We start from the raw sequence: 63,593 nt of genomic DNA on the forward strand, positions 1-63,593 counted from the left end.
AGAGAGCCCAATGCGGGGCTCGATCCCAGGACCCCCGGGATCATGACCTGAGCCGTAAGCAGAGGCTTTAACCCACTGAGCCACCCAGGCGCCCCCAGTAATGTTCTTTATAGCATGTTTTTGCCCCCAGATAGGATCCGGCCTAGAACCCGATGTTGCATTCAGTTGTCTCGTCTCGTTAGCCTCCTTCGGTCTGGAACACTGAGATCCGTTTTCTTTTCAAGGTGATTCATTAGCTGGTTTTGCCCCATTTTAAAAATGACAAAGAAGGGAAGAGGGATGAAGAGACTTGGAACCAGTTAACTCTGAATGCAAATCCCGGTGACACCATTATTGCTCTTTTTGCTTGTTGTTATTACTCTGTGATTTTTCTGGCAAAGCTGCAGTTACATATTAGCTACATACATGTAGCTGGAACCAGGGGCTTGTCCTGGAGATAAGAAATAAAAGATGGGGGGGCGCCTGGGTGGCTCAGTGGGTTAAAGCCTCTGCCTTCGGCTCGGGTCATGATCTAAGGGTCCTGGGATCAAGTCCCACATCAGGCTCTCTGCTCAGCAGGGAGCCTGCTTCCCTTCCTCTCCCTCTGTCTGTCTCTCTGCCTGCTTGTGATCTCTGTCTTTCAAATAAATAAAAAAATCTTTAAAAAAAAAAAGAAAGAAAGAAAGAAAAGATGGGGAAGACAGAAAATCAGTTCTTTGAAAAAACCCTGAGAGGCGCTCCTGGCTGGCTTAGTTAAGAGGAAAGTGTGACTCTGGATCTCAGGGTTGGTCCTGAGATTGAGCTCTGTGTTGGGTGTGGAGATTAATTAAAATAAAAACAACAACAACAACAAAGCCCTGTTCAGATAATGTTATCGTTGGTGCTATGGGGAAATTGATAAATATTGTAACTGATGGGAGGGAGGAATCTTGTGGAATGACCTCTCCAAGGAGGTGACATTTGAGCTGGGACTTGCACAATGACAAGGACACAGTCACAGGAAAAACTGGCAGGGGGAGAGTGTTCCAGGCAGAGGAAAACAGCCTGTGCAAAGGCCCTGAGGTGGGAAGGAGTTTGGTGGCTTTGAGAAACAGCAGGGAGGCCAGTGTGCCTGGAGGAGAGTATAGATGAGGACAGAAGGGAGGCAGGAGCCAGAGCACAAAGGGTCTTGGTCAGGGTTTGGACTATTCTCAGCCAGTGTGGCACCTCTCTGAGCCTCAGTGTTCCCCATCTGTAAAATGGGGTTCCTGATAGTACCTGCCTCTTAGGATTCCTGTGAGGCTTAAGGAGAGATTGAAATATGCAGTGGGCTTAGCCCAGGGCTTGGCATGCAGAAAGTTTTTGGTAAATGTGGCTGTTAACTGTGCTGTGAGGTGGGGAGGGAAAAGAGTGGCTCAGATCCTTCCCTGCTGAGCAGGGTCGCAGCACTAGGTGAGGCCTCTGACACTAGCCCCCTCATCCTATCAGGTTACCCCGGTTTCCAGGCCACAACCTATGCCAGCCGGAGTTACACAGGCCTCGCCCCTGGCTACACCTACCAGTTCCCCGGTAAGTCCTGCTTGGTTGTCCCTCTGCTGCCAGCATGTCCCCGGTTCCCCGTGCAGTCTGACTCCTCAGGGCGGTGTCTGGGGGTGCATGGCTGGGGGAGGAGGGGTCTGCCTGCTGGAGGCTTGGAAGGAAGGGCATGTCTGAGGAAGAAGCACCTCTCCCCACCCATCCCCTCCCCCACTCCTCCCCAGAAGGTGGGAACCCCCCACCCGGGGTCCCCCCCCCCACGTGGTCCTGCATGGCACGGTTCTCTCTCAGGCAGATCTTTGCCTGCATCCTGCCTTTTCTCCCCTCTTCAGGCCATTCTGAGTTGCCACTTCCACCAAAGAAAGCATCAGACTTGTGGTGGAAGCCTCCCTGAGGGCCAACGCCAGCTGTGTCTTTTATGGTCACACTTACAATGACCACGTGCTCCGCTGAGCCCTCTAAAGGCTCACAAGACTTTTCACGCTCCCCCCATGCAGAAAAGCAATCCAAAACCTTGATGATCATCACCCTCATTTGTAATTCAAAAGTAAAAATAACACTAGACCTTAGAGTAGGTGGCAGGAAGCCCAACACAGCTCTGAATTTTGCCATGATGGGTCTTCAGTGTTGTTTTCTTTGAAATATCAGACATCAAATTTTTGCATGCTTTTTTTTTCTTTTTCCATTCTGATTTTTTTTTTTTTTTGGTGGGGGGAGCCTTTTTCTTTTTAAGAGGGTCCCTGAGCACTTGCATCCTTTGCCTCTTGGGCTGTCCAGTTTGGCGTCCTTCCTCGACATGATGTTGTCTAATCCTGACAACACTCACGGAGGGACGGACGTCCTCATCTTACAGGTGAGGAAACAGTCCCAAAGAGCAAAGCGACCCATGCTAAGACGACCCATCATCTAGAAGGATGTGGAGCTGGGAACCCAGCCTGAGCCTGACAGGCTCTGGGGTCTCGGTTTTTCATCAGTGCTGCCTCGCCAGCTCCTCCCCACAAACAAACAAACAAACACACAGGAGAAGAGGAGGATTCTGGTTGGCGTTTTGGTGCAATCTTAACATCTTTTAAGAAACACCAGAGCAGTCGCTCTGGCTTTGGCCAGCACCCAGGGTGTAGGTGGCAACTCTGCCTGTTCTTTTTCTCTCTGTCTCTCCTCTGCCTTCTCCACCTTTGCCTGCTGGGCACCGTGCTCTCCCCATCCCAGCTCTGGGGTCCTGTGCATGGCCTCTCCCCCTACCCAGTGTCCCTGTGGGTGCACCCGTCCTCCCTGGGCTGTGCCCCAGGGGCCTCCCCTGGATCTTCCTAAGCTGTTTTACGTTTCATTTTAGAATTCCGTGTAGAGCGGACCCCTCTCCCGAGCGCCCCAGTCCTCCCCGAGCTTACAGGTCAGTCGCTCGGATTTCCTACACCTCATAGGCCACACGGGGAGAAAGAGAAGGACCCAGGGGCCTTCCCTGGGGAAAGCTAGTGGGACCCTTTTCTCCTGTCCAGCAGCGCTCTGGCTGTGGGGACAACAGACTCTGCCCGGGCCCTGGCCAGTCTGTGTAGCTCATGGCCCTGAAGGGTGGGGCATGGGGCCAAGCCCAGCAGATGGAGGAGAAATCACTCATTCATCTATTTGGCAAATATTTATCTAGCGCCTCCCATGTGCCAGGCACCGAGTAGACTAGACTCTGGGATTTAGCAGTGAAGACGCCAGGGCCTCACACTCAGACTAGAGTGGGCCGGGTGGGGTCTTGGACACTCTGGAGTGCGCATGCCTCCACTCTGTGCCAGCCGACCCTTGCCTGGAGGGGATGCCCACCTAGTACTCGGAGATCTCCGTTTCTGAGGGAAGCCAGAAACCCAGCTTTTGCTTCTGAATGGATTTTTCAATAGTTCTCAGATGTTGGCAACGAATTCAAAATTGTTAAACCATTGCAGGCCAAAGGAAACCTTTGTGAGGGCCAAATCCAGCCCTCAGGCTGCCCGTTTGCAGCTTCGGAACAAGCTGCCTGAAGGCGCGCTTGGCCTCCTCCGGAGCCATCTCTCCCCCTGCAGCTTTTGCTTGGGACCCGCAGCCCCTGCTTGGGGGATGGGGGCGTGGCCAAGACCGGGAGGAGGGGTGGGGCATGTGCAGTGAAGGTGGGCTGCAGGGGGTTTCTCTGTTCAACCTGGTTCTCCCCCCACCTCACCCCAGACTCTCCCCCCCAACCTGGCCGTGTGTGGAGGACGTGAGCATGGATGCAGCTTGCGATGACACCTTCCTTCCAAGGGGTGCTCGGAGGGTCCCCCAAAATGGGGAAAGGGGCAGAAAACTAGGGGGTGAGGAAAGGGGAGGGAGTAAAGAGCCCTGTAGGTGCGGGTGGTAGAGGCCTCTCCCTGAACAGAGTTGGGAAACCCGCCATGGGGATGTTGGAAGGAGGCTTCTTTTCTCCTCATTTCAGAACTTTGTGCTGAGGACCTACTACGTGGGTTACTCAGCCAGGCCCCAGGGGCATGGCAGGGACAAGACAGGGCCAGGCCCTGCTCTCACAGGACGTGCAGTCTAGAGAGGAAACCAAATACTTATTATATAAATGAGTAATTCCTTACAGTTGTGATAAGCAGTTACTCAGGTTGGCTGCGCTGACTTTGTGGAAATGTCTAACCAGACCGAGAACCAGGCACCAGACAGAGCCCAGCCCCTGCCCTTAAAAGAACTGAGAGAAGACAGGTCCCCTCAGTGGCTGGGTTGGTGTAGGGGAGGAGGTTTTCCCTGGAGGCCTGGAGTTTGGATGCTTCTCTTGCCTTCAAGGGTTGTGGGTGTTGCCTTCAAGGGTTGTGGGTGTTTCCTTCAGGCATTCAGGAGACATTTACCATGCCAGATGCTCTTCCAGGTGGGGATTCAGCCATGAATGAGACGGACAAGGTCCCTGGCTCCTGGCGCTGATATTTCAGTGGAGAGAGCAGTAAATAAGTAGACAAACAAATGAATGAAGTAATTGCAGAGGGTGAGAAGTTCCACAGGGAAAATAAAACAGGGAGATGCTCTAAGGCCTTAGGGCCAAGGACAGGAGGCTGCCTTAGCGAGGGTGGCCAAGGAAGGGGACGTCAGGGTGAGGAGCCAATTGTATTGGCTCTTAGGCAAGGCTCCTCCACAGTTTAGGAATCATGCTGTCCCCAGACTTTAATCTCCCAGACCCAAGGCTGTTCAGGGGCCATATCCAGAGTCCCTAACCCCAATCCAGTACCAGTTCTGCGTCAAGGTCACCAAAACAGCCCCACGGGGTGCATTTTGGAATGGGAGACTGTATTCCTGAGGGCAAATGCCAACTCAGGACTCTGGGTGGGGTGCGGCCTCAGGGGCTGCAGTGGCAGAGCCAGACGGTAGAGGGCGCTCACCCACTACCGCATCCCCAGGGAGCTCCAGGTTCAAGCCAACCCCTTATTTAAGAAGAAGAGCCTAGGGCGCCTGGGTGGCTCAGTGGGTTAAGCCGCTCCCTTCGTCTCAGGTCATGATCTCAGGGTCCTGGGATCGAGTCCCGCATCGGGCTCTCTGCCCCGCAGGGAGCCTGCTTCCTCCTCTCTCTCTCTTTGCCTGCTTGTGATCTCTCTCTGTCAAATAAATAAAATAAAATCTTTAAAAAAAAAAAAAGAAGAGGAGCCTATCAGGGGTGCCTGGCTGGCTTAGTCCTTAGAGCATGCAACTCTTGACCTCCAGGTTGTGAGTTCAAGCCTCCCATTGGGTGTAGAGATATGTTAGGGGTAAAAAGAAGAGGTTCCTTTTACTCCTTCAGCATTTATTAAACACCTACTGTGTGTAAGACAGGGTGCTGGGCGCCATGGAGGTGGACAGCAAACAAGGATATAGCAGTATCTGTATCTGAAGAAGGGAACCGAGAAAAGGAGCTAGGGGAACTTGGGGGAGATAGTGGTTATTTTCTCGGGAAACGGCGGGGAGCCCTGAGGCGGGGAATTGGGTGCATATAATTTACCGAGGGTGCGGCCTCAGGAGAAGGACAGTGAGTGAAACAGGAGAGGCAGAAGGGCTGAAGCCCAACTGTGGCCTGGACTGGAGTCTGGCTTCCTCCCAATCCCACCGGGAGCTCTGAAACAGGCACTGCATCTCAGTGTTGGCCCCACCTTGAGGCAACAGGCCTGGCTTCTTATACCCCATGTCAGTCAGCCATTGGTTGCAGTCGCCTGGGGTTGGGTTGCTGGCCATCACCTCCTGGGGGCCTCTGGGCTAGGTGGTCCCATCTGGCCAACGGCACTCTCTAGAAAAGGGGACATCGCTCAGAGCAGCTCAGGGTGGGGTGCCCCACTCCCCACCTTGTGTTGTTCAGGTGTGTCACTTGAGTTTGGGGGTGGGAGAAAACTGAGGTTGAGTCCGTTGCTAGGAAGCTGTCCACTCTCCTACCTTTCTCCACCCATTCTGTGGGTCAAGGCACAGCTGGTGCCCTAAGGGAGTGCCTTCTGCCTCGATGCTGCCCAGAGGGGGCCTCCGTTGTCCACTCCAGTCCCCTCACCCAGCACACTGAAGTGCCCATACCTTTCCTTTCAGCCATTCCTCTCACTGCTTACGGACCAATGGCGGCAGCGGCGGCAGCGGCAGCTGTGGTTCGAGGGACAGGTGAGGACTTCTGGGGTTCAGGAAGCGGAGGAGAGGTGTTTGGGGCAGAGAAGTCTAGAGGGGAGAGGAGGTAGCTACTGCCACCCTTTTTCAGAAGGACTTATTTATTTATTCCTTTGCTCCCCAAGTATTAACAGAGCACCTGGCGAGCCAGCCAGGAAGGAGGCTCCTGTCCTCCAGAGCTTACAGGCTGGTGGGGGCATCAGGTGTGACAGAGGCAGGCATTCTGAAGGACAAGCCTGCTCTGCTGGAGGGAGCCTGGTACCAGAGGTGCTCATAGCCGGAGCCTCTCCGGAAGGCTTCCAGGAGGACACACCCCTTAACTTCCAACTTGAAGGCAAAGTCGAAGAAAAGTGTCCCACGCAGAGGCCAGTTAGCCTGGGGGGAGTACAGGAACAGGGCGTGCGGAGGTTGAGCAGGAGGAACCAGGTCCTGGGAGACACAGAACATTGAAGCAGTGGAGCGATGTCAATTCGGGGAAAATGCACTGGGCTGCCAGATAGGGGAGAGTTTTCAGGGGCTCAGGAGGGGAGGCCTGGAGGTCAATGGGGAGGCGACAAAGTGGACAGACGAGCTGGTGGCGGTGGATGGACCTGGGGAGACCTCCAGAGAGTGGACCCACCGTCCCGCTGGGATGTAGGGATAAGGGAGAGGGAAGGCTCAAGGTCATGTTAAGTGGGTGGAATAGGTTTTGTTTGCGGCCGGGGGAGGGGTGTCGTGGGGCAGCAGTGGGCGCCGGGGCTATCACCGTCTTCTTTCTGGGTTGCCAGGCTCTCACCCCTGGACGATGGCTCCCCCTCCAGGTTCAACTCCCAGCCGCACAGGGGGCTTCCTGGGGACCACAAGCCCTGGCCCCATGGCCGAGCTCTATGGGGCAGCCAACCAGGACTCAGGGGTCAGCAGTTACATCAGCGCTGCTAGCCCCGCCCCCAGCACCGGCTTTGGCCACAGTCTTGGGGTGAGTGGCCAGTCCTGGAAGACTCACAAGTTGGAGGAGGCAGAGGTTTTGTCTGTCTGCAGGGGCAGAAGGGGGCTGAGGGAGGATGGATGGAAAGAGACGGTCACCAAGGGGGAACAGTGGGGCTCATCATTCAATCCGTGGGCCAGGCATGAGGCGGGCTCTGGGGATATCACGCAGGCTCACTGTCTCTGGCCACCTGGAGGCTAGATTCTAGCTCAGGGGTGCCCTCATTTTACCAGGGTACTGGTAATACGCAGATCCCAAGCCCCACCCTAGAGCGTCTTCTCCTGCGTCTGCAGTGGGGGCAGTATGGCAGGGCTAGACAAGGGTCTGTGCCTCACCCTCGGTGTTCCTCAGAAGAAAGGAGCCCCTGGGCCTTCTCTGCATCCCTAGGAATTCTAGGATTCAAATTCTTTTCTTCCCAGGGCCCCTTGATTGCCACAGCTTTCACCAATGGGTACCACTGAAGCAGGAAACAGGTGGCAGGAGGTGAGGAGGTGGGCCAGGATCTGGGGTGGGGGTGGCACTGGGGAGGCTGGCACCCGGCAGCGCCGTCTGGCCCGCAGACCTTGTCCCCGCCTTCATGGAGCCCACGGTACAGGGCGGAGACAGTACTTTCATGACCTCAGTGGTCAATGAACCTGAAAAGCTGCTCAGCCTGCTACATAAAAAATGTAAATGAAAACCACTAAGACAGTCCATGCCACCTGTCAAAGATTTTTTTTTAAGATGCCTAATGCCCAACATTGATGAGGGTGTAGGGGAAGCAACAGGTAACTTGTCTCAGGGTTTCCAAAGGGCAGATTGGCACTGTTTATCCAGATGTTAAACATTCATGCCCTTGACCCAACGAGTCCACTTCTAGGCATTTATTTTAAAAACTGCAAAAAATCGGTGTACCTGGCTAGCTCAGTTGGAAGAGGGTGTGATTCTTCACCTCAGGGTCTTGAGTTCAAGCCCTATGTTGGGTGTAGAGATTACTTAAATAAAATTTTTTTAAAAATTTAAGAACTGCAAAACACTGAAATGCCCATCAAAGGGAGAGTGGGTACTAAGTCAGCATATGCATACACCTGCATATTACACAGCCATGAAAATGGGATGCTGTCATCATACATGCATGTCCAGAGAGAGAGAGAGAGCAAGAACTCTGTACACGGTCACAGGGGGATCCTGGGTGAACCTGGGGCATTTTGTTTGTTCCTTCCTGCATTGATTCCAACGACCATTAGTGGAACACTGTTTCAGGAAAGAGGGATGTAGGAGACAGACAAGGCCCCTCTTATGCTACAGACAAAAATCAAGTGGACCAATGATGAACTTCCAAATTCCGTGTGAAGAGGCTGCTTGAGATTAGAAGTTCAGAGAAAGTGCCTCCGAGAAGGCAAGAGGGCGCCACTTGAATAAATCCAGTCATGCAAGAATCTAGGGAAAGGGCATTCCTCACAGGGAATAGAGCCTGAGAAGTGTGTGAACAGAGCTCTGCTAGGAGAGGATGCCTGCGTTCCAGGAGCCCCTAAGAGAGGCGGGGGCGGAGACAGGTAGCCGCCCTGTGTCCCCCTAACCTCCTGCTGTGTTCCAGCGCCCCAGCCTGCAGCTGACTGAGGACCACAGTGAGCCAGCGAGGGGGCGGGGACACCTCAGCCGCAGCCGCCGCCCCCTCCCCCGCAGCGACTCGGACCGCTACTGCCTGCCCCCCACTCCCTGGGCCCGGCCCCTGCCCTGCTGCCCCCGGACAGCGTCTGGCTCCCCTACTAACCTCCCTCTCTTCCGCCCTTGGCTCCCCTCCCCCACCTGCCTCTCCTGCCCGCTTTTATTTATTTTGGATTAGCCGGTTGCCCCCCCACCCCCTTGGTTCTCCCCTCTCAGGTCTGTGCCCCTCCCTTCCTGCCGCGCCCCCATAGGACCCTCCCCCCCCAGAAGGCTTTTGTATTTGTGCATAGCTAGAGTGAGGGCGGAGGGGGTCTGCTATAGGCCGCAAGCCCTATGCTTGTTTTTTATTCTGGTTTCCCCTCCTTTTCTCTTTACTTTTTTTTTTTTTAAAGAAACCGTTTTTTAAACTATTTCTAGGTTTGTGAATGTGAAGCCCCAGGCCGCAGGGGGCAAGGGGCCAGGTGCCCCCCACCAGCTGAGAACAAAATGTCTATGTGGGTGTGGGCCCCTGGCCACCTCCCTCCAGCCCTGGAAAGGAGGACAGGGTTGTGTAGGCCAGGCCAAGCCCCTGGAACCATCCCGTCCTGTATCATATGTAAATACTGTGAGGTGAAGCCCCTACCCCTCTCTTAAGACCCCTTGGGGGTGAGGGCATTGCCTCACCCCACCTGGCAAAGGTCTCCCCCTGTGTTTCTGTCTCCTCCTCAGACACCGTTACTGTAAGCTTGCAGGCCTCAACTGTGGCCAAGGCAAGCCCGCTCACTCAGGCCCTAGGGGTCAAGGCCTTGGGCCTGCTCACCCCAAAAACCCAGCGTCGGGGCAAGGGGTGAGGAAAGAGAAGGGCTCGCCCGGAGCCACTGCTGGAAAGGAATTAACTCTCCAAAGGTCCCCCTCTGCCCCCTACCTAGGTCAGGCCTTCATGGTTTCTGCTCTGAGCCACCCCACCACGAGCGGGCATCAAGGGGGCACTTTGGGAAGGGGTGGAACCCAGGGGATAGCAAAGGGCTTCTCAGGGAACCCCCACATTTTCTCACTGAAGTTTCCCACCAGGATGGTCCCATGGCCAGAGCCCCTTGGCAGCCCGAGCCCCCCCAAGTCCCCTTCAAAGGAAAAAGAGGCTCAGGGTCTGACTCTTCATGAACAGTGAGTGACCTGGCTGGCCCAGTAGGGCTGAGGCCTACCTACCTGTTGTTGTCCCTCTCTCTGTGTCCCTCTCTCCCAGGTCTGAGGCTGGGAACCTAAGTTCTCTTCCCCATCATAGTTCCCATCCCTGAAAACCCCCTTTGGAGAGTTAATTGTCTGTGTGAGGTGCTTAACCTATTAGCCCTGAGAACACAAAGCAATAATCTTTGTTACTGAGATGCGCGGCTGTTTGTGGTTTTGTTTTTGGTTTTTTTTTTTTTTTTAATGTTTCCTAATAAAAGAGAAGCTGCATTTTATTGGTTTTTATTTTTAATTTTCTACACGTTTGAGCTGAGTCATGAGAGACTCAGCTTCCTTCTCTTCCCTTGTGACCCCATCCCACCCCCTCTGGGCCCCCCCATGGGCTCAGGGCCCTGGAATTCCGTTTTCTGATTTGTTTGGGGAATTTTTTAAAAAAGATGTTACACGGTGTTTTGAAGCCAGCAAGTTACCACCCTCCGGTGTCTCTTCTCTCCACATCTGTAACTTCTTTTTCCAGGTTTTATTTTCAGTTTTAAATTCCTAATAAATTATTTGAAAACGGTGCTGGCTTTGTGAATCTCTTCCAACTCTGTGTACGTTCAGGTCCAAGTACCCCGGTGACAGCCTGTTTTCTCCTACCTTCTGTTCTTCCCCTGAAAGTCTACACTTTTCCATTTGACCAGCTTCCATTGACAACTTCTTGAGCAGCCTCAAAGCTTACTGTTGTTGATGACATAGAACTTCATGCCTATTAAGATGGCCATTATTTTTTATTTATTTATTTATTTGACAGAGATCACAAGCAGGCAGAGAGGCAGGCAGAGAGAGAGAGGAGGAAGCAGACTCCCCGGTGAGCAGAGAGCCCGATTGGGGGCTTGATCCCAGGACCCTGAGATCATGACCTGAGCTGAAGGCAGAGGCTTTAACCCACTGAGCCACCCAGGCGCCCCTGGCCATTATTTTTTTAAAAGGGGAGGGGAGGGGATATAAGTGTTGGTGAGGATGTGGAGAAATTGGAAACCCCATGCATTGCTTGTGGAATGGAAAACGGTGCATCTATGCTGAGAAACAGTCTGGTGGTTCCTCAAAAAGCTAAATACTGAATTACCATATGATCCAACAACTCCACTCCTAGGTATATACACCCCAAGGAATTGAAAGCAGGGACTCTCATACTTACACACCAGTGTTCATAACGGCATTACCCACCATGGCCAAAAGGTGGATACCATCCAAGTTTCCAACAACAAATGAATGGGTAGGTAAAAATGTGCTCTGGCCATACAATGGAATATTACTCAGCCAGAAAAAGGAGTGAGGCGCTGGTACATGCAGCAACCCTAATGAGGGCCACCTGGCTGTCTCAGTAGGCAGAGCATGCAACTCTCGGGGTTGTAGGTTCAAGCCCTACATTGGGTGTAGAAATAAAAATATATTTGGGGGCACCTGGGTGGCTCGGCTCAGGTCATGATCCAGGGTTCTGGGATGGAGCCCCGCATGAGGAGGCTCCCTGCTCAGTGGGAAGCCTGCTTCTCCCTCTCCCTCTGCCCCTGCTTGTGTTCCCTCTCTCACTGTCTCTCTGTCAAATAAATAAAATCTTTTTTAAAAAGGGGGGCGTCTGAGTGGCTCAGTAGGTTAATCCTCTGCCTTCAGCTCAGGTCATGATCTCAGGGTCCTGGGATCAAGCCCCGCATCAGGCTCTCTGCTCGGTGGGGAGCCTGCTTCCTCCTCTCTCTCTCTCTGCCTGTCTCTCTGCCTACTTGTGATCTCTCTCTGTCAAATAAATAAATAAAATCTTTAAAAAAAGAAAAAAAGGAGCTTGCAACTCTTAATCTCAGGGTGTAGGTTCAAGCCCCACGTTGGGTGTAAAGATTGTTTAAAAAACAAACAGGGGTGCCTGGGTGGCTCAGTCAGTTAAGCATACTCTTGATTTTGGCTCAGGTCATGATCCCAGAGTCCTGGGATCGAGCCCTACATCGGGCTCTCTGCTTGGCAGGGAGCCTGCTTCCACCCCCACCCCTTCTGCCTACCTCTCTGTCTACTTTGTAATCTCTTGTCTGTCAAATAAATAAATAAAATCTTAAAAAAAAAAGTTCTCTCTCCTGGGGTGCCTGGGTGGCTCAGTTGGTTAAGCCTTGGCCTTTGGCCCAGGTCATGATCCCAGGGTCCTAGAATAGAGTCCCAAATCTGGTTCCTTGCTCAGCGGGAAGCCTGCTTCTCCCTCTCCTTGCTGCTCCCCCCTGCCTGTGCAATCTCTCTCTCTGACAAATAAATAAAATATTTAAAGAAATAAGAAATATGAATAAATGTTAGTTATCTGTTGCTATAGTCCAATATTTAAAACAAACAAAGAAACAAACAAAAACTTAGCATTGGACCCTTTGCTCCTGTCGCCTTTAAGAGAATCTTAAGAGGATAAAGTGGAGGGCACCTGGGTGGCTCAGTGGGTTAAGCCTCACCTTCAGCTCGGGTCGTGGTCTCAGGGTCCTGGACTCAGGGTCCTGGGATCTAGACCCGAATCGGGCTCTCTGCTCGGCGGGGAGCCTGCTTCTCCCTCTCTCTCTGCGTGCCTCTATGCTATGCCTGCTTGTGATCTCTCTCTCTCTGTCAAGTAAATTTTTTAAAAAAAGGAAAAAAAAGAGGGTAAAGTGGAAAAACTGGCTAAAGTCCAAGTATGAGTATAGCTGAATGGTCAGATGTGGGGGTTCCAACACACAGCTCTTCCCCTTCCTAGCTGAAGGACATGGAACGGGATCCCCAACCTCCCTGAGCCTTAATTTTCTCATGTGTCGAAGGAGAAGGATAAAGGCCACATATTGTAAGATTCCATTTATAATCCACAGAGACAGGAAACAGATCGGGGTGGGGGGGGGCATAGAATGGGGAGTAACTGCTTAATGATTAAAGGCTGGCCTCTGGGGCACTGGGGTGGCTCAGTGGGTTAAGCCACTGCCTTCGGCTCAGGTCATGATCTCAGGGTCCTGGGATCAAGTTCCGCATCGGGTTCTCTGCTCGGCAGGGAGCCTGCTTCCCTCTCTCTCTCTGCCTGCCTCTCCATCTACTTGTGATCTCTCTCTGTCAAATAAATAAATAAAATATTAAAAAAAAAATAAAGGCTGGCCTCTGAGGTCATAAACGTGTTTTGGAACTTGAGGCACTGGTGTCACAACATTGGGAATGTACTAAATGCCACTGAATTGTTCACTTTAAAATGTTTAATTTTATGTTACGGGAATTTCACCTCGATAGAAAGAGAGTGCTAGCCGTAGCTTGGGTGATTGAGAATTAAATGGGAGGGCGAACAGGGGATTCAAGACCAGGCAAGGCACAGAGTAAGTGCTTTGGGTGAATAGTAGTTACTGTTAATATCGGGCTGCCCCAGATGCCTGGAAATGTGTGATCAGAGCTCAGTAGCGGCTGCCCCCTCCTGAGTGTGGCCAACAGCTGCCATTCATACCTTCCACTCAACAAATACTCCCTCAGCATCCACTGTGCGCAAGACTATGTGTTAGACACTAATAGGATGACTAAATCATCCTGCTTTGCCAGGGACTTTCCTGGTTTGCAAATAGTAAGTTCCGAGTCCCAAGAACCCTTCATTCCCTGGAAGAACCAGGACAACTGGTCACCTGAAAGCATTGATTTAGTATGGGTGTGGCGGCGGGGCTGTCAAGGTCAACTGAGATCTGAAAGAAAAGTAAGGGGCACCTGGACGGTTCATTTGGTAGAGCATAAATCTCCACCTTGGACTCCTGATCTTGGGGTCATGAATTCAAGCCCCATGTTGGGCATAGAGATTACTGAGAAGAAAAGGGAAGGGGGAAGGGAAAGGGACAGTGGAGGGAAGGGAAGTGAAGGGTGAGGGAAGAATAATTGGGCCGCGCAGTGGGAGGAGCCTACCAGGAATAGAGCCAAGCCGGAGCAAAAGCCTTGAAATGGGGAGAACCATGAAGCCTTTAATCAAGAGCTCAAAGAAGGCCCGTTGGGCCTGGAGTAGAAGGTATCCCATCCCACTCCATGTTGAGAAGTAGGTAGGGACAGATGAGTCTCTTGGTTGGCTTTGCTTCTTTTCTTTTCTTTTTTTTTTTTTTAAGGTTTTATTTATTTATTTGAGAGAGAGAGAGCAAGAGCCGAGGGAAGAGGCAGAGGGAGATGCAGACTCCCTGATGAGCAGGGAGCTCAATGAAAGACTCAATCCCAGGACCCCAGGATCATGATCTGAGCTGAAGGCAGATGCTTAACTGACTGAGCCACTGAGACACCCCTTAAAAATAAAATCTTAAGGGGCACTTGGGTGGCTCAGTTGGTTAGGTGTATGACTCTTGATCTCAGCTTGGGACTTGATCTGGGGGTTGTGAGTCTGAGCCTAGCATGGAGCCCACTTAAAAAAATAAAAATCTTAAAAAATAAAATCTTAAAAAGAGTTCATACTGGAAGCTTTTCCTCTCAAATTAGGAGCAAGGCAAGGATGCCCACTGTGGCTGCTTCTACTCAACATGGTATTAGAAGTCCTAGCCAGAACAATCAGGCAAGAAAAAGAAATAAAAGCCACCCAATTGGAAAGGAAGAAGTAAAATTATCTCTGTTCACAGATGACATGTTCTTATATGTAGAAAACCCTAAAGAGAGGGTCCTGGGTGACTCAGTTGGTTAAACATCTGACTCTTGATTTCAGCTCAGGTTGTGATCTCAGGGTCGTGGGATCGAGCCTTATGTCAGGCTCTGCCCTCAGCAGGGAGTTTGCTTGGGATTCTCTCCCTCTCCCTCTACCCCTCTGCCTGCTCTCTCTCTCTCTCTAAAATAAAATAAATCTTAAAAAAAAAAACAACCCTAAAGAGTCCACAAAAAAACTGTTAGAATTAATAAACAAATTCAGTAAAGTTGCAAACTATAAAATCAACACTTAAAAACCAAGTACGTTTCTACACACTAACAATGAACAATTGGAAAAGGAAATTAAGAAAATATTTCCAATTACATTAGCATCAAAAACAGCAAAACACTGGAGCACCTGGGTGGCTCAATTGGTTAAGCATCTGCCTTTGGCTCAGATCCTGATCCTGGGGTCCCAGGATTGAGCCCGCACTGGGCTCCCTGCTCAACGGGGAGTCTGCTTCTCCCTCTCCCTCTGCCACTCCCCCTGCTTGTGCTCTCTTTCTCTGACAAATAAATAAAATCCTAAAAAAAAAAGAAAGAAAGAAAGAGTTGGAGGATTCATACTTCCTGATTTCAAAACATATTACAAACTAGTAATCAAAACACTGGGGTATGGGCATACGGACTGACATAGACCAGTGGAATAGAATAGAGAAGCCGGAAGTAAACCCTCACTTACATGCGCAAATGATCTCTGACAAGGGGACCAAGGCCATTCAGTGTGGAAAGGACAATGTCTTCAGAAACAGTATTGGAAAAATTAGACTTCCACATGCAAAAGAATGAAGTTGGGCACTTAAGCCATCAACAAAAATGAGCTCAGGGACACTGGACTGGCTCAGTTGACAGAGCAGGTGACTCTTTTTTTTCAAGATTTTATTTATTTATTTGACAGAGAGAGAGCAAGAGAGGGAACACAAGCAGGGGGAGTCGGAGAGGGAAAGGCAGGCTTCTCACTGAGCAGGGAGCCTGATGTGGGGCTCGATTCCGGGATCCTGGGGTCATGACCTGAGCCGAAGGTAGATGCTTAATGACTGAGCCATTTTTTTTTTTAAATTTAAGCCATCTCTACACCCAGCATGGGGCCTGAATCAGGAGGTCCTCCCACCCCACAGAGATCAAGAGTCCCATGCTGTTCTGACTGAGCCACCCACAGGCCCCCTAGAGCACATGACTCTTAATCTTGGGTCATGAGTTCAAGCCCCACACTGGGGTTAGCGTTTACTTAAAAAAAGGGGGGAGGCTCTGGGTGGCTCAGTGGGTTAAGCCTCTGCGTTCAGCTCAGGTCATGATCTCAGGGTCCCTGGGTGGAGCCCCACATTGGGCTCCCTGCTCAGCAGGGAGCCTACTTCCCTCCCCTCTCTCTGCCCACTTGTGATCTCTCTGTCTTGCAACCAAATAAATAAAAAATAATAAGTTCAAAATGGATGAAAAACCTAAATGTGAGAACTAAAACTACAAAACTCCTAGAAGAAAGCATAGAGGAAAAGCTTCATGGCATTGCAGTTGGTAACAATTTCTTACATATAACCCCAAAAGCACAGACAACAAAAGCAAAAATAGACAACTAGGACTATATCAAACTCAAAAATGTTTATGCTTTAAAGGACACAACAGGGGGCTCCTGGGTGGCTCAGTGGATTAAAGCCTCTGCCTTTGGCTAGCGTCATGATCCCAGAGTCCTAGGATCCCAGGGTTCTAGGATCCCAGGGTCCTAGGATGGAGCCCCACATCAGGGCTCTCTGCTCAGCAAGGAGCCTGCTTCTCCCTCTGCCTACTTGTGATCTCTGTCTGAAATATAAATAAATAAAATCTTTTTAAAAATAAATAAATAAAGGATACAATAGGGGCACCTGGGTGGCTCAGTTGGTTAAGCATCTGCGTTCAGCTCAGGTCATGATCCCAGCATCCTGGGATCGAGACCCATGTTGGGCTCCCTACACTCTGGAGGGTCTGCTTCTCCCTCAGCCCCTCCACCCCCAACCACGGCTTGTGCTCTCTCTCTCCCCCTCTCAAATGATGAAATTAAAAATTAAAAAAAAAAAAAAAAAAGACACAACAAAGTGAAAAGTGACCTACAGAATGGGAGAAGATATTTGCAAATGATCTATCTGATAAGCAGTTACTGTCCAAATACATGAAGAACTCCTTTGCTGGATGGTTTGGGTGCAGGGCAAAAAAGGTTCGGCTATTTTGGTACACGGCTTCATGGTGCTCATCTGTACTTGGCATTGGCCATAGGATCCCCTGTGTAAATAAAGCTCTTAGTATCTTTCCCAGCCCAGCATTTAAGCAGTGTTTGCCGTTGTTGCTGTGTTGTTTGTTGTTGGTGGTGGTGTTGAAGGGGGCTGTGGGCTCACAGGCAGGTAAGCATAGGTTCGAATCCCAGCCCTATCACTTTCTAGCTGTGTGACTTTGAGCCCGTGACTTAAGCTCTCTGAACCTGTGTCACCAACTGTAGAAAAGGGAAGATGTTGACAACAAGCATAACTAGGTACAAAGATTGTTGCTAGGCCAGAAAGCCATGTATGTGAAGCTCTCAGCCCAAGACCAAGCAAACAGAAGTGCTCAGCACGTGGTATGCCCGTTGCTGCTTTTAAACATTTCCTGAAGGCAAGAGCCTTGTCCTTCGGGGGCGGGGCAGGGGCGACCTTGCTGGAGTGTGGGTACGCTGTCACCTGAAGGAGCCAGAAGTTATCCTTAGCTGTTCTTTCCACTGGAGAGTGTGTTTTTCCCAGGCTGGGAGAAGCTGTGTGAGACACACCTGCGCGTGAGTCTGGGGCAACCTGAGGTCACGGTACAAAGAGTGTAGGGGCCTGGCGGGGTACTGGGTACTTGCAAGGTCCAGTCCTCTGCCACCTCTCTGTCCCCTGCAGATGTTTGGAATGTCACATTTCACACATCTTTTTCCAGGGGGAGGGGCGTCTGGTAGCAGCCCGACCCCTTCCCCACCAGTGGCTTTGCCTAAGCCCCAGCATGAAATGCTAACCTTCTTTCTGGCCTCAAGGGGCCTCCAGCACTCCCACCCACTATACGATTCCCTGTCGGAGGTGACATGGTGGTATCATAAGCACCAGATGGAGCTCATGTCTTGGTCCTGCTGTGTGACACTGGGGCAGTCCCTTAACCTCTCTGAGCCTCGATCGTCTTAGTCTCCTTGGCAAAATGGAGTTTTGTAATTGGACCCACCTCAGAGGTTTATGCCAGGTTCTCAGCATGGGACCTGGAAGGGAGTTAGTGCTCAGGAAATAGGTGCTAACACTATTAGCCTTAGAGGATTTCATAGCACCGATTTCTCCTCCTTCCTCAGACCCCACAGAAACAGTGCTTCTTCCTCTGCTTCATTCTGTCCCCAGAGAACCCGCACAAGAGGGACTTAGTTAGCATTTTGCTGGCCAAGCCTTCCCTTTCCTTGGGCAGCCCTCACCATTCTGGAGGCTAAAGGGGCAGACCCATTTGTCAGGCCGACATGGGGTCCCGAGCTAACCTTTCTAGGTTAGCTGGAAAGGATCTCCCAGCACCACCCCCCACATCTCTTGGTGGGCACTGAGACAGTCTCTGTCATCCTGAACAGCACTGTCCAATAGAGCCCTCTGTGACGACGGAAATATTCTGTATCTGTGTGTCACAGCGGCAACTGGCCACACGTAGCTACTGAACACTTGAGAAACTAATTTTTAACATTCCTGAATTGTAATGGATTTAGGTAGCCACATGTGGCTAATGGCTACCATACTGGACAGACGTAGAAACCTCAGATGCAGATGAAGAGCGGGAGGACTTGAAATGATTCCAAGCCGAATGGAGGCAGAGCCAGGGCCAAGCAAATAAATCACTTGTCCTCTCGGCCTCAGTTTCCCCACCTACCTACTAAATGCTGTTTTAGTGTTACTCATTAGCTGAAGAAATTTTCCTGGGGCTCGGATTCAGGACAACACACGGGGAGCCCTTCCAGATGGATTTTTTCTTTTTTGGCCTGGGTGCGCGCCCAAGGGAAAAGTGGAGAGAGCTGGAATCCCGGAGGGCTTGGGCAGAGGCCGCAGGGTCAGGGTTAGGCCCCTGGACACGGTACTGACTCAGACACAGCACAACCATGCCAGGCTGGAGGGAAGGCGTTCAGCGGGAAGAGGGAGGTGTGGGTTCATGTCCGGGTGTGGCCACATCCAGCTCTACCTCAGGTTGAGCCTCTGTGTCCTCACCTGGAAGGTAGCCAAGATGCCTCCCCGGACAAGAGACGATTAAACAAATCATGGCGGCATGAAAAAAACGGCACTTTACCTCTGTGCTCTTCCTCCCCTAAACCTTTAACCAACCCCTACTGTAATCATGAGAAAAACATCAGACAAATTCTAACAGAGGGGCATCCGATGATGTAGCTAGCTGCAATCTTCACGATGGTCAAGGTCATCAACACTAAGTGAATCTGGGGGCGCCTGAGGGGCTCAGTCCTTTAAGCATCTGCCTTTGGGTCAGGTCATGATCTCTTGGTCCTGGGATCAAGCCTCCTGTTGTCTGGTTCTCTGCTCAGCAGGGGATCCTGCTTCTCCCTTTGCCCCTCCCCCCAACTCATGCGCACTCTCTCTCTTTGTCTATCTCAAATAAATAAATAAAATCTTTAAAAATAATTTTAAAAAAACAAGAGGGCCTCCCAACTCAGGACTGTTGCAGAGACCACGTCAGTAGTCAATAGGAGAGCACCAATTACAAAATAGAACATACTATGGGAAATATCCAGAACAGGTCGATCTATAGAGTGGGAAGGCAGATTAGCCATTGCCAGGGGCTGGGGCAAATGACTGCTAATAGGAAGGGGTTGCCTTTGCAGGGGGTGGGGGATGAAAACATTCTGGAACTGGAGATGGTGGTTGCATAGCAGTGAATGTAATAAATGCCCTTCAATTGTTCGCTTTACCTTATTTTTTCTTTAAGTTTTTCTTTCTTTTCTTTTCTTTTTTTTTTTTTTAAGTAATCTCTACACCTAACATGGTGCTTGAGTTCACAACCCTGATTACAAGGGGCATATGCTCTTTCAACTGAGGCAGCCCGCTGCTCCTGAATTGTTTGCTTTAAAAATGAAATGGTTAAGGGCACCTAGGTGGCTCAGTGGGTTAAAGCCTCTACCTTTGGTTCAGGTCATGATCTCAGGGTCCTGGGATTGAGCCCTGCATTGGGCTCTCTGCTTGTCAGGGAGCATGCTTCCCCTTCTCTCTCTGCCTGCTGCTCTGCCTACTTGTGATCTCTCTCTCTCTCTCTGTCAAATAAATAAATAAAATCTTCAAAAAAAAAAAAAGGTTAATTTTATGCTATGTGAATCTCTCCTTAAAAAATGCCATACAAACATTTGAGAAGACACCCTCCCCCCCCCTTTTTTTTTAAATTCTATGAGTCAGATCCAAGCCTTTGGAACTCCAAAGCCCAGGGTTTCCTTACAAACCCATGCTGGGGAACGGGAGAGGGGGTGGTATTAACAGAGTGGGGAAAAATAAAACATGTGCCTTAGAATCAGGCATGCCTAAGTTTGAGCCCCTGCTTGGCCATTTGCTGGCTGTGTGACCTCAGGCAAGTTACCTCACCTCTCTGAACTTGTTCACTCATCTGCGAGATGCATGACTGGTAGGGACTATTCACTGAGACCCACCATGGAGACCCAGGCCCATGAGAAGATGGGGAGACAATGGTAGAATTAGATTGAGTGCAAAGGAAGTGGGGTGAGGGTCAAGTTTCCAGAACTCCAGAAATAATCCCTTCCATTAAAAGGTGCTAATGAAAAAAAAAAAAAAAGGTGCTAATGAAAATACGTACACTACTTCCAAGGATCCCTTGCTGACACGGTTTGCTTGTCGGTAAAGGTTATTCCTGTAACAGACAGAGTCAAGGCCAACTCAGAGCAGGTTCAAAGCAAAGCAAACACTACAGCCTTATCTTGGGGACATAGTGTGGGTATAAAGAGGGAGGCCATAGGTGACTTTAGTCCTTTCTCTTGCTCAGCAACTTGACAACAAAATGAAATTCCTTGTACTGGCTGCTCTGCTCACAGGTAAGCTCTCCCCAGTCCCATCTCTTCAGTGCTAAGATCTCACTCTTCAGGAATGGGGGCCCCAGCTCACAGGGCTGGCTGGACCTGGAGCCTTTACTCAGGGCTCTCTATGAGGCTTAACAGCATCCATGCTGGGTTCCCTTAAATCCCCCCACAGCTCCAGCTTTTTAACCTTTAGGTCTGAACTCAGATCGCTCTCAGAAGGGCCTGTCTGCCCACCTGAGCAAAGAGAGACCTCTCTCCTTTCTCTCTACCATACAGCCCTGGTATGGAATTTTCCCAGCACCTACCTTTGCCTGCAATTTGTATCTTGGTTTTTGTTGATTCATTTCCCTTTTCAAAGCTTTAATTAATTAGTTAGTTAATTAATTATTTTTAAGTAAACTCTATCCCTAACAAGGGATTTGAACTCAAGACCCTGAGATCAAGAGCTGCATGTTCTACCAACTGAGCTAGCTAGGTGTCCCACTTCATTTCCTTTTTATTCTCCACCCCCACAGAAGCATGCACTCCAGGAGAGCAGGGATAGAGCTGTTTGCGTCATTTATTGAATGAATGAATGAATGAATGAATGGAATCAGATACATTGGGATTCAGATCTCACCTCATTCATCCAACCTTCTTTCATGCATTCCACACTGATATCTCAGAGGCTCCAAGGTATCAGGCTCTAGTTGGGGCTGAGGACTCATAGATGAGCAAGCCGTGCTCCCTGTCGAGGGAACAGACACACACAAGCACACACGCACACACAGGCGCACACGTGAGAAGTGCTTTGTGCAAAGAGCTGAGCTGGCTGGATCAGAGACAGAGGAAACAGGGAGGCAGGAGGGAGGTCTGGAGATGGGCCAAGGTGGCCAGGTCACTCCTGTCTGCTGTCAGTGTGGAGGTTGCTCATAGGGGAGAGTGAGCAGTTGTCACCCTTCCTTTGTCCTGGGGTTTAGTTTTATTTTTAAGATTTATTTATTTAGTTGACCACAGGGAGGTGTGAAGGGAGAGAGAAGCCTAAGCAGACTCCACCCTGACCGTGAGCCTGGCATAGGGCCCGATCCTACAAACCCTGAGATCAAGAACTGAGCCAAAACCAAGAGTTGGATGCCTAAATAACTGAGCCAACTAGGCGCCTCTGCCCTGGGTTTAAACATACGGAGCAGCTCCAGTGCGCACAGTAGATCAAGGGAAGAAAGGGCATGACGCTGGGCAAAGAGATGATACTGGTGGCTGATGGAATGGGACCCCAAAATCGTATAGTGTCCTCTTCTCTTTAGGGCACCATATCTCACAAGGTATGGCTCTGAAAATGAGGTGAAGGGGCCCTGCTCCCTGCGTCTTCTGTGTCAAACTTTGTGCTACAAGGAAACTTAAAAAAACCACCTGGGGTGGCCTGGGTGGCGCAGTTGGTTGGACGACTGCCTTCGGCTCGGGGCGTGATCCTGGAGTCCCGGGATCGAGTCCCACATCGGGCTCCCAGCTCCATGGGGAGTCTGCTTCGCTCTCTGACCTTCTCCTCGCTCATGCTCTCTCTGTCTCTCTCTCTCAAATAAATAAATAAAAAATCTAAAAAAAAAAAAAAACCTCCTTATTTATTAGATATTTATTAAGCACCTACTATGTGCCATGTAGTTTCTTTAATTGGTGTGTTGATTATTTCATTTGCATAACTCATCATATACTTACGGAGTGCTTACTATGCGTCAGGCCCTGGGGAATTAAAATTGCCAGAGGCCGGTCCTTGAATTTATGCTCTAGTGAGTGGGAGGCATTAAATAAACAGATACAGACAGATAGAGCTATGAGGAGACAATGAACATAAAGAAAAGTGATAGCAGAGGAGCCAGTCAGCTTGGGTCATCAAGAAAGAGGAGGTGGCATTTATTTTTTTTTTTAAAGATTCATTTATTTATTTGAGAAAGAGGGAGTGAGCAAGCAAGGGGAGAGGCAGAAGGAGAGGGAGAGAGAATCCCAAACAGACTCCACAAGTGTGATGCCTGATGCAGGGCTCAACTCCATGACCCTGAGATGAGGACCTGAGCCAAACCAAGGGTCGGGCTCTTAACCAACTTCACCACTTAGGCATCCAGAGCAAGTGGCAATTAAACCAAGATCCTCCAGGTTTTTTGAAAAGTGAGATGACAAGTGTGCCAAGCAGAAGAAACAACGGGTACATGGGCCTTGAGGCAGAAAGGAGCTTGTCCTGTTGGGAATGGTAGACCACCCAAGTCTCCTGACTATCCCTTACACTCTTGCCCCATCTCAACCCTGCCGTTCCCAACATAATCCATTTTAGATTCCCTTTACCATGTTCCAATTTTTCCACCCTCTAACACAATATCTGGTTTCCTTCGTTATTTCATTTATTGCTTATTGTTTTCCTCCTCCACTAGGATGTAAGCTCAATGAGGCGATAGATTTTCTACTTGCTCTTGGGTGCATCTCCGGTTCCTAGGGCAGTGACTGGGTCCGTAGCAGGTGCTCAATAAATATTTGTTGGATAAATAAAGGGAATTCCTCTGAAAACATATGTTCATGCAAAAATTAAGATGTAACTGTTAATAGCAGCACTATGCATCAGAGCCAAAACGGATAAGCCCAGATGTCCATCAAGTGATGAATGGATAAACAGAATGTGGTCCATACATACAGTGGAATACTATTCAGTTACAAAAAGGAATGAAGTATTGTTATATAGTATAATGTGGATGAACCTCAAAGATATTTTGCCAAGGGAAAGAAGCCAATCATAAAAGGCCACATGTTGTATGATTCCATTTATGTGAAGTGTTCAGAACAGGCAAATCCATAGAGACAGAAAGCATTTTAATGGTTACCAGAGGGGAGAGGGGGAATGATTGCTAATGGGTACAGGGTGTTCCTTTGGGGGTGATGAAAATGTTCTGGAATTAGTTGTGATGGTTCCACAACCCTGTGAATATACTAAAAATCACTGAAATGTACATTTTAAGTGGTTAAATGGTAACTTTTGTGTTATATGAATTTTATCTCAATAACAATTTTTTTTGAAGTTTTACAGAAAGAAAAAAATCTCTACTCGTATTACCAGGTTCCGGCATCCAGCTCTCTTCAGAGGAGGCATCTGGTGGGGTCCGGGGTGGGGGGCCAGAAAGCAGGCAGGCAGCGAGCAGGGCCCCTGGGAGCTGGCAGAGCTGATCAGGACGTATTTAAACTCTGGACCTGTCTTCTTGCAGTGACCGCGGCGGATGGGGGCATCAGCCCGCGGGCAGTGTGGCAGTTCCGCAACATGATCAAGTGCACGATCCCTGAGAGTGACCCCTTGAAGGATTACAATGACTACGGCTGCTACTGTGGCCTGGGTGGATCTGGCACCCCTGTGGATGAGCTGGACAAGTGAGTGATTGATCAGCAGGGAGAGCGGGGTGCCCGTGGGGTGGGAGGAGGGCACAAGCCAAAGATCTCACGAGGAGGCACAGAAAAGGGGTTTGCATATTTGCTAAAGATAACGTATTTTCCCGTCTTCCCGTATAAACAAACGTACTCCAAGAGGACCTTGAATCCAATGCTCCATCAGGAGGAAAAGCCAGAGTGGAGATGTAAAGTAGGAGCGGGTGCTTCTGCCCTCCAGTGGCAGAACATCATAATACAAGACACCATAGTGCCGATTCTATTGTCCTGTTCCAGCAATGGTTAAGACTCTCACCTCGTCTTCAGACTATATGATTGTATTATAAACCTGTGACCATTTTTAAATCGCCTTCAATAAACATGATCAAAGGACTTAAGTTTTTTCAAGCCACAGGACCAATATCTTCCAGAGCGTGTCAGCTTAATCATCCCTCCATTTTCCCGAGGCTGACCTACTTCCCTGCACCAGCCTCAGCTCTGTCCATCCCCCTCTCCAGGTGTTGCCAGACCCACGACCACTGCTACTCAGAAGCCAAGAAACTGGACAGCTGCAAATTCCTCCTGGACAACCCCTACACCAAAGTCTACTCGTACTCATGCTCTGGCTCTGAGATCACCTGCAGCGGTAGGTGATCTTTTGTTGGCTCGTCTCCCCTCAGTAGATGAGGGAGGAAATAATAGTAATGAGAGCCACCATTTATCAATCACTTCGTTGGTGCCAGGTGCTCCTTGAATTCAAGGTGCTCCTTGAATCCTGGCAACACCCTAGGCGATCAGCATTATTATTATACCCATTTTACAGGTGACAAAACTGAGGCTCAGAAAGCTGAGCCAGTTGCCATGGGGCACACAGCTCATAAATGGTGGTGTTTGGTTTTGAACATAGGTCTATATGACTCCAGAGTCTCTGCTCTTAACTGCCATGCTACTCAGCTTCGCTATTTCATAAAAAGAGCTCAGAACTACCATTTATGAGTTCCTTATTACATACCAGGTATAGATGAGATAGGTTTTAATGACCCCATTTTACAGGTGAGGAAGCTGAGACCCAAAATAGCTACTTGCCCCAAATCACACAGCTTCTAAGTGGTAGGGCTGGCATTTGAACTCAGTTGTTTCTATATCAAAGGGTCTGGTCTTAACCACTAAATTGTGCAGAGCTCCTGATGAAGTACGTCCCTCCAGGGAGGCGGCTGTGAAGAATAGAGGTGAAGGGTATTGTCATGCTAGGTCAGCATTCTGGTTTGCACTACTCTCTACTATGCACCCAGAGACAGGTCCCACTTTTCAAAACTGTATATACAACGTTGGGATAACCACAATTCAAATCTAGGAGGCCAAGAAAAAAATTACCAGGACTCCCACCATTCTTCTCCCCCTGCTTGTGCTCTCTCTGTCAAATAAATATATGAAATCTCTTCTAAAAGAAATTACTGAATGTAAGCAGAGGTACATAATTAAATTATAGTTAACAAAATTGAAATTCATTTTAAAAGTTATTGTTGTTGTTTCTTTTAGTTAAAAAAGTAAGAGAGGTCAAAGTAATGTAATTTCAAACTCTTCAGAAACGTTATCATAGAAAGGAGAAGTTGCCTATAATCTTACCTCCCCAAACAAACAGTTGGATATATATATATATTTTTAAAGATTTTATTTATTTATTTGACAGAGAGAGATTACAAGTAGGCAGAGAGGCAGGCAGAGAGAGAGGAGGAAGCAGGCTCCCTGCTGAGCAGAGAGCCCGATGCGGGACTCGATCCCAGGACCCTGAGATCATGACCTGAGCCGAAGGCAGCGGCTTAACCCACTGAGCCACCCAGGCGCCCAACAGTTGGATATATTGCCTTTCATTTCCATTCATTCATTCATTCATTCATTCATTCATTTATAAACAGTTACTCATTGACAGTTTTTTAAAAAAATTATTTATTTATTTGACAGAGAGAGACACAGTGAGAGAAGGGACAGAAGCAGGGGGAGTGGGAGAGGGAAAGCAGGCTTTCACTGAGCAGGGAGCCCGATGCAGGGCTTAATCTCAGGACCCTAGGATCATGACCTGAGCTGAAGGCAGACACTTAATGATTGAGTCACCCAGGAGCCCCAACTTTCATTTTCCTTTAATTAAAATATCTTGGAGGGGCACCTGGGTGGCTCAGTGGGTTAAAGCCTCTGCCTTTGGCTCAGGTCATGATCCCAGGGTCCTGAGATCAAGCCCCGCATGGGGCTCTCTGCTCAGCAGGGAGCCTGCTTTCTCCTCTCTCTCTGCCTGCTTGTGATCTCTGTCTGTCAAATAAATAAATAAAATCATTTTAAAAATAAAAATAAAATATCTTGGAAACATTTCTACATATAGATGTACTTAATTATTTTTTTAAAGATTTTATTTATCCATTAGACAGAGAGAGATCACAAGTAGGCAGAGAGGCAGGCAGAGAGAGAGAGAGAGGAGGAAGCAGGCTCTCCGCTGAGCAGAGAGCCCGATGTGGGACTCGATCCCAGGACCCTGAGATCATGACCTGAGCTGAAGGCAGAGGCTTAACCCACTGAGCCACCCAGGCGCCCCAGATGTACTTAATTATTTTAAACATCTATATAATATTCTACTGTAAGAATGTTCTATAATTTTTAAAATATGTGCTATAAAATAGAGAAATTGTCTTGCTAAACTTCAGTAAGGTCAAATGTATAATACTTCATTCCTTGAGTATATGCTTTAGTGTTTTTCATATTGCTTGCCTATGTTATCAGAGATCTATAGCTATATGGGTTTTAAAAGCTTATTTTAAGGGATGCCAGGATGATTCAGCTGGTTAGGTATCTGCCTTCAGCTCAGGTCATGATCCCAGAGTCCTGGGATTGAGTCCCACATCGGGCTCCCTGGAAGCCTGCTTTTCCCTCTGCCTGCTGCTCCCCCTGCTTGTGCTCTCTCTGACAAATAAAATCTTTTCTTTTTAAAAATTATTTTTATTTATTTATTTGACAGAGAGAGACACAGCTAGAGAAGGAGAACAGCAGAGGGAGTGGGAGAGGGAGAAGCAGACGCCCTGCAGAGCAGGGTGCCTGATGCAGGGCTTGATCCCAGGACCCCGGGATCATGACCTGAGCAGAAGGCAGATGCTCAAGAACTAAGCCACCCAAGCCCCCTCCCACTTTTTTAAAAAAGAGCTCATTTTAAGTTAAATAGACGGAACTTTCCAAAAGGCACCTATCATACCTGGGATTGCCAGATTAAACACATGTTGCCCAGGATGCCTGGGTGGCTCAGTCCTTAAGCACCTACCTTTGGCTCAGGTTATGATCCCAGGGTCCTAGGTCTGAGCCCCGCATCAGACTTTGCTCAGCGGGAAGCCTGCTTCTCCCTCTCTCACTCCCCCTGCTTGTGTTCCCTCTCTCGTTGTCTCTATGTCTCTCAAATAAATACATAAAAATCTTAAAAAATAAATAAACCCACAACGCCCAATTCAACTTGACTTTCAGATGTACAATGAAGTTTTTAAATTCTACATTCCAAACATCACATTTATTGTTTATCTGATATTCCGGTATTTTTATTTGCTAAATCTGTCAACCCTAAATTTGAATCAATGGAATGGCCACCAGATTATTCGTTAATTCTTCCTGACCCACATTGGACAAAGCAGGATCTGCCTTGGCTCAGTCCTTTCGTCTTGCTCTTTTCCAGACAAAAACAAAGACTGTCAGGCCTTCATCTGCAACTGTGACCGCAATGCTGCCATCTGCTTTTCAAAGGCTCCATATAACAAGGAGCACAAGAACATTGACACCAAGAAGTACTGTAAGAGTTGAGTATCCCTTCTGGAAATCACCATCCCTACATGTCTCATTGCCTTCACCTTAGCCTGTGTCCTCTAATAAAGCACTTTGATGAAAGGCCTCCGTTTGGAAATTGTTTTATTCTCTGTGTCTCTAAGTATCTCCCTAGTTCTTTATAAGCATCATTCCTTCTAGTCTTGGAAATTGATGTTGGGGGGGGTATTTCTAGGAAATGAACACCATGAGTCCTGAATACTGATTAACAAGCACTGATTATTTACTCTGTGCCAGATTGAACTACGTAATACATCCTCTGAAGTAATATATCCTACCCCTGTTTCCTTATCCCCAGGGCTGGGGGAGAGAGACAAAAAAAAAAAATCCCTTTAACAATTTTTTTTAATAAGATTTTATTCATTCATCTGGCAGAGAGCAAGAGAAAGCACAAGCAGGGGGAGCAAGCATAGCGAGAGGGAGAAGCAGGCTCCCCGCGGAGCAGAGGGCCCTATATGGGGCTCCATCCCAGGACCCCCGCCAAAGACAGATGCTTAGCCGACTGAGCCACCCCGCCTCTTCCCTTTAACAATCTTTCAATGAGCATCTGCTGGGTGCTTTTTTTTTTTTTTAAAGATTTTATTTATTTATTTGAGAGAGAGACAGAGAGAGAACATGAGCGAGGAGAAGGTCAGAAAGAGAAGCAGACTCCCCGTGGAGCTGGGAGCCTGATGCGGGACTCGATCCCGGGACTCCAAGGATCATGACCTGAGCTGAAGGCAGTCGTCCAACCAACTGAGCCACCCAGGCGTCCCTGCTGGGTGCTTATTAAAGGAAATGAATATGGGAAACCCTAGTACAGTGGCAGAGATTTAAATAAAAAAACGGAATTGTGAGTATTCTGAGGTAGCGATTACATCCCAGCAGCCACAGCGTCTTCACAGTGCTTAGCACATCTCACACGCTCATTAAATAACTGTTCAGCGAAGACACGTCTCGGCGCCAAGGTTTGCGGCAGTCGAGGATAAGCCACGTGGCTATATTTACCTTTTAAGATCACGTGATCCCGAGCCCAACCCGGGCATTTCCTTGCCCGCAGGGATTTCAGAATAGGAAATGTGATTGGGTATCTTTTGGACACGTGGTTCCTCCTTTTTTTCCCTTACACTGGGGAAAAGCGGCCCAGCCCCCGACCCACCTCCGCACCTTCCAGGCTCTGACCCCGCCCCCTCGCGCGTCGGCGTGAGCCGGCGCAGGCGCAGGCGCAGTGGTCGGTAATGGTTGCTCCAGCCCACGTCAGGGTGAGGTGGCGGCGACGGCTCCTCGCGCGGCTTCCTGGGTCCTCGGTGCGCAGTTCTCCATGGTCAGAATCCGGCGGGAAGGAAAGAGTGGGCGGGCCGAGTGTGAGAAAATAGCGAGCTCACGTGGGTATGACGTTGGGGTCCACCTTCCTGCGGTGCGCGTGCCTGTGGGTGTGTCGGCCCCACACGCGCCCCTTCGTCCCCAGCCCCATAACGGTTTCCGGTGGGGAGCTGCTCCAGGGCTGCCATCCCGGAAAGGGACGAGGGGGCCGGGAAGCTAGGGTGCGGGGAGCCAAACTGGCGCGAGGAGAGAGGCGAGTGGATGTTGGGCGAGCCATGGGCTTCTGCGCGCAAAGTCCCCATTTTCGAAGAGGGGAAACAGAAGGTGAAGGGATTTGTAGCTCTGACCTCCGGTTGGAATGCTCCCCCTTTTCCCGCCTGGTGCTTGCCTGTTCATCGCTCGGGACCTAGTTGGGGGTCACCTCAAGAAGTTTCTTGAGTCTTGCCCTTCTTCGCCCCCAAAGTGCAGTTGCGCAGTCACCTCACCGGGCTTCTATAGATCATTAAAGGGAGTTCAGAACTGGACGGACTGGCGTTGGTTACTGGTCGGGTCACCCCAGGTGACCTTGGGCTAGTCACATAAAATCTCCAAGCTTCAGGATCTTCATCTTTCAAAAGAAATAATAGTGTGCAGATCATAGGGTTGTGGGAATTAGGTGAGCCAACGCCTTGTAAAATGCTTCCTACAGTGCTTGTTCTATAGTAAATGTTCCATAAATAACTATTTTCCCAAGGGGAAGGAGAGGCAAGGATACTCTTTATTTTCTTTAGAAAGGCTTTATTCTTCAGGTAAGACTTGGCTTTTGTAATCTTCTGAAAAAAGAAACAGATACACAAAAAGGAATGTAGCTCTGGAAGAGACCCATGCGAGTCTAGTTGAAGTATTCAGTAGAGGACAGAGTTTTAGCCAAGTGGTCATGGCTGACATTTGCTTACTGTGTGCCAGGCACTGTGCTAGGAGTTTCAGATGCATCCCTACCATTCTTAATCTTCCTAAAAACCCAGTGAGGTAGCTACTGGTATCCTCATCCAAAGGGACTGAAGATTAATCACTTGCCCAAATTCACATAACTAGTAAGTAGCAAGACAGGGAGGGAAATCCAGGTCTGTCTATATCCTAAGAGTTTCAGTCCTTGCTATAGCCCTTTTCTAATAGAGGAAACAGACACACACTCACTCTCCTTTCTTGGATGAGATTAACTCATCCAAAATAAATTTCACAAAGTGGAATTTATCTGTTTAGTGACATAAAGATTAAATAAAAAATCTGGATCTGAGCACCATCTGGAATCCCAAAAAGGATAATATATCTGGAATTAACTATTTCAATTAACCGATAACTTATACCCCATTCCTAGGAGCAGGGTAACCAGTTCATCCTGATTTTAGCACTGAAAGTCCTGCAACCCAGGAAATCCCCTCAGTACTGGGCAATCTGGGACAGTCAGTACCCTACCTAGGAGTGTTGAATTTCCTATTGGTCCTTAATGGATCCTCTCAGGAAAAGTTTGGTATTCACTGACTGAGACTGACCCTTATGCATGGCCAAGCACTTCTTACTGGGTTAAGTCATCAAGTGAGCTGATAATGTGTTGTGAAATACTTTGCATAGTGTTTGGGATACAGGGTGCTCAGTAAATGTTATTATTTAAGGGAGAGCTAAAAGATAGATAATTTATGACAGTATAAAAGAAGGAATATAAGTTAGTGGGAAATTGGTTTTGAGTGTTATGTACTTGTTTGCCTTTGTGACTTCTACTTACTAAAACTGTGATAGCAGAGCAGAGCCATAAAAGTAGTTAAGGAAGGTCATGCCCACAGCTACATGCAGCTACAGCTAGAAGGCTGTAACTGGGGCAGTGACAAACTGATAGCACCCACTAGTCAGTTTGTTATTCCAACAGAGGACACTTATAGTGGGTTAGGAACTGCCATGCTGGTAAAAAGCAAAAGATGTAAAGTGAGGAGATGTGAGATCTTTGCAGAGTTTGTCTTGGGACAAATTTTGGGGGAGGAATTCCACCTCAGGAGGAACTATGAACAAAATGAACATTCCTAAGGTCCTGAAGACTTGGTTTCATGAATCATGCCGGCATTAGGAGGTCGAGTCTGCCTCCCTCCCTGGCAACCTAACCTGCTCTCCAGGGCCTGCTGCAGCTTAACCATTCCTGGTATCCTTGGCCAGTTTTACTGCTGGCTTCTAATTCAGGCTTCTTTCTAAGCATAAGCCTCAGACAAATAGGAGGCAGTTGTTCAAAAAGAAAAGAACTGGGAGGAAAGTATTGGATCTAGGCCTGGCTCTGAAACTATGTTGTTATGGCCTTCAGTAAGTCTGTATCTTAGTTTCGCCCAAAATAAAATGAGGGGGATGCATTTAAATTGCTCTCATTCTGTCTCATCTCATGCATGAATCTGTGACATTCTGTGGTAGAGAGTAAGGATGGGAAATAGCACATTTTCTGTGAGCCACTTGAAGCCAAGAGCTTGTATCTTTGTCGCCTTAGTACCTTAATATAGTATCTGTAACTGATATAGTAACCCCTGATGAAATTTGGGGATGAGAATAGCTTGAGATCCGAAAGACCCAGATCTGAATACAATTACTGGTACTGACTTTTGGTAAATGAGCAAATCTGATTCAAAACACCTTAAGATCCTCTGCAAAAAAGCTGAAATGAGATTTACAACAACCGTACACCTCTTCAGAATAAGCGGCTATGGGAAAACAAACAGTTGTGCAGATGAAAAGAACTCTGTTGGTTTCAAGATCCTGGATTATCCCTGTTAACTAGAATTTACTTCCTAGGCAGGTGCAGGATGAACATGTATTCCTTGCCCTAATTTTAGACAAAAGACTAGCTAGAAAAGGCTATGACTCTTTCATCCGCTTTACTTTTTAATGAGATTGTGCTGAAAGCTTTAGCCTGGTACAGGCTTGCTGCCTTACTTGGCAGAAACAAATCAGTTTAAGAGCCCACATGTTTCCTCTCTACAGACCAGGTTCAAGGCAAATGTCTCATTCTGGCAGCTGAAATCCAGCAGAAATCCTCAGAGAACTGTGTCATAAAGCCCATTCTCTTTTACTGATTAAAAAAATATAAACCTACAGCCCACATACCCAGTGTGCTATTAAAAATATTCCTTTATTCCTTCATTCATAAAAAATTCACTCATACCATTACTCATCTTAAAAAAATATATCAAAATGTTTCAGTTAGAGACACTTAACCATTTGTAATTATAAATGAAGTCGTTTTCTTCTCCCCTCACCCCCCACCTTAGTGAGATTCCTGGGTTAGCTAGCACTCCAGAGACTGTTCTGGCCTACATTATTTCCCAAGCTGTTTCTTCTGCCTGGTGAGATAAAGAGCAAGTGAGGGCAGTTTTTCCCTATCCAGAGCAGCCACTGCTTTGAAAAAGTCTTTCTTCAGGGTCAAATCTCATCAGTCACACTCAAACCTGCCCAGTTCAGAGAGGGGCTGGAGAAAGATGTCAGTTTGCTGCCCTCTACAGGCTGCATTCAGTGAGCTTTGATTAGGTAGAGGAAGAAGGGAGGAATCCTTACCACAGATCTGAAAAGAAAGGAAACAAGTTAATGCTGAATAAGCCCAGAGTGGGTGGGGGTAATGGTTGTGAACATCAGCCTATCATTCAAAAAAACACAGCATCTGGGGCGTGTAAAGATGGCCACCACATCTAGTTAAGTGAAAACAGGATATGATAAAACATGAACAACCTTGATTCAATTTTTGTAAAAAAAGATTTGGTTATACCAGAATGTTAAACTTTTGGTTATCTTGGTGATGGGATAATGGGTGGTTTGTATTATATTCTTTTTACTTGGTCATTTTTTAAAAAGATTTTATTTATTAGAGAGAGAGCACAGCAGGGGGAGTGGCAGACAGAGGGAGAAATAGGCTCCCTGCTGAGAAAGGACTCAAGTCCCAGGACCCTAAGACCACAACCTAGCTAAAGGCAGCCACTTAACCAACTGAGCCACCTAGGCATCCCTTATCTGTATCATCTTGATGTTGTACAATAAATATGTAGTATTCTGGTAGTAAGAACCTAGTTTACGGGCACCTGGGTGGCTCAGTGGGTTAAGCCTCCACCTTCAGCTCAGGTCATGATCCCAGGGTCCTATGATCAAGCCCTGCATCGAGCTCTCTGCTCAGCAGGGAGCCCTGCCTGCCTCTCTGCCTACTTGTGATTTCTGTCTCTGTTAAATAAATAAATAAATAATAAAATCTTAAGAAGAAGAACCTAGTTTAAAAAAATGTATTAAAAAGCCGGCAGCTGGGGAGGGGGGGTGCACCCTGGTGGCCGGTGGCTCAGATGGCTAAGTATCTGCCTTCAGTTCAGGTCACAATCTCCAGATCTTGGGATTGAGCCCCACATTTGGCTCCTAGCTTAGCAGGGAGTCTGCTTCTCCTCTCCCTCTGCTTCTCCACCTGCTTGTGCTCTCTCTTCTGCCCTCTCAAATGAATAAATAAAATATTTTAAAATAAAAGTTGGGGGGGGGTGCCTGGGTGGCTCAGTGGGTTAAAGCCTCTGTCTTTGGCTCAGGTCATGATCCTAGGGCCCTGGGATCAAGCCCGACATTGGGCTCTCTGCTCGGCAGGGACCCTGCTTCTCTTCCTCTCTCTCTGCCTGCCTCTCTGCCTACTTGTGATCTCTGCCTGTCATAAAGTAAATAAAATAAAAATAAAGTAAAAATCTTTTTAAAAAAAAAAAGTGTGTGTTGGGGAGCCTGGGTGGTTCAGTTGGTTGAGCTTCCAGCTATTGATCTGGGCTTAGGTCTTGATCTCAGGCTTGTGGGTTCAAGGCCCATACTGGGCTCTGCTCTGGGGTGGGGGCTACTACTTTAAAAAGTTTGTATGCTAAGGGGGCTTCTTTGGGGCTAGTAATGTTCTGTTCCTTGATCTAGATGCTATATGTCTTCATCAAACTGTCTACTTATAATACATGCTCTTCTCTGTATGTATAGTATACTTCAGTTAAAATTGTTTTTGAGGGGCGCCTGGGTGGCTCAGTGGGTTAAAGCCTCTGCCTTCAGCTCAGGTCATGATCCCAGGGTCCTGGGATCGAGCCCCGCATCAGGCTCTCTGCTCAGCAGGGAGACTGCTTCGTCCTCCTCTCTCTCTCTCTCTGTGTGCCTCTCTGCCTACTTGTGATCTCTGTCTGTCAAATAAATAAAATCTTTTAAAAAAAAATCGTTTGTGAAAAGTGCTTATACAGGAACTCATTCACTGGTGGGGCAAAATGGGGCAGCCAGTTTGGAAGGTAGTTTGGCAGCTGTATACAAAACTAAACATACTTTTATCATACGATTCAGCAGTCTTGCTTCTTGGTATCTACCCGAATGAGTTGAAAACTTATGCCCAGCAACTTAATACATAATTGCCAAACACTTGGAAACAACCAAGATGTCAGTAGGTGAATGATAAATACTGTGTGAGTGCCCAGGGCAAAGGGACATGTTGGACTCTGTACTTTCTGCTCAACTTGGCTGTGAACCTAAAACTACTCCAAAAATTAAAGTCTTCTTTTTCCTTTTAAAGATTTTATTTATTTGTGGGGCGCCTAGGTGGCTCAGTGGGTTAAGCCTCTGCCTTCGGCTCAGGACATGATCTTGGGGTCCTGGGATTGAGCCCCGTATCAGGCTCTCCGCTCAGCAGGGAGCCTGCTTCCCCCCTCTCTCTGCCTGCCTCTCTGCCTACTTGTGATCTCTCTCTGTCAAATAAATAAATAAAATCTTAAAAAAGATTTTATTTATTTGTGAGAGCAAGAGCACACAAGCAGGGGGAGTGGCAGGCAGAGAGAGAGCGGACTCCCCGCTGAGCAAGAAGCCCAACAAGGGATTCGATCCGAGGACCCCCCAGGGGTCCAAAGGCAGCTTCTTTTCTTTTTCTTTTTTTTTTTTTTTTTTAAGATTTTATTTTACTTATTTGACAGAGAAAGATTACAAGCAGGCAGAGAGGCAGGCAGAGAGAGAGAGGAGGAAGCAGGCTCCCTGCCGAGTAGAGAGCCCGATGCGGGACTCGATCCCAGGACCCTGAGATCATGACCTGAGCCGAAGGCAGCGGCTTAACCCACTGAGCCACCCAGGCATCCCAAAGTCTTTTTTTTTTTTTTTTAAGTGGTTGTACTTCTCTAGCAATATACTAAAAACTGTTGAAGTGTACAAATTAAATGAGTAAACTGGTTTGTGAACTATATCTCAACAAGGCTTGAGTGGTTGTATTCATAGATTAAAATGGATATGAAGTACAACACATGCTACAATAGGGATTAATCTTCAAACTGTTATGCCATGTGGAGAAGCCAGACACAAAAGGCCACAGATTATATGAAATGTCTAGAACAGGCAGAAATAGATTAGATGTTGCCAGGGACTGGGGAATGGTGGTGGGGTTGGGAATGGGGAGTGACCGCTAATGGGTACAATGTTTCTTCTTGGGATGATGATATTCTGGAATTAGACAGTGGGGAGTAATGAACAACTTTGTGAGTGTACTGTAAGACAACTTTGAAAGAGTGAACTTTATGGTAAGTGAATTATGTCTCAATAAAGCTGGTATCTTTTTAAAACAAGGGAAAGAAAGCAATGGCAGATTTTGAAAGATTATCTGGGTGGCTCAGTCAGTCAACTCTTGATTTCAGCTCAGGTCATGATCTCGGAGCTGTGAGATTGAGCCCTGCCTCTGCTGGAGCCAGGCGTGGAGCCTGCTTAAGATTCTCTCTCCCTCTAATTAATTAGTTAACTAATTAACTAATTAGATGGATTAGATAGAGACAGCACATACGGCAGAACTAAAAATCATAGTCTTTCGGGCGCCTGGGTGGCTCAGTGGGTTAAGCCGCTGCCTTCGGCTCAGGTCATGATCTCAGGGTCCTGGGATCGAGGCCCGCATCGGGCTCTCTGCTCGGCAGGGAGCCTGCTTCCTCCTCTCTCTCTGCCTGCCTCTCTGCCTGCTTGTGATCTCTCTCTGTCAAATAAATAAATAAAATCTTTAAAAAAAAAAAAAAATCATAGTCTTTCAAACACTATAGCTTAATGCACATTAAAAAAATTAGTTTTAGGGACGCCTGGGTGGCTCAGTTGGTTAAGCAGCTGCCTTCAGCTCAGGTCATGATCCCAGCGTCCTGGGATCGAGTCCCACATCGGGCTCCTTGCTCGGCAGGGAGCCTGCTTCTCCCTCTGCCTCTGTCTGCCTGTGCTCGCGCTCTCTCTCCCTCTCTCTCTGACAAATAAATAAATAAAATCTTTTAAAAAAAAAATTAGTTTTAAATAAGGGGCGCACAGGGGGCTCAGCTGGTTCAGCGACCAACTCTTGATTTTGGCTCAGGTCAGGATCTCCGGGTCAAGGGACTGAACTGGGAGTGGGGCTCCACCCATGCTCAGTGGAGAGTCTGCCTCTCTCTCTCTCCCTCCCCCTTTGCCCCCCACCCCAGCTCACACTTTTTCTCTCTCTAAAATAAGTAAATAAATCTTTGGGGTGCCTGGGTGGCTCAGCAGGTTAAAGCCTCTGCCTTCGGCTCAGGTCATGGTCCCAGGGTCCTGGGATTGGCCCTGGGTCGGGATCTCTGCTCGGCAGGGAGCCTGCTTCCTCCTCTCTCTCTGCCTGCCTCTCTGCCTACTTGTGATTTCTGTCAAATAAATGAATAAAATCTTTAAAAAAATTTTTTTTTCAATTAATGGGACACCTGGGATGGCTCAGTTCATTGGGTGCAGACTCTTGCTTTCGGCTCAGATTATCTCAGGGTTGTGAGATCAAGCCCCAAGTCCTGCTGTACGCTCAGCGGGGAATCTGCTTGAGATTCTCCCTCTCCATCAGCCCCTCCTCCTGGATCGCATGCCGGCTCCCTCTCTTCTCTCTCTCAGATAAATAAATAAAAATCTTCTGAAAATAAATAAAAATTTATAATAAATAAATGAATGAAATAAAAAATAAAAAACAAATTTGTTTTAATTAAGAATAGCCACACATTAAGAAGCCTAGAACTTCCGGGGCGCCTGGGTGGCTCAGTGGGTTAAGCCTTTGCCTTCAGCTTGGGTCATGATCTCAGGGTCCTGGGATCTGGTTCTCTGCTCAGCGGGGAGCCTGCTTCCCCCACTTCTCTGCCTGCCTCTCTGCCTACTTGTGATCTCTGTCTGTCAAATGAATAAAATCTTTAAAAAAAGCCTAGAACTTTGTGTATTTTGTTAGTGCTCTCAGTTGAATGGGAATTGGAAACTTATCTAAGAAAGCATTTACCTTTAATAGCAGGATTAGAGTGAAAGTCTGTTTCTGGCTCAGGAGCATCAGGCTCTGGTCAGTGTGGGTCTATCAAAGGCAGCAACTCTCCACAAGGAGAATCTAGTTTCAGACATGCCAAGTCGTCCGACCGTGTGGGCCCAATGTTAAGTATCGCGATTGGAAGCTTCTTCTCTCGGGCAGTGAGGATAAACCTGTAGCCGGAGTACACCTTACAACAAGAAGACACAGGTGAGAACTCTCGATGCAGGAAGAAATAAACCAAATAGGGAGCCTCTCTGGAGGTCTCCATCCCAAGTCAGATACCTGCAAGGACGATCCCACCACCAAGAGGGAGTCGGCTTCTTTTACACGCCTGCGCACAAAGTCAACCTTGTCAGGGTTCACTGTGTCCCCAAAGAAAACGACGTCTGGTTTCAGAGGGCCTCCACATTGAGCACAGGATGGGACCTGAAAGCTCTGCACCTGCTCCTCTGTGAGAAAGACGTCGCCATCAGGAGCCAGGCCATGGGCCTCAGCACTCCAGGTGGGGTTCAGGGCTTCAAAACGCTGCTGCAACGCTCTGCGGGGAATCTTTTCACCACAGTCCAAGCAAAGGACCCTGAAACCAAAGAAGCTGACTCAATGGTTGGTTCTAAGGAGGCAGGAAGCTGCCAAAGATGTCTCATCTCCAACCATTTTTAACTCCTCCAACAGTGCTTGCCATTCCCAACATGGAATCTTTTCCCCATGTTAGGAATACCTTCTCGTGACCTCTAAGTACCACCATTTCTCACTTTCCTTCTACTACCACCATTTCTCACTTTCCTTCTACTGAACAAGGAGTGTACATCTATTTTCCTTAATCAGACTCCTTGCTTACCCTGTCGGCTCATTTTTCTATCCTTAGACAACTGCAGATGACTTCCTTAGTGCCCACACCCATGCTTTTCCCTCCCCTCTGTCTCCTTCTCTGGGGTGATGGTCACTGTCTATCACCGTCTCTTTAAAACACTTTTCCCCTGGTGTCTTTACCAGACACTTTACCCAGTGTCTTCTGTTTCTCTCTTTTTTTTTTTAGATTTTATTTATTTATTTGACAGAGAGAGAAAACATAAGTAGGCGGGGGGTGGGGGTGGGGAGCAGGCTCCCTGCTGAGCAGAGCCTGATGCGGGGCTCAATCCCAGGACCCTGAGATCATGACCTAAGCCAAAGGCAGAGGCTTAACCCACTGAGCTACCCAGGCGCCCCTTCTCTCTTCTCTTACCTCTCTAATCATGAGCTCAACGAGAACTTTGAGTCCTTTGACCACTGTGCTATGCCCGCCACTAGAACAGTGCCTACAGACAGTGGGCATTCTCTAAATAGCTGCTAAAAGAAAAAACAAAAGGCGGTTTAGTTGGTTTCTTCTCTACTCCTCAATCTTCCGGCCAGTTTTCTTCTACCTTCTCCACCCTGGGGACTCTAGATTTTCACTGCCACGATGCCTCTGTGCTGACAGTCCTCTCCCCGTACAGGACTCCACTCCTGGTCTCTCTCCCAAACTCCAAATCACGTTGACTGTCCTGTCCAGCTTACCTCTGTCTTCACCCACCTACCCCAACTTCTCCAACACTGTCCCTTCTCCAGTTACTTGGGCGGGAACCCTTGTTAAAACTTGTTACTCATTTTGCTCCTTTTTATCTAGTCAGCCTTCAGATTATGTTGATTATTTTACTTAAAAGGCCCCCTATGAGGGGCACCTGGCTGGCTCAGTTGGTGGAGCATGTGATTCTTGGTCTCAGGGTTCTGAGTTCAAGCCCCACCTTGGGTATAGAGATTATGTAAAAAAATACAATCTTAAAAAAAAAAAAAAAAAAAAAAAAGGGTGCCTGGATGGCGTAGTCAGTTTAGCATCTGACTCTTGGTTTTGGCTCAGGTCATGATCTCAGGGTTGTGATATCAAGGACCATGTTGGGCTCCACGGTCAGTGGGAAGTCTGCTTGAGATTTTCTCCCTCTTCCGCCCCCAACTGGTGTACACACACACACACACACACACACACTCCCTCAAATAAATAAATAAATATTTAAAAAACAACTAAAGGCCCCCTACGAAATGACAAGAAGTCTTGGATTTGTTTTAAAACATTTTAAGAGATAAGGAGAGAGAGGGTAAAGTAGACATGATAAAATCTTTACATCTGAGTGATGGTACATGGGAGTTCATTATGCTACTTTCCTTTTAGGGACATTTGAAATCTTTATCATGCAAAGAAAGTTTTAATGGACCATGGCCATCATTAGCTCTCGAATTCCCCTGATACCACCTGGGTCTAGGTCCTTTGGGCTGACCTCCCTGAGTCACTCCTTCTAATTCTGTGTGGCTTTCCTCAAATGCTATTTTTATCATACTGCTTTCTTGCTCAGAAACCACTAATATTCCCCTTTGGTCTCTCACGACAGACCCAAATTGCACTGCACTATTTTCAGATGCACCCATGATTTGAGTCTAGCCTTCCCAGACAATCTGATTTCATAGTAACTCTCCACATAGGCCAAGCCAGACTCCTCTGGGCTCTGCAAGTCCTCTTCATTTAGAAAGCCCTCTCCCTTCTTTTGCCTAGTCAGAACTGAGCTAGGCTTGGGGCGCCTGGGTGGCTCAGTGGATTAAGCTGCTGCCTTCGGCTCAGGTCATGATCTCAGTGTCCTGGGATTGAGCCCTGCATCAGGCTCTCTGCTCAGCAGGGAGCCTGCTTCCCCTTCTCTCTCTGCCTGACTCTCTGCCTACTTGTGATCTCGTTCTCTCTGTCAAATAAATAAAATCTTTTAAAAAAGAAAAAAAAAAAAAAAGAAGAACTGAGCTAGGCTTAAGCCCCATCTTTCCCATAAAAGCCAAAAAGTTACTCCAAACTTTCCTAAATCTGTTTCTCTGAACGTACAAAACATGCCTATCAAGGACCACATAATTTAATAATTGTGTGGAGTTGTTTATTAAACATGTTATTTTTGGATCCCTCCCCCAACCCCAAAAAGATCACAAAGTTCTCGTATATAAAGTAGACCATGTTTTATACATTGGCTTTGACTCCTCCCTACCACCAAGTAGCACATGACATGTTGTGGGCGCCCAATAAATATTTTATGATTGGCAAGATCTCTGGGGCTAAAAAATAAGGAAATGGTTTCCAATTAGCTTCAAGTTATTGCCAGGGCTACATATCTTCCTTCCATCAGTATTACTGGGTTCTGACTATATGCCAGGCTGTGCTGTGTTCTACGTGTCTAGGCACCAGAGATCTACTGGCTTATAGCCTGTGTTGTTGGCACTTTGCTCATAGTCCCCGCAAGACACCCTATAGGCCACTTGCACACAGTTCCCTTGTAAACAACTTCCTGCATCTCTCTTAGGGTGTTCACTGGCCAAGGAAGCCTCCTCCAGAGTTGAAGAGTCAGTGTTAAGGACTTAATTCCCCTAAACTGACCCTCAACCAATGAGGGATGGGACATGATGGACAAATGCCCCAGCCTCCCTGACTTTCAGTGAGACAATTCTGAAGCTTGCTCTGGACAGAGGGTTCCTCAAAGGATTGAGGCTCAGTTCCCCAAAGCAGCAACCCATTCCTTAATTTACCCTTTTCTTGGCTTTTCTTCCCTACCCTGTTTCATTTCCCCACTGAATTTGTTCCTCTGTGAGTTTGCTGGGATCGACTCCAAAATAAACAGTTTGCTCCAAATCCTTTCCTCAAAGGCTAATGAAAACCACAGTGATCAAGTCAGCCAAAGTCTCTGCTCTTATGGAGCACACATTGCTGCATTCAAACTATTTGGAACTTCCTGCACCTGTGCATGCATCCGTGGAGTTCTGTCAGGCGCTGACTCCCTGCTTTCGTGTGCAAGGCATCCACATTTTGGGTCACCAACCAGTACAGCTTTCCAAGTCGCTCCCAATTGCTCAAAGCCCAATGTGCAGGGTTAGGCTGGAGGGAGGAGAATCGAGGCCAGCCTACAAAGTTTCTCGCCCAGTACCGCTGGCGGACTGGAGCACTCCGTAGAAAATCCCCGTGCTGAATGGGTTTCTTGTCAGTGCGGGCGTAGAGTCCCACCTTTTCTGACCTGTAGTCTGGGATCCCCGACTCGGTGGAGATTCCTGCCCCAGTCATCACTAGGAGTCTCTTGGAAAGAGTGATGAAGCGCTGTAACTCTTTGACCTTCTCAGGGTCCAGAGGAGGACTTGGTGGCACAAATAACCCAACGGATCCATGTGAGCACTGCTGGCTGACGTTCACCATCCAGCGGCTTTTTGCTGCCCTGAAAGTCAACCCAAAACTCATCCTCATTCTAGAGAGGAAAAAAACCTGATGTGAGAAACCGGGTTTTAAAAAGAAAAGCAACCAAAAAACCCAAAACAAACAAACAAAAACAACTACAAAAACTGAGGCAACCATCAACCAGTGAATGAATAAATAAAATGGGGCATATCTATTCAATGAAATGTTATTTACCTATAAGCATGAAGTTGTTTTTTTTAAGATTTTATTTATTTATTTGACAGGGAGAGAGGGAGCACAAGCAGCGGGAGCAGTGGGCAGAGGGAGAGGGAGAAGCAGGCTCTGTGATGTGCATGGAGCCCAAAACAGGACTCGATCTCAGGTTCCTGGGATCATGATTTGGGCAAAGGCCGAGGCTTAACTGACTGAACCACCCAGGCACCCCACGCATGTAGTTCTGATATATGTTACAACATGGATAAACATTAAAAACATTATGCTAAGTGTAAAAGTCAGCCAAAAAGGACAAATTCTGTACGATTCCATTTATATAACTTGTCCAAAGTACACAAATATATAGACAGTAAGTAAATTAGTAGTTGCCAGCGACTAGAAGGAAGAATGTATCAGAACCTTAGTGTTTCGGGGTACCTGGGTGGCTAAGTGGATTAAAGACTCTGCCTTCAGCTCAGGTCATGATCCCAGGGTCCTGGGGATCGAACCCCACATCCAGGCTCTCTGCTCAGCAAGGAGCCTGCTCCCCCTGCGTGCCCCCCTCCTCCCGGTCTCTGCCTGCCTCTCTGCCTACTTATGATCTCTGTCAAATAAATAAATAAATTAAATGATTTAGAAATAAATTTCTTGTAAGGGGTTCCTTAGTGCCTCAGTTAAGCATCTGCCTTTAGCTCAGATCATGATCCCAGCATCCTGGGATGGAGCTGTGGGTTGGACTCACTGCTTAGCAGGGGAATGTTTCTCCCTCTCCCTCTGCCCCTGCTCATGTGCTCGCTCTCTCTCTCTCTCGCTTACCATCTTTGTCAAGTAGATAAAAATCTTTTTTTAAAAATTTCTTATAGATTTCAAAATATTAATGGTCTACTCCCAATATATTTTTAAAATCCCTTAATAGCTCATTCTTATTCCATCTAGACTACATCTAAAGAGTCTCCATTGGAGGACTACCTTTATTTATTTTTTATTTTTATTTTTTTTAAAGATTTTATTTATTTATTTGACAGAGAGAGATTACAAGTAGGCAGAGAGGCAGGCAGAGAGAGAGAGGAGGAAGCAGGCTCCCTGCGGAGCAGAGAGCCGGACTCGGGACTCGATCCTAGGCCCCAGAGATCATGACCTGAGCTGAAGGCAGCGGCCCAACCCACCGAGCCACCCAGGCGCCCCCTTTATTTTTTTATTTTTTTTTTTTAAAGATTTTATTTTATTTATGTGAGAGAGAGAATGAGCGAGGAGAAGGTCAGAGAGCGAAGCAGACTCCCCATGGAGCTGGGAGCCTGATGTGGGACTCGATCCCGGGACTCCAGGATCACGCCCTGAGCCGGAGGCAGTCGTTTAACCAACTGCGCCACCCAGGCGTCCCTTTTTTAAAGATTTTATTTATTTATATGTCAGAGAGAGAGGGAGAGAGAGCGAGCGAGCACAGGCAGAGGCAGAGGGAGAAGCAGGCTCCCCGCCAAGCAAGGAGCCCGATGTGGGTGGGACTCGATCCCAGGAGGCTGGGATCATGACCCCAGCCGAAGGCAGCCGCTTAACCAACTGAGCCACCCAGGCGTCCCCGAGGACTATCTTTATAATTTTAGTTACTACCATCCCTTGGGAGACTGTGTGTTCCATAAACCTACTTACCATTTTCTAAATAAGTACTTCTTCATAAACTAAAGAGCACATTTCAGGGGTGCCTGGGTGGCTCAGTCTTGGGCGTCTGCCTTCCATTCCAGTCATGATCTCAAGGTCATGGGATCGAGCCCCAGGTCTCGCTCCCTGCTCAGCAAGAAGCCTGCTTTCCCTCTCCCACTCCCCCTGCTGTGTTCCTCCTCTCGCTGTCCCTCTCTCTACTAAAAAAAAAAAAAAAGTAACAAAGAGTGCACCTGGATTCTAGTTTGCTAGGTGTTGAAGTCGTTGCTCAGACATTTCAGACTTAGCTTTTATGGCTCCTTATTTATTAACTAAGCACATGCACATCTTTTATTCTATCTCTCCCATATTCTATTAGTGTACCCTCAATCGCAAACACCGCTCGCCAGTGGGACACAGCAGAATAGTGGGGTCTGGCAGGACGTTCTACCCCAACTTTCTAGCTGTAAAAACAAGGAACATTATCTTATGCCTGTCTTTTCAGATCCAGGTTCAGGACCCTGATTTCTCTAGACATTCCACCACAACACGTGAACTGCTAAACAAATCTGGTCTGGATTCCTGAGACCAAAGGGCTGGGGAAACCCCTCTGAAAACACGCTTTGTCAGAACTGCAGCTCCCTGCCAGGTTCCACCAAAGGGCAAAGAGTTAATACAGTGCCCCTTACAATATACCCCTTACAACAAACCCCTTCAAGAAACCCGAAGCTCAAAAAAAAAAAAAAAGAAAAGAAAAGAAAGAAACCCGAAGCTCACCCAGAATACACTCACCTTTCACAGCTTAAACGACACTTTACGACTGACTACTTTTGCATTTGGGGAAATGTAGTTCATGAAGAGGAAATGCTGCATAAAAACTACAAGTCCCACAATCCTCTGGGCTTCACAGTTTAGAGGCCCAGATTGTCTCCTAGCGCCACCTGTCTGCGTTTCAGGGTCAGGGGTTTTGAACCTTGGTTCGAGATGGGCGGCTGTCTTCTAAACTAACACAGTGTCCCTTTGAGAGAAATGGTTAGATTTTCCACACCGGAGTGCTAAGCGAAAGATAATACATCCAAACGGCACTAAGTTAGGAATTCATTCTTTTTTTTTTCCTTAAGATTTTACTTATTTATTTGACAGACAGAGATCACATAGGCAGAGAGGCAGGCAGAGAGAGAGGAGGAAGCAGGCTCCCTATGGAGCAGAGAGCCCGATGCGGGGCTCGATCCCAACACCCTGGGATCATGACCTGAGCTGAAGGCAGAAGCTTTAACCCACTGAGCCACCCAGGCGCCCCAGGAATTCATTCTTAAGATAGAAGCTGTAAAGGTGCCTGGGTGGCTCAGTCCTTAAGTTTCTGCCTTTGGGGCGCCTGGGTGGCTCAGTGGGTTGGGCCGCTGCCTTCGGCTCGGGTCATGATCTCAGGGTCCTGGGATTGAGTCCCGCATCGGGCTCTCTGCACAGCAGGGAGCCTGCTTCCCTTCCTCTCTCTCTGCCTTCCTCTCTACCTACTTGTAATCTCTCTCTGTCAAATAAATAAATAAAATCTTTAAAAAAAAAAAAAAAAAGTTTCTGCCTTTGGCTCAGGTCATGATTCCAGGTCCTGGAATCCAGCCCCGCATGGGGCTCCCTGCTTAGCTGGAAGCCTGCTTTTTCCTCTCCCACTCTCCCTGCTTGTGTTCCCTCTCTTGCTGTCTCATTCTCTCTCTCAAATAAATAAATAAAGTCTTTTAAAAAATAGAAACTTTAATAATGGATTTAGACTAGACTCATACTCAACTTTAGTGATTATGATCCTTTACACTCACCATGAGGAAATCAAGTTTCCACCTTGCAGCAGTTTGTGAACAAATATCTGAAAAACTGATGTTTTTGGAGTTTATATGAAAAACTAACTCCACACATAATATACAGGGAATAGTGTGTTTGCCCACTTGGCTTCTCCAATTTTATTTCTCCTTCTTTGTTTTTATTAAATTAACCAACACAATGCCTAGGTCTCACAGATATTCTGATTTAATTGGTCTGGGGAGATGCCTGGACATCAATCAGTTTACAAAGTTCCCAGTTGTTTCTAATATGTAACCAAGGAGAACCTTTGTTCTCTAGCCTCACCTAAATAAGTTATCAATTTGTGTTGAGAACATTATCAAAGGCCAGCTAACCTGGACCTTGAAGATCACCTAAGGAACAACTTCACCCATTTTAAGATAAACTGAAGCCCAGAAGAGTATTCTAGAAGTTGGAGTCAAAGTTTGACTCCCGATCCTCTCACTGAATGTGTGGAGGTAAATATTGGTAAAGTCACCCAGGTTAGTGTTTGAGGGTAGGACCTCCAGCAACAGCTCAGATAGGTCACCCTGCTGGGATTATCACCTGACGTGACAGCCTTTTGTGCCCTAGTTAACCTGACCACACTGGCTGAAAGAAAGGCCCAAAATATAGACTGGAAATTTTTACTAAGTCAAAAAAATTGTAATCAGCAATATTTTCTGCTTTTATGGGTATTTGACCAAAACCTATTGAAATGGCAAAACACTGACATTCCCCCAGCCACATTTTATTATGAAAAATTTCCAACCCATATTGTTTTCTCAGTTTGCCAAGTAGAATGAGCATCATTTATTGCGAGACTGCCTGATACAGGGCGATTGTGCTTTTAGGCCCCAAAGAATCTCATGTTCCAGGGAGAAATTAGCTGACTTTTCAATTTTTCTTAGTGCTGGAAACTCATCCATGGAGAATGAAATCACCCAAGGCAGCTGGTGAAACACACAATTTCACCACACCAGGAATTCAGTGACTAAGTCTTTGATTTGATCAAAGTAAAATAATCTAAAATTAATCAAGTTGTTAATCTCCCCCTGCTCCCGCTAATTTTTCTTACCCTATGAAAAAAATTGACTACACATCGGCATCAAACAGGACTTTTAAAAATGTCATTTTTGCATCTAGGTGATGACTGTGTTCACTGAAACAACACTCTGAACATTTCATGTTTGAATTTTTTTTTTAAAGATTTATTTATTTATTTGACAGAAACAGAGACAGCGAGAGAAGGAACACAAGCAGGGAGAGTGGGAGAGGGAGAAGCAGGCCTCCCGCGGAGCAGGGAGCCCGATGCAGGGCTCGATCCCAGGACCCTGGGATCATGACCTGAGCTGAAGGCAGATGCTTAACAACTGAGCCACCCAGGCGCCCCCCCCCTTTTTTTTTTTAAAGATTTATTTGAATTTTTTTTTTTTTAAGATTTTATTTTTAGAGGTGTTTAAGCACCCAACACTTGATCTCAGCTCAGTTTCTTGATCTCAGGGTTGTAAGTTCAAAGCCCTGTGTTGGGCTCCATGCTGGGCGTGGTGCCTACTTTAAAAAAAAAAAAAAAAAAGATTCAATTTTTAAGTGACCTCTACACCCAAAGTGGGGCTCAAACTTAAAATCCTAAGGTCAAGAGTCTCATGCTCTAGCGACTGGGCCCACCAGGAACCTCTCATGCTTGAAAAAAAATTTTTTTAAAGATTTTATTTATTTGACAGTCAGAGATCACAAGTAGGCAGAGAGAGAGGTAGAAGCAGACTCCCTGCTGAGCAGAGAGCCCTATGGGGGGCTTGATCCTAGGACCCTGGGATCATGACCTGAGCCAAAGGCAGAGGCTTTAACCCACTGAGCCACCCAGGTGCCGCGAAATAAAAGGTTTTTTTAATTTTATTTATTTGTTTGACAGAGATCACAAGTAGGCAGAGAGGCAGGCAGAGAGAGAGAGAGAGAGAGAGGAAGGGAAGCAGACTCCCCACTGAGCAGAGAGCCCAATGCGGGACTTGATCCCAGAACCCTATAATCGTTACCTGAACTGGAGGCAGAGGCTTTAACCCACTGAGCCACCCAGGCACCCCTGAAATTTTTTTAAATAAAATGTTGGGGAGCACCTGGGTGGCTCAGTCAGTTAAGCATCTGCCTTCGGCTGGGGTCATGATCTCAGGGTCCTAAGTCTTGCGTCAGGCTCTCTGCTCAGCAGGGAGTCTGCTTCTCCCTCGCGCTCTGCCCCTGCCCTCCTCATGCTCTCAATCTTTCTCACAAAGAAATAACATTTTTGTAAATAAATAAAAAATTTTAAAATACAATAAAATATTAGGAAAAAGGTCACTTTCTTGGAGACTGCTTTTTACATCCTAATGGGTAGCAAAAAGTAAAAGTATGTTAAGGAATATAGTTCCAGGGGCGCCTGGGTGGCTCAGTGGGTTAAAGCCTCTGCCTTCGGCTCGGGTCGTGATCCAAGAGTCCTGGGATCGAGCCCCGCATCGGGCTCTCTGCTCAGCAGGGAGCCTGCTTCCTCCTCTCTCTCTGCCTGTTTCTCTACCTACTTGTGTTCTCTCTCTCTGTCAAATGAATAAATAAAATCCTTAAAAAAAAAAAAAAAAGAATATAGTTCCAGGAAGAAAGAAGTTCAGACATAAGTTTCTGACAGCTTTCCACTTGCCAAGGACAACAGGCAGTGGGAGCGAAAATTACTTCAAACTGTAAACTGTGAACATTTCTTTTTTTTTTTTTTTAAGATTTTATTTATTTATTTGACAGAGAGAGAGAGAGCACCAGTAGGCAGAGAGGCAGGCAGAGAAATAAATAAATAAATAAATAAAATCTTTAAAAAAAAGAAAAAGGAAAAAAAAAAAGAAAAGAGTTGAAAACAAGGACTCAAACAGATACTAGTATGCCTCTGTTTGTAGGAGGATTATTCACAATGCCAAAAAGTGGAAGCAATGCAGATTCATAGAATAATGGATGGGTAATAAAATTCCAAACAATGGAATACTAATTAGACGTAAAGAGGAATGAAATTCTGATATATATTACAACATGGATAGACCTTAAAACCATTACCCTATGAAATAAGCGTCTGTCTGGCTCCGTGGGAAGAACATGCAACTTTTGATCCATGGTGGTGTATACGTTGGGTGTAGAGATTACTTAAGTAAACTTATAAAAAGTAAGTAAACTTAAAAAGTAAACCTAAGTGAGTAAACTTTAAAAAAAGTAAACTTAAAAAAAAAAAAAATAGGGGCGCCTGGGTGGCTCAGTGGGTTAAAGCCTCTGCCTTCGGCTCAGGTCATGATCCCAGGGTTCTGGGCTCTCTGCTCAGCGGGGAGCCTGCTTCCTCCTCTCTCTCTCTGCCTGCCTCTCCGCCTACTTGTGACTTCTGTCTGTCAAATAAATAAATAAGATCTTAAAAAAAAAAAAGAATTAAAAAAAAAAAATAGCCAGGGCACCTGGGTTGCTCAGTTGGTTGTGTCTGCCTTTGGCTCTGGGATGGAGCTCCATATGGGGCTCTCTATTCAGCTAGGAGCCTGATTTTCCCTTTCCCTCGCACCCCTCTCCAGTCCGTCTTGTGCTCTCTCATGGGCGCTCTCTATCTCAAATAAATAAATAAATAAATTCTTAAAAAAAAAAAAAAAAAAGCCAGACACAAAAAATAAAATATTGTATGATTCTGCTTATATGAGATACTTAGAGGAGTCAAATTTGTAGAGACAGAAAGTAGAATAGAAGTTGCCAGGGGCTGGGACGCCTGGGTGGCTCAGTGGGTTAAGCCGCTGCCTTCGGCTCGGTTCATGATCTCAGGGTCCTGGAATCATGAACCGAGCCGAATCCCGCATCGGGCTCTCTGCTCAGCGGGGAGCCTGTTCCCTCTCTCTCTCTCTGCCTGCCTCTCCATCTACTTGTGATTTCTCTCTGTCAAATAAATAAATAAAATTAAAAAAAAAAAAAAAAGAAGAAGCTGCCAGGGGCTGAAAGAGGAAGGAATGGGTAGGGGAGTTAGTGTTTAATGGGTACAGAGTTTCAATTGGGGTGATGGAAAAGTTTGTGAAAGGTGGAGTAATAGTTGCAAAGAATAAACGTACTTAACGCTACTGAATTGTATACTTAAAAATGGTTAAAATGGTGAATTTTATGTTATATGTAGTTTCTTCTAATTTATGAAAAAAACTATTTTGGAGGTGATAGTACGCGGTGAATCGGTAGCCAAGTGAACACACGAAGACACAGCCCATTTTTCATGGGCCCCAATTCACTCTCTGAATGAAGCTATTAGCATGTTCCCTCCCATAATGCTTTGCTTCGTGCTCCATCAAAACTTAGTTAAGTGAAATCAAGAAATAACCTCAGAAATAGCTTATACATTTTCGAGGGATCCTTATACGGTTGTATAATTTTCAATCAAATAAGAATTGATGGTTTTTCTATGAGACTCAAACTCGCATTTCTGAAATAGGAACCTTACCTATTGGGGGTAATGATTAGGGGGCGTTACTCTTTAGCTTTGCGCAGTGGCAGTATCGTAGCCAATGAGGTTTATCCGAGGCGCGATTATTGCTAATTGAAAACTTTTCCCAATACCCCGCCGTGACGACTTGAAATATAGTCGGCATTGGCAATTTTTGACAGTCTCTACGGAGACTGATTTTCTTGGTTTAACGGAAGTGCTTCTTTGTCGGCTCTCTCTATTGGGATTGGCGGAGTGTGGGGTTTGGTGGTGTTAGCTGTAAAATACAGTTAGTTTTTATCATTTACTGTGTGCTGAACAACTAATTGTGTAGTGTAATAAGTCCCGTAACAACGTCTGTTGGTGTGGTTTGATTTTGGGGTTTTTTTGGTCAATATTTTTATTTCTGCCCCAGTAACGTTCGAGATTGCACAAAGATCTCCTAAGGCCTTTGCCCACTTGGTCCTCTGAACCTCCGCCGGCAGTCACTCGTCTTTTTCTGGTTCACTCGTTTTCCCCGCTTTCAAAACCGCGGCTCAGGTTTTTTAACTCAAAATTCAGGTCTAACCTGGTCATGTCTGTGATGTCATGAAGATTTGCATAAGGTTACCCAGCATCCCCTGCGAATGCATTCTCAATTCCAAAATCTGAATGTTCGACCCGAGATGATCTAACAACCACAAGCCTCCGGCGCAGACGGACCTTAACTATAACTGCTGGAAGCCGAACGCATCAGATCCACGAACTCGCTGGCAGTAACTCACTGTCAGTGTTAAGATAGTTGTCAACCGTGGGGGAGCAGGGTGCGTGTGATAGCTCTTCAGCTTTGCGCAGTGGCAGTATCGTAGCCAATGAGGTTTATCCGAGGCGCGATTATTGCTAATTGAAAACTTTTCCCAATACCCCGCCATGACGACTTGAAATATAGTCGGCATTGGCAATTTTTGACAGTCTCTACGGAGACTGAATATACTTGTTTTTAAAAGATAGTACAAAGTTTTATGTGTGTTTTGATAGGCTTTTCCTGTATTCTGTTGGCTATCTCGATGCATAACAGAGAGAAGTGTCAATTTCCAGTCTTTATGGGCTCCTTTCTGAAAGTCTGAGGTTTGTAAAAATAGATATAAACGTGCAGTTATTTCCACCAAATGTGTTTTTTTTTTGTTTGTTTTTTGTTTTTTTAGATTTTATTTTATTTATTTGAGAGAGAGAATGAGCGAGGAGAAGGTCAGAGAGCGAAGCAGACTCCCCATGGAGCTGGGAGCCTGATGTGGGACTCGATCCCGGGACTCCAGGATCACGCCCTGAGCCGGAGGCAGTCGTTTAACCAACTGCGCCACCCAGGCGTCCCCCAAATGTGTTTTTTTTAAAGATTTATTTATTCATTTGACAGAGAGAGATCACAAGTAGGCAGAGAGAAAGGGGGAACCCACTGAGCCACCTAGGGCACTCCTCACCCAGATGTCTTTTTTTTTTTTTTCTTTTTGTTAAGATTTTATTTATTTATTTGACAGAGATCACAAGCAGAGAGAGGATGGCAAGGAGACTACCCGCTGAGCAGAGAGCCTGATGCGGGGCTCGATCCGAGGACCCTGGGATCAGATCTGAGCCGAAGGCAGAGGTTTATAACCCTCTGAACCACCCAGGCTCCCCTCCCTATGCCTTTTAAAGCAACTAGTAGGCCGACGGAAGGTAGAGCTGTGTTTGGAACCAAGTGCCCTTACATCTAGGGGTGTACTGGATTCCACGACACCGGCTACCTCTAGTCTTGTCCTACGTTAGGAAGGCCAGGGGCGTCGCCGGACAGAAGACTTCGGGAGTCCTACCCTTGCGCATGGCAGATCCAGCTGGACATGGGTGGGCCGCCGTGACCCATCAAACACTTTACTGGTCTGTAAACAAAAGGATGTGTGGCCCAGGGGAAAACTACCCCCGCGGTAAATTAGACCCAGTCCCTGCTTTAGGGAGCTCACAGTCTTGAGACCACAAGTAAGCAAACGAACAGATAAACTCGGAAATTACAGATGATTCCAGTGCTATGAAGAACAGAAGCAGGGAGATGTGATGGAACCACCCAGAAGAGCAGCCAAATTCCGACAGCAGCCACTGAGTACTTAACTGTGTACCAGACTACACAAAAAGTACGTAATATGCTTCATTTCACTTAGTTCTCACAGAAACCGCTCTCCATTCCTTTTTTTTTTTTTAACAAACAGCTCTATTGAGTTATAATTGACATTCAATAAACCACACATATTCAAAGCACACAACTTTATAAGTTTTGAGACAGTGTACACCCATGACACCATTACTGCCACCCAGATAAGGAACACGTTCATCACTGCCCCCAAATTTCTGGTGTTCCTTTTTAATCCATCCCCACCTCCCATCTCTTCCCACTCCCTTGTGTCACTATGATTTGCATTTTCCAGAGTTCTACATAAATGGAATCATAGGGTATGTAAATTTTTGAGATTGACTTTTTCACCAAACCTAATGTCCTTGAGGTCCATCCAGGTTGTTGCATTAATCCATAATTCATTCCTTTCTCTCACTGAGTAGCATTCCGTTGATGGAAGTATCAGAGTTTGTTCAATTATTCACCCGCTGAAGGACACGTGGGTTGCTGCCTGACCAGTAAAGCTCCTAAGAACATTCCTGTACAAGTTTTGGTGAGTGAGGCCCCCTGCCTGGCTCAGTCAGTAGAACATGTGATTCTGGATCTTGGGGTCATGAGTTCAAGCCCATAGGAGCATAGGGCTTCCTAAAGAAGGAAAAGGAAAAGAACAATCCAAGTTCTGTGTGAGCCCTGGGTGTCTCAGTGGGTTAAGCCTCTGCCTTCAGCTTAGATCATGATCTCAGGGTCCTGGGATCGAGCCCCACGTTGGGCTCTCTGCTTGGCGGGGAGCCTGCTTTCCCCTCTCTCTCTGCCTGCCTCTGCCTACTTGTGATCTCTCTCTCTCTGTCAAATAAATAAATAAAATCTTAAAAAATAAAATAAAATAAAATAAAATAAAATAAAATCTAGACAAGCCTCCCAGCCTTTCCTCTTTCCTTTATGACATTGATTTTTTTTTTTTTTTTTTTGGAAGAGCCCAAGACCGGTATCTTGCAGAAGTCCCACATTCTGACTTCATCTGATGGTGTCCCAGGGAGGTGTTGACAAACATATTCCTTTGTCACCCTGTATTTCCTATAACCAGGACTTGACTAGATTCAAGAGAAGTTGAAGGGCGTCTCTGTGAACTTTGCACTGCATCTTCCACTGTCAGTGAAGCTGAATTTAAGCACCTGGTTAAGGTAACTGCTCTGTCTCTACTATAAAAGTAATCAGTAATCTGTGGAATGAACACTTGCCACAGAAACCATTTGAGACTAAAAGCTTTTTGTTTTCCATGACCACCTTCTTAAACTACTTCCTGATCAGTCATCAAATCTGGCTGAGTAAGATAAATTAATGTCACTCCTTCTCTGGAAACTTCTGGATAGGTTTCCCGGGGCTGAGGGATGCCCTGCGTTCAGGACAGGAATTCAAGAGCCACTGAGACGCCAATGTATCAGAACTGAGCAAACATGATGGCAAGAAGAGGTCGGTGAGCATTTCTCAAAGGGGCATTCTGGGAAGAAAAAGAGGGGCAGGGCACCTAGGTGGCTTCAGGCTCCCTGCTCAGCGGAAGTCTGCCTCTCCCTCTTCCTCGGCCTGCCACTCCCCCTGCTTATGCTCTCTCCCTCTCTCTCTGTCAGATAAATAAAATCTTTTTTTTAAAAAAGCACATACCTCAAATTTTAAAAAATACTTTGGAAAAAAAAGAAAAAGGACCTGGAGACCCCATGTTGATTGATTAAGAACTTCAAAAGGAGGCAGGCATGCTACCCAGAGGTTGAAATGTTGATATAATTATCCCTGATGGTGTGGTCTGGAAATGCGCCCCAACCATTTCTTTCCACCTTAGCTGGTTTGCCGAGATGGCTAAGCAGAGTACTGACCCAGGTCTGGAGGAAATAGAAAATGGAGCTTTTGTGGCAAATTTCGTATTGATCAGAATGTCTGCTGACGCTCTGGCAAACACTGACCTATGTGATGTGGTGTGCGTGTGTGTGTGCGTGTGTGTGTGTGTGTGTGTGTGTGTATGTGTGTGATTTTCTTTCTAAGCATCTGTCTTTGGCTTGGGTCATGGCCCTGGGGTCCTGGGATCAGACCCCCCATCGGGCTCCCTGCTTGGTGGGAAGCCTGCTTCTCCCTCTCCCACTCCCCTTGCTTGTGTTCCCTCTCTCGCTGTGTCTCTGTCAAATAAATAAAGAAAATCTTTTTTAAAATTTAAAAAAATAAAAGAGGGAAAAGTTACAGAACATCCATGTGACATTTTGCTCTCAGCTCTACTGGACTCTTTTGGCTGGGTAATTTGAGTTGCAATGATTTTTTTTTTTAATTGCAGTAAAAATCAGACAACATAAAAATAGGTGTTTGAAAATGAATCCATATGCTGTGAACATACTGTTTTCTGTTTCACAATAATATTATTTCACAATATTTATTAGTTCACAATATTTATTAATTCACAATAATTATTAATTCACAATTATTTCACAACAATTTTTTCTGATTACAAAATTACTGCACATAATTTTGCATATAAAATCCAAGCATTGTATACACAAAGATTCCCCCACCATAAGCCTGCCTCTGCTACTAGAGGAGAAAGCCACAGGTAAGTGAGACTATTCTTCCAAATTGTTCTATTCCTATGTCAACATTATTATTAACAAACATTGGATTTTATTCTACCTCAGTGCTACTAATTCTTTTTTCTTTCTGCTAAATAATACAATGGTGGCATCTTACCCATATCAGTACATAGCTCCCCTCTTCCTGTATGGGTATATCTCACTTCAGCTAACCAGTCTCCTGAACATGGACATTTGACATATTTTCATTTTTCCTGATTAGAAGCAAAGCTCCTATGAACATCCTTGCATGTGCAGCTTTGCCTACTCGTGGGGTATTTCTTTTCTTTTTTTAAGATTTTATTTATTTATTTGACAGACAGAGATCACAAGGAGGCAGATCACAAAGAGACACAACTGAGCCACCCAGGCGCCCCTTGTCGGGTATTTCTAGGGAAAATTTCTGTAGATCTGATTGCCTGCACAAAGGCCATGCCTATTTGCATTTGAGAGGTGTCCCCAAATCAGCTCTTCCAATGTATTCACCCACAAAGCCATGTAGGGAGAGCACCTGGAGAATGTCTGATGTATATGTTTGGATGTCTCAGCAGTTTTCCCGTTAAAGGGAAGAGGGAAGGGTGTGAATTCACATCCAGTTTCAACACTGCTTTGTTCTCCAGCTCCTTTCCAGACAGAGAGCAAGAAAAGACTGGATTGGGTGAGGTAGTCCTGGCCCTCCCCACCACACAGGGAAATGGCTTTGGAAACACCAATACCCCCCCATGGAGCAAACAGTCATCCCACCCTCCCTCCCTGTTAGCCCAGCCGATCTGGACCCCTAACTCCAGGGGACAGAGAGCCTGAGGACCATCTCAGCAAGGAAATGACCCACCAGCCCCCAAACAATCTTCTTAGTGTTCAAGTCACTTCAGGATGTCTGTAAGAATCAGCTGGGAGCTTTTAAAAAATTCTGAAGCCCCGGCGCGCCTGGGTGACTCAGTGGGTTAAAGCCTCTGCCTTCAGCTCAGGTCATGATCCCAGGGTCCTGAGATGGAGCCCCATATCGAGCCCCATATCAAGCCCCGCATCTGGTTTTCTGCTCAGCAGGGAGCCTGCTTCCTCCTCTCTCTGCCTGCCTCTCTGCCTACTTGTGATCTCTGTCAAATACATAAATACAATCTTTAAAAAATAAATAAGTAAATAAAATCATCATCATCATCATAATTACTTTTTAAAAATTATATATATCATTTAAAAAAATTAAAATAAAAATCTAAAGTTAAATTTAAAAATTAAAAAAAATTAATAATTATATATATATGTGTATATATATATTTCCCAAATGATTCTGATAAGACTCACTGCCATAGAGATCTTGTATAACATGATCTAGGAAAAGTGCTTCCGATGATGCCTGACCCAGAGTTAAGTGCTATGTTAGGGGTCATATCCAATTATCCAAGCCTGGGCGGTGGTCAGGGAAGGCTTCCTGGAAAAGGGGGTAGCTGAGCTGTGAACTAAAAGAGAGCGGTTAACCAGGACAGAGAGGATGAATTTTTACAGGAGTTTACAGCCCCTGCAGGGGTCTGGAGACAGAGGAACTAAAAGTCAGCCCCTGTGACTGGAGCTGAGAAGGGAGAAAGTAGCCACACTGGGTCTTTTAATGGGGTTAGAGGTCCTGGAAAACCACTGGGTTTTATTCTGGTGTCTTTTTCTTTTTTTAAGATTATTTATTTACTTATTTATTTGACAGAAAGAGTACAAACAGGGGGAGTGGCAGGCAGAGGAAGGAGGAGAAGCAGGCTCCCTACTGAGCAGGGAGCCTGATGTGGGGCTCTATCCCAGGACCCTGAGATCATGATCTGAGCTGAAGGCAGATGGTTAACCGACTGAGCCACCTGCACACCCCTTATTCTGGTGTCCTGAAGGATTTTAGCAGGATGGTGGGAGCCCAGACCATGCCTTCCCTCCCAATTCAGAGGCAGCAGGGCCTTTCTAAGGCTGTGTGCCCCCACGTTCCCGTTTGTGAGCCAGCCCGTGGACTCTCAAGTCAGAATGGTCCTGGCTTTGAATCCTGACTTCACCACTTTGTACCCGTGTGACCTCCAGCCAGTAACCTTATTCATGAGCCTCAGTTTCCTGGCCTATAAAATAGGCATGAACCCTACCTTGGTTTTTTCGCAAGGATTAAATGAGATAATGTAAAAGACTTAACATAGTGCATCCCACCCTTCAAACAATAAATGTTCATATAATAATAATTATATATAAATAATACATAAATATTTATATATAATAATAATTCTAATATAATAATGATTATATAATGATAACTATTAATATGATTGATAATAGTCCATGATATTGATACTGCAACCCCTGGGTGACTGGTTAGATCCCTAAATCTGTCTTTTTCTCTCCCAGGCTTAATCCCTCTCTGGTCCTCCCATGATAATTAGAGTTTCAATTTCTTAGCCTTTTTCCTGCATTTTTCGTGTTGTGGAAAGCACATAACAACCTTGGGAGGCATGTATTTTATTATCCAGATTTTACCGTTAGGGTAACAGAGGCTCAGAGTGGTTAAGCCACTTGCCCTAAACCACCCAGCTAAGTATCAGACCTTCAACTTCACACACATTCATTGATAAGGAAACTGAGGCTCAGAAAGATGAGGTTATCATGAGTAAAGCTACACAGTTGGCAGGTGGCAGGGCTGGGGTTTAAATCCTTGTCTGTCCTGTGACTCCTGGACTCTTAAGAGTTTCCTCCAGAGGGCTGACATGCTTGCTAGGATCCACTCTTTGAACCACCTGGGGAGATAAGCGGGAGAGGCTGGAAGCTTCCATTTTTGCTGCCCTTCCTCTGGGGCTCTCATAAACTCGACCACCAGCCCCTTCTTCTGGAATGCCCTTCTCACTGCCTGCCTCCCATTCTCCAAAAATCAGGCCAGTGTTCATTCTTTTCCGAGAAATATTTCCAAGTCTCCCTTGCATCATTCTTTTTTTTTTTTTTTTTAAGATTTTATTTATTTATTTGACAGAGAGAAATCACACGTAGACGGAGAGGCAGGCAGAGAGAGAGAGGAAGGGAGGCAGGCTCCCCACCGAGCAGAGAGCCCGATGCGGGACTCGATCCCAGGACCCTGAAATCATGACCTGAGCCGAAGGCAGCGGCCTAACCCACTGAGCCACCCAGGCGCCCCATCCCTTGAATCATTCTTAAGCAGTTGAGTCTCTTTCATGTTAATGTCTGTAGTGTCTTTTTTTTTTTTTTAAGATTTTGTTTATTTGCTAGAGAGAGAGAGAGAGAGAGAAAACATGAGCAGGGCTAGTGGCAAGCAGAAGGAGAAGTGGGCTCCCCATAGAGCAAGGAATCTGATTTGGGATTCAAACCCAGGACGCTGGGGTCATGACCTCAGCCAAAGGCAGACGCTTAACCAATTGAGCAGTGTCATTTTTTTTTTTTAAGATATTATTTATTTATTTGACACAAATCACAGTAGACAGAGAGTCAGGCAGAGAGAGAGAGAGGGAAGCAGTCTCCCCGCTGAGCAGAGAGCCCGATGTGGGGCTCGATCCCAGGACTCTGAGATCATGACCTGAGCCGAAGGCAGAGGCTTTAACCCACTGAGCCACCCAGGCACCCCATGAATTGATATTTTTAAACTAAAATACAATTTCATTGTAAAAATGACACTGCTCAGGGGTGCCTGGGTGGCTCAGTGGGTTAAAGCCTCTGCCTTCGGCTCAGGTCATGATCTCAGAGTCCTGGGATCGAGCCCCACATCGGGCTCTCTGCTCAGCGGGGAGACTGCTTCCTCCTCTCTGCCTGCCTCTCTGCCTACTTGTGATCTCTCTCTCTGTCAAATAAATAAAATCTTTTTTAAAATATCAATTCATTATGAGAATAGGTAAAATGGAAAATGTGGTTTAAAGTTCAAAAGATTCAAAGGGGTGTTTAGTGAAATCACCTGCCTACTCCTGACCCCCAGTCACTTGCTCCCAGCCCCACCCCCTGCCATTTAACACGAATGTTTATGTATTCTTCCAGATCTCTCCAGCATTTAGAAGCATCTCATAAACACCTTTTCCCCATAAATGATACACATGTTACACACACTGTTCAGTTTTTTGGTTTTTTTTAGATTTTGAAGACAGTTTCTTATTAGTATTTAATGATCTTCCTGGATCTCTTCTGTGGCTACAGAGTTTTCCATTGTAGGACTGTATGTAGTTTACTTAACCATTCCCCTGTCCATGGACATTTGGTTTGTTTCCAGTGCTTTGCTTTTAAAGATTTTATTTATTTATTTGACATAGACAGAGATCACAAGTAGGCAGAGAGGCAGGCAGAGAGAGAGAAGAGGAAGCAGGCTCCCCGGTGAGCAGAGAGCCCGATGTGGGGCTCCATCCCAGGACCCTGAGATCATGACCTGAGCCGAAGGCAGAGGTTTAACCCACTGAGCCACCCAGGCGCCCCTCCAGTCTTTTGCTTTTAAACACAGCACTGTGGAGGGGCCTGGCTGGCTCAGTTGGTGGAGCATGTGACTCTTGATGTCAGAGTCATGAGTTTGAGTCCCATGCAGGGTGTAGAGATTACTTAAAAATAAAATCTGGGCACCTGGGTGGCTCAGTGGATTAAAGCTTCTGCCTTCGGCTCAGGTCATGATCCCACAGTCCTGGGTCCGAGCCCCATATCAGGCTCCCTGCTCAGCGGGAAGCCTGCTTTTCCCTCTCCCCCTGCCCCGCTACCACCGCTGGTGTTCCCTCTCTCACTGCCTCTGTCAAATAAATAAATAAAAAATCTTAAAAATAAATAAAATCTTAAAACAAGACAAAACAGCATTGCAGCTAAAGGCCCCCCCATACTTGAGACTTTGTCAGTCCTGCGAAACCCGTGAATGGAGGAAAAAGGCTGCGGCTGGGATTCTCGTCCTGATCACGCAACTAACCTTACAGCCCAGGCAATACATCTCTTTATGCCTCAGTTTCCCAGCCCTTCTTTCTTTCAAATAAAATTTATCAAACTCCTCTCATTCTAGACACTGGTGGAGAAGAGAAGCCCAGCCCCTCTTCTCATAATCCTGACCTTTTAATGGGGGAGGGAGGGAGAGACAAATAACCAACAGGTAAACAAATAAATACAGGACATAATGTCCAAAGGTGAAAGTAAATAAAATAAACCGGCATAAAGGGATATAGGGTCTGTTGAGGGGGTTGGGGAGTTTGAGGATAACATGCCCAGGATCTGAGGAGGTGACTCATGAAGTGAGATCTCAACAATGAGCAAGAACAGCCGTGCCAAGATCGCGGAAGAACATTCCAGAAAGAGGCTCACAGGTTCTAGGGCTCCAAAGTCAGAACTAGTTTGCTGTGTTTGAGGGACGTGATGGAGGCCAGGGTGGCTGGAGTGAGAAGAATCGGGGAGCCTGGAAAACAACAAGATCTGGGGTGCTGCCTTGCAGAGCCTCGGGAGGATTTTGGATTTATTCCCAGTGCAACAGGAAACTGCTGAACGGGTGAAGCAGGGGAATGACAATGGGACAATGTATGTTTTTTAGATACTACCTTGTGACCCAGCCATACCACTCTTGCGTATTTATGTCTGTGCAAAGACTTCTCTACAAATATTCATAGCCCCTTTGTTCACAGAGGCCCAAACTGGGAAAACAGCCCAAATAGCCATCAACAGGACAGTGGAGAATCAAAGTGTGGTACCTCTGTACACAGACGTCTTACTCGTAATAAAAAGGAGCAAACTCTTGATACACACAACGTGGATGAATTTCATGAACGTGCTGGGGACAGAAGCCAGGCGTCCCCACACCCTACAGAAAAAGAGAGAGAAAACATGTTGTATGATTCCATTTACATAAATGCATTATAAAGAAAATGCTGGGGCACCTGGGTGGCTTTGATAGGCTGCCTTGGGCTCAGGTCATGACCCCGGGGGCTCCCTGCTCAGCCAGGAATCTGCTTTTCCTTCCTTTCCCTCTGTCCCCCTCCCAGTCCCCTCCCCAACACTTGTGATCTCTCTTGCTCACTCTCTCTCAAATAAATAAAATCTTAAAAAAAGAAAGAAAGGAAGGAAGAAAAGGCAAAGTAATCGATAGTCAAAGAAAGCAAATCGGTGGTTACTTGGGGCCAGCAGTCAGGGGCAAGGGATGAAAAGCAAGGGGCAGGAAAAAACAATGGAATGTTCTGTATCTTGATTGCAGTGGGGGTTCCGTGGGTGTATCCACCTGTCAAAGCCCATTGAACTAGCCCACTTGTTACAGGTGTGTCTTATTAGGTATAAAGGAGGACAGAGAGGACTGGGGATGACTTCCCATTGTGCCCCTGTCAACTTGTGGGCCCATAGCTGAGATCCTTTCCGCCCCTACAATTCTTGGTGTAAAATTGGAAAATCCCTCCCTTCCCAGGCTTGTCAGTGGATTGTCAGTGACCGAGAAGCCCCCTCACCATCGCCACCTTGTGGGGGAGACTGGGTAACAGGAAGGCTGGAATTCCAGCCGAGGTCTCACTTCTGTTCCATTGTCTGGTTTTTCCTGAGTTCTCTGTCCCCGCTCAACTCCTGCCACTACATAGTGTCCCTGGGCGGTGGCTGAGCCTCGGGAAGTGTCCCAAGCGCCATCATGAGTTTTGTTATCCCTGAGAACCCACCGTGCTGTGAGTTAACTATATATTTCGGGACGCCTGGGTGGCTTAGTTGGTTGAGCATCTGCCTTAGGCTCAGGCTCTCTCTGGTCATGATCCCAGGGTCTGACACAGCTAGGGGCAAAAGGCAAGAGCTCTTTGTCAACACCCAGCAAAAGAACTGACAACAACAGTGCATCTGGGGCACCTGGGTGGCTCAGTGGGTTAAGCCTCTGCCTTCAGTTCAGGTCATGATCTCAGGGTCCTGGGATGGAGCCCCTCATTGGGCCCACTGCTCAGCGGGGAGCCTGCTTCCTCCTCTCTCTGCCTGCTTCTCTGCCTACTTGTGATCTCTGTCTGTTAAATAAATAAATAAAATCTTAAAAAAAAAAAAACAACAAACCAGCTGCCTTGTCCCTCTGCCTCTCCCCCTGCTCATGCTCTCTCTTGCTCTCACGCTATCTCTCAAATAGATAAGTAAAATCTTTATTTTTAAAAAATATTTTTATTTATTTATCAGAGAGAGAGCACAAGCAGGGGGAACATAAGGCAGAGGGAGAAGCAGGCTCCCTGCAGAACAAGGAGCTCAATGAGGGACTGGGTCCCAGGACTCTGGGATCATGACCTGAGCCAAAGGCAGATGCTTAACCGACTGAACCACCCAGCCATCTTGATAAGTAAAATTTAAAAAAAAAAAAAAAAAAGGATGCACTCCCATATTTATATATTTTGTATTATGAACACTTAATTTTAATCTTTTAATTGATTTGGTTTTTTCTAAATTTCTTCTTACCGTGAACTACCGTAAAGAAAACTTCCCCATCTAGGGGCGCCTGGGTGGCTCAGTTGGTTGGACGACTGCCTTCAGCTGGGGTCATGATCCTGGAGTCCTGGGATCGAGTCCCACATCGGGCTCCCAGCTCCATGGGGAGTCTGCTTCGCTCTCTGACCTTCTCCTCGCTCATGCTCTCTCTCACTGTCTCTCTCTCAAATAAATAAATAAAATCTTTAAAAAAAAAAAAAAAAGAAAACTTCCCCATCTATATTGTAAGCTCTGGAATTTACTCTTGGAAATCTTTTTCCCCCTTCATCCCTTCTTTCTTTCCAGTGTCAACTGTTAAGACATGGTCTCCGGCTTCCTGAAGTCTAGAGTCTAGTAGGAGACAGAGATCTGCAAACGAGTGCACAGGAACTGTTTAATTATAATTGTCAGGAGTGCGCTCCAGGTGCTAAAAAAAGATCTTAATAACAGGGGCCTCGCAGGTCAGGGCATGGTTTTCTAAGGCAATGGCTTTTAGGTCGAAATCCCCAAAATAATGATGCCAGCTCACAATTAAAGCTGCACTGTCCCGTGGGGTAGCCACTGGCCCCACGCGGCAGCTGAGCACTGGATGTGTGGCTAGTCAAACTGAGAAGTGTTCTCAATGTAAAATACACACTGGAAAAAAAAAGTAAAATATTTCAGATACTTTTCATACTGATTAAAAATGAGGGGGGTGCCTGGATGGCACAGTCGGTTAAGCTTCCGACTCTTGGTTTTGGCTCAGGTCATGATCTCAGGGTCAGGATCTCAGGGTCATTGAGAGTGAGTCCCATGTAGGCTCCACATTCTGAGCTGTGTCTGCTTAACACTCTCTCTCCCTCTGCCCCTCCCCTTACGCAGTCTCTCTAATCTCTCTAATTAGTAAGTAAGTAAATAAATACAAAGTTGAAATGAGGACCCTGGGATCATGACCTGAGCCGAAGGCAGAGGCTTTAACCCACTGAGCCACCCAAGTGCCCTAAATTTAATTTTTTGTAATATTTTATTTATTTGAGAGAGAGAGTGAGTGAGAGAGAGCACAAGCAGGGGGAGAGGAGAGGGAGAGGGTGAGGGGGAAGCAGGCTCCTCGATGAGCAGAGAGCCCAATGTGGGGCTCAATCCCAGGACCCCGGGATCATGACCTGAGCCGACCAACTGAGTGACCTGGGCACCCTGGATAATATATTAAGATTCATTTACCAGTTGTTTTCTATCTTTTTATTTATTTGTTTAAAAAAATTATTTATTTGAGAGAGAGAGGGCACGAGCTGAGGGAAGAACAGAGGGAGAGGGACAAGCAGATTCTGTGCTGAGTGTGGAGCCTGATGGGGGGCCTCGATCCCAGGGCCCTGAGATCATAACCTGACTGAAATCAAGAGTCCGAGGCTTAACTGATTAAGCCACTCTGGCATCCCTCTATTAAATGAAGCTACTGGGATCGTTCTGAGTACTCAATGTGTGGTGCCTCATTTAATCTGATCGTGTCTCTCAGAGGTGGCTGGTATTCATCTTTCTGCAGAGGTGGAAACCTGAGGTGCAGAGAGTAAACAGCCAGAGACTCGCCACCAGCAAGGAGCATAGTGGGGGTTTGAACCCCCGGTGGAGTCCCTCTGCCTAACCAATGTGCACTTAACCTCTACCCCACTCTACTGAGTACCGGCACCGCTGTGCTGGGACAGCCATAGCCATCAGAGCAGAAGGAACAGCACAGAGATATTTCATGGACTAGATGGCTTCTGTGCCTTTGGCCATGGAATGACCCCACCACAGGATCTGCTTTCTCAGTGGCTGTTTCCTTACCCTGGGGACTCTGTATTCAGTTTT

The 63,593-nt window shown here is 46.8% G+C and overlaps 3 protein-coding genes and 2 non-coding genes across 13 annotated transcripts in view; 4 read left to right on the forward strand and 1 right to left on the reverse strand.

The window, feature by feature from the left end:
- MSI1 (musashi RNA binding protein 1) overlaps positions 1-8,852 on the forward strand; it is a 23,645-nt gene extending 14,793 nt beyond the window's left edge. For 2 of the 5 annotated variants that reach the window (XM_044244150.1, XM_044244147.1), the window contains exons 10-15: positions 1,447-1,527; positions 2,828-2,884; positions 6,025-6,093; positions 6,864-7,051; positions 7,480-7,543; positions 8,637-8,852. In XM_044244150.1, coding sequence (XP_044100085.1) covers positions 1,447-1,527; positions 2,828-2,884; positions 6,025-6,093; positions 6,864-7,051; positions 7,480-7,521 — 437 coding nt within the window. In that variant the 3' untranslated portion in view covers positions 7,522-7,543; positions 8,637-8,852. The remainder of the gene's footprint in view (positions 1-1,446; positions 1,528-2,827; positions 2,885-6,024; positions 6,094-6,863; positions 7,052-7,479; positions 7,544-8,636) is intronic. The other 3 variants (XM_044244149.1, XM_044244151.1, XM_044244152.1) reach the window with 3 other exon arrangements.
- An 11,510-nt stretch (positions 8,853-20,362) lies between these two features.
- On the forward strand, positions 20,363-27,838 carry PLA2G1B (phospholipase A2 group IB). Its single transcript, XM_044241100.1, has 4 exons — positions 20,363-20,564; positions 23,771-23,930; positions 24,443-24,570; positions 27,628-27,838. The coding sequence occupies exons 1-4, from the start codon at positions 20,531-20,533 to the stop codon at positions 27,750-27,752; spliced, it is 447 nt and encodes a 148-aa protein (XP_044097035.1). The 5' UTR covers positions 20,363-20,530; the 3' UTR covers positions 27,753-27,838.
- Positions 27,839-28,999: 1,161 nt separating this feature from the next.
- SIRT4 (sirtuin 4) lies at positions 29,000-44,224 on the reverse strand. Of its 5 annotated transcripts, none has more exons than XM_044244156.1 (5): positions 43,421-43,505; positions 41,133-41,630; positions 37,639-37,933; positions 37,333-37,543; positions 29,000-29,887 (listed from the first exon to the last, which is right to left on the reverse strand). In XM_044244156.1, exons 2-4 carry the CDS (start codon positions 41,627-41,629, stop codon positions 37,391-37,393), a joined length of 945 nt encoding a protein of 314 aa, XP_044100091.1. In that variant the 5' UTR covers position 41,630; positions 43,421-43,505; the 3' UTR covers positions 29,000-29,887; positions 37,333-37,390. The 5 variants fall into 5 exon arrangements, with proteins under 5 accessions (XP_044100091.1, XP_044100089.1, XP_044100088.1 ...); XM_044244154.1 differs by lacking the exons at positions 29,000-29,887; positions 43,421-43,505 and adding exons at positions 32,199-32,646; positions 44,201-44,224; XM_044244153.1 differs by lacking the exon at positions 29,000-29,887 and adding an exon at positions 32,199-32,646.
- Positions 44,225-49,720: 5,496 nt separating this feature from the next.
- On the forward strand, positions 49,721-49,861 carry LOC122903708. The gene has a single exon (XR_006383988.1). It is a non-coding gene; the product is annotated as a U4 spliceosomal RNA (small nuclear RNA).
- A 628-nt stretch (positions 49,862-50,489) lies between these two features.
- LOC122903706 lies at positions 50,490-50,630 on the forward strand. The gene has a single exon (XR_006383987.1). It is a non-coding gene; the product is annotated as a U4 spliceosomal RNA (small nuclear RNA).
- Positions 50,631-63,593: the final 12,963 nt, after the last annotated feature.

The sequence above is a fragment of the Neovison vison genome, chromosome 3 (genome assembly GCF_020171115.1).
Source record: "Neovison vison isolate M4711 chromosome 3, ASM_NN_V1, whole genome shotgun sequence".
Taxonomy (NCBI): domain Eukaryota; kingdom Metazoa; phylum Chordata; class Mammalia; order Carnivora; family Mustelidae; genus Neogale; species Neogale vison.

What these genes read in the sequence shown, in the direction of transcription:
- PLA2G1B (XM_044241100.1), top strand. Translation starts at nt 20,531, where the DNA reads ATGAAATTCCTTGTACTGGCTGCTCTGCTCACAG. An exon ending in ACTGGCTGCTCTGCTCACAG is followed by an intron (nt 20,565 to 23,770) that starts GTAAGCTCTCCC and finishes GTCTTCTTGCAG; the next exon opens with TGACCGCGGCGGATGGGGGC. An exon ending in CCTGTGGATGAGCTGGACAA is followed by an intron (nt 23,931 to 24,442) that starts GTGAGTGATTGA and finishes CCCCCTCTCCAG; the next exon opens with GTGTTGCCAGACCCACGACC.
- SIRT4 (XM_044244156.1), bottom strand. Translation starts at nt 41,629, where the DNA reads ATGAGGATGAGTTTTGGGTTGACTTTCAGGGCAGCAAAAAGCCGCTGG. An exon ending in CTCCACGGATGCATGCACAG is followed by an intron (nt 37,934 to 41,132) that starts GTGCAGGAAGTT and finishes CTTTGGTTTCAG; the next exon opens with GGTCCTTTGCTTGGACTGTG. An exon ending in TGGTGGGATCGTCCTTGCAG is followed by an intron (nt 37,544 to 37,638) that starts GTATCTGACTTG and finishes TCTTGTTGTAAG; the next exon opens with GTGTACTCCGGCTACAGGTT.